We start from the raw sequence: 72089 nt of genomic DNA, 5'->3' as shown, positions 1-72089 counted from the left end.
CTTGGATGCGGAATTGGGTGGAAGAGCGTCGTGGGCTTGGTCCAGCCTCCTAGCTAGACATGATTTATTGTTTGGGGGAGCACATTGGCAATTATGAATGGTAGAGATGTGAGAGTTTGGATTGACATATGGATTCCATCCATTCATTTGGGATGATATCCATCGAGGGGTGAGGTAAGAGTTAGTCACAACACTAGGGTGAATTCACTTATTGGTTCGGAGAATGGTGAATAGGAAATTGAATTTCTAAAACCGTTTGTATCGAATAAGGACTATGGTGTGATGTTGGAAACTCCAGTAGGGGACCCGGAACTCCGAGACAAGTTGGTGTGGCCATTCGATAAAAAGGGATTTTTTTCCGTCAAATCGGGATACCACTAAGCTGTTTCAAAGAGACCAACTCGTGGAAGCCCCGGCCTATCATCCTCTACTTCTATTCCCAGCTCTCTTTGGAAGGTAATCTAGAAATTGCAAACATAGAGAATCTATTCAAGAAGAGATCAGCGTAATCACCTATTTGCCTAGTATGTAAAAGTCACGAGGAGTTGGTTGAGCATCTATTCATCCTATGTCCTTGGGTTGAGTTGATTTGGTTTGGCGATGCTCTTAATTTGAAAATCAACAGGGATCAGATTACTACTTGGGCATATTGGCTAATGGACATATCTGGGATTGCTAAAGGTTTAAAGTTAGAGGTAATTAGAAAGCTATCGTATATCGGTTTCACATGTTAGGCATTTTGGAAGGCCAGATGCAATGCGATATTCAATCATGCTCCAATTAATCTAAGACAGGTGGTCATCTTAATTTCCAATATGGCTGGAGCCTTCATTGAAGCATCGAGCTTATTGCTCAACACACCTTCACTCGATAACTTAACAGCTAATGTGGTTCTGTGAACTTCGCCTTGTCCAGAGTTCATTAAAATCAATGTTGATGCCAGTTGGATGCCAAGTTTGCGATTTGGTTTTACAAGTGTGGTTGCGCGGAACACTGAAGGGAGTCTCTTGATAGCATGTAGATACATGATCACTGTAACTAATGTAGCTATGGCGGAGGCAAAGGCGATTCTCCATGGATGTGAGTTGGTATTTCTCAGGGTTGGAACTCTGTGATTATTGAGTTCGATTTGTCGGAATCTATTGCCAGCCTCAGGAATATGCCAACTCTGGGCAGTTGGGAAGCCTTCCCCATTCTCATGAAATGTAAAAGATTGGGGGACACTTTCCAAGCCTGTCGCTGATTTTGGACTCCAAGATCAGCCAATCATGCGGTGGACTTCTTAGCATCGAGACAGTGAAGGGAGATGTGCGATATAATTTGGGTCGATCGACCTCCATCTTCCCTTATTCATGTACTTTGTAATGATGGACTCCCATGCCCTCCCTAAACCCCCACGGTAGTGTGAGTGGTGATGTTTTTAGCATTTGATGCGGCATCGTCGACTTTTGGACCACTCACACTACTAATTGTTCATGCTGTTTTCCAACTGTTTGCCTCGCTGTAGGCTTTCTGTGTATTCTGGCATCTTTGCCCTGGTTTAATGAAGTCCAGTTTACCAAACAAAAGAAAAAATGTTTCTCATGATCCCACCACACGTATACTTAATTAATTCACTTGTCATTGGAAACTTAGAACAACCTAATCAAACTAGAGCTAGCAACAACATAGTAATCCGTTGATAGGAAATTTAGAATAGCCTATATATATGTATATATAAAGAAGGGGTGTGCTATCCACACACCCTATTTTACTTCTCACACACCCCTTGATAATTTCTGTCTGTTGATCTTCTTCAATTCATCTAATCCGACGGCCGAAATTTAAAATGGTATGTGAGAAGTAAAATGGGGTGTGTGGATATCACACCCCTATAAAGAAAACAGGTCCATATGTTGTATATAATATAGGGACAAAAACAAATTTGCAATACACATTTTGACTGTGGAAAGAAAACATGCGGCCAACACAAATTAGGTGATGCAGAGTACGTGTGGCTATTAGGCTTTACACTTAGTCAACTTTCTCTGATACCATGAAAGTTGAGGTTCCACTATAAAACCAATTGGCAATATGAGAGTAGCCCAACCTCTTATAAGCTATTACAAGGTTTTGTCCTTTCAACAAGGAGAAACTCTTTTACATTCACATTCTCACACATATAACCTAACCCCTCTAAAACAAAGCCTAAAATATAAAAATCTGAAAACAAGCTTTGAAACAGCAAAACACAAAATATTAGGGAAAAATAAAATAAAATCGCACATCATGAAAGAAAGATTGACTTGTAGGCTGGGATGCACGCTATTTTGTAAAGCAAAAGCCAGTTAAGCCAGACAATTTGGATGCGGTGAAGCTAAAAACTGCCGGAGCTAGCAAATTGAAATTAATTACCCGAATCATTACTTTATTCCACAAGGGATTAAAGTTAAGTTGTTAATAAAAGTCTTATTTGATGCCTATGATTGGATTATAATTGATAACTAATTATGTTCTTAAAATAACGGAAGTTAAAGTTTAGAGAGAACACAAACTACCACCTTATGATAGTTATATGTAACACTAGAAGTTTGAGAAGAGCCTCTCGTATCGAAAGGAAAGCAAAACATGAAATTATGAAAATTGAAAAAATAACCTTAAAACTTGAAAGCTATTTTTAGTTCATTGTTTAGCCTACTAAAGATAGTAAAACGCTAAAAAATATCATGAGATAGAATAGATAACAAAAACTCAAAATCACTAGTAACTTGTAGAAAACACTATTCATGCTAGAATTCACTTTTTCTCATCTGCTCTTGAGCATCATGTCTATCGATTTTGCAGGTTGTCAAGGAAAAAAATAGGTAATTGTTGTAAATATTGAATGTCCATTATGTAGTGGGAGTAGTAGGTTTTGTTAGTGTGGTTGGTGTAATATGTAAAGGATTAATGGGTGTAGAAGGTGAAGATATTAAGTGAGTGTGGTAGGTTTTGATTTAACATCTTGCCTATATAAGGAAGGCCGAAGTTTAAGAAGAGAACACACATCAAGAAGAGAGGGAATTATGAAACAACATCAAAGAGAGAAAGAAGAGATAAGAGAATGGAGATAGTTATATTTTTACTCCTATTATTCGAGATAATGAATGAAAGCACCACTACTGCCTCGAGGGCGTACTCTAGTCATACTGTTATATTTTTACTCCTATTATTCGAGATAATGAATGAAAGCACGCACCACTGCTGCCTCGAAGGCGTACTCTAGTCATACTAACGTTAGAGGAACTTCGTAAATATTGGGTCTTATTTCATTTATTCCACTGCATACACACTGCCGATTTTACAACAATAATATCAATGTACCGCTAACCTAACTATGAAATCTTGAGATTTTATATCCCGGAAATTATTTTTATTTTTTTTCTTGCTCTTCAAAGAAAAAGTTTCATTTACTTGGGCTGTTAAATTGTATTCCTCCATGTGTTGCTATCAAGGTTCGGGCGACGAGATGAGGTCTAGGCGGATTTAAGTAAATCTATTATATTTTATGTAAATAAATGTATGTTTATACTTACTATATATATATATATAATTTCATCATAAAACTACAAAATAGAATGACATATATATTATGAAGTATTGGAACATAATGAAAACATGAGGAGCAAGCCTATAATGTGTGTTCATTTAAGTATTCAACAAGTCTCTTACAATTTATTAAAAAAAAATTCAAAATGAAAGTTATCTATTTTCTGTTTAAGTGAGTTGCAACCTAGGTGGGTCTAGGCGGTCTAGCGGGTGCCTCAGTAGATTTAGGCATCATTTCTTAATTTTCAAACGCCTAAATATTAATTGAGACAATAACCAACTGTTAACAAACCAACTATATGGAAGAAACTTAGAGAAGAAGATATCGAACACAGAGAAATAGAGAGAGAAAGTAGAGAGGAAAAAAATAATCTTGTTATATTTTCTTATGTTTATGACAACACTAATCTCTTATAAATACAACACACCTTATGACTAACATTCACAACCCCAATACAATTATGACACATGGCATAGCTATATCCTAACATTCCCCCTCAAGCTTATGCTTGGAAGAACCAAGCATAAGATTGTTACAATGTGAGCTAAACATAGGATAACATAAGCCCTTGGTAAAGATGTCAACATGCTGCTCTGAGGATGCAACAAACTGCAAGATAATGGAACCTTGTTGAACACGTTCTCAAACAAAATGACAATCGATTTCAATATGTTTAGCTTTAGAATGTAAGACCGGATTTGTTGCCAGTGCCATAGCAGAAATATTGTCACAGTGTAGAAGAGGAACGTCTGAACAAGGAAGATGCAAGTCCTTGAGTATTTGTTGTAACCAAACCACCTCAGCAGTGGTTATCGCCATAGCACGATACTCAGCCTCGGTCGATGAACGACTAACCGTGTGCTGCTTCTTAGAACTCCAAGATAAAGGATTATTGCCTAGGAATACAACAAACCCTGTGGTGGATCTCCTGTCATTAGGATCCCCAGCCCAATCAGCATCCGTATATGCTTTAAGATCCATATTTCCAGGTTGAAAACACGAGCCAAGATTCATGGACCCTCGGTGGTACCGCAAGATCTGTTTAACAGCAATGAAATGACTATCCAGAGGTGAGTGCATGAATTGACAAACTTGATTAACCGAGTATGCAATATCCGGTCGTGTAAATGTCAAATATTAGAGAGCACTAACAATGCTGCGATAGATACTCGGATCATGGAAAGGAGGACTACCATGATTCAGCAGCTTCTGAGTTGGATGACAAGGAGTTGTACACGGTTTGCAATCCAGCATGTTTATCTTAGTAAGAAGATCAGTAACATACTTGGTTTGATGCACCAGGAAACCTGTAGGTCGATAATCAATCTGAAGACCAAGGAAATAGTGTAAAATCCCGAGGTCCTTCATGTCAAATTCAGCTGTTAACTGATCTATGACAGCTTGAACTTGAGTATCACAATCACCACTGAGAATTATATCATCAACATATAATAACAGTACAACAATAGACTGACCATTTTGCTTCACATATAACGATAGATCAGCATATGAGGATATAAAACCCAAGGTAAGAATAAACCTGGAAAATCTGTCATTCCAAGCTCGAGGAGCTTGTTTAAGGCCATAGAGAGACCGGTCCAATTTGCACACAAACTCAGGATGATCAGGATCAATGAAGCTCTGTGGCTGAGACATATACACCTCTTGATCAAGAAAACCATGAAGAAAAGCATTCTTGACATCTAACTGTTTTAATTTCCAACGCTTTGTAGCAGCTAGGGACAACAGAAGTCTCACTGTGGTTGGCTTGACGATAGGACTGAAAGTTTCATGATAGTCAAGACCGGCTTCTTGGGAAAAACCCTTGGCCACCAACCTGGCCTTGTATCGAGCAACTGAACCATCCGAATTACGTTTGATCTTATAGATCCATTTACAACCAACCAAGTTCTTGTTAGGTGGAAGAGGAACTAATCTCCAGGTTTTCTGCTTCACAAGAGCTGCCATTTCATCTTCCATAGCTTGTCTCCACTTAGAGGACTGAACAGCAACCTTGAAAGACTATGGCTCAGTGATAGAAGAAGATTGTACCTGAGCAAGAAGAGCCTTCTTTTTTAATATGCCAGATTTCGACCTTGTTTGCATTGGATGTGTATTGATTTGAGACACTGAAACATGATGCAGTGCTTGAACTTGAGAAGTAGTAACATCAGGATTAATATCAGCATGCTCCACAGACTGTGCAACTGTGGCCTTAGTAGGTAAGCATTGAGAAGAGACAAGATCACCAGGTATGGAGGAAGAGGACTGAGTAACAGAAGGAGAATCTGTGGTATGGGAAGAAGAAGAAGGAAATGGACTATGGGGAAAAGGAATGGGAATAAAAGATGGATGTTGAAATGTATTGGGATGAGGTATAATCGATGGTGCCAATGATGGTGAACTAGAAACAGAACCTGGTAAGCTAGGAAATGTATCTTCATCAAACACAACATGCCTAGAGACAATTAGTTTATGGTCTCGGATAGCATAGCAAATATATCCTTTGTACTGAGCTGCATAACCTAGAAATATGCACTGTGTAGTTTTTGGTTCCAACTTGTTGTGTCTATAGGGTTTTAAAGTAGGGTAACATGCACATCCAAAGACTCTTAAATGATCAAGCCTAGGTGGAGAGTGATATAACTTTTCAAATGGGGAATGCATATGTAAAACAGGTGTAGGCATTCGATTGATAAGAAAGGTGGCTGTGGCATAAGCATGAAACCAAAACTGTGAAGGAAGAGAGGCTTTTTGTAGTAAAGTAAGGGCAGTTTCAACTATGTGACGATTTTTTCTCTCAACCAACCCATTTTGTTCAGGAGTATAGGGACAAGACTTTTGATGCAATATACCTTTGGTTCTAAGAAACTTCTGAAACATAGATCCAACAAACTCTCCACCACCATCACTTTGTAAGACTTTGATAGTAACAGAAAATGAATTTTGAATGAAAGCATGAAACTGAATAAAGGTTTCACAAACTGCAGCTTTATTCATGATTGGAAAAATCCATGTATATCTTGTACATTCATCGATGAAAGACACATAGTACCTATAACCCTCTATAGACATGATAGGTGCAAGGCCCCACACATCTGTGTGAATGACTTCAAATGGTACATTGGACTTAGATGCTGCTAATGGGAATGGTAATTTGGTAAACTTGCCTTGTAAGCAAGAGGTACATGGTTGAGGAACAAAATGACAATGGAAAGAAATATCTGCCTTACTAAGAGCAGATTGAACTACATAATTGGTGGGATGACCCAATCTACAATGCCACAGGGTAGTATTAACCTTTTGGCCAAGACAAGCAGCAGGTTTGATCTGTGGTTGTTTGAGCAAAGGAAGTGGGTAAATAGCATTGTTACTCAGTCCTTGAAAGAGAACCTTGTTGGTGACCTTGTCCTGTATGCACACATAAAACTCATCAATAATGCATCGACAATTATTGTCCTAACATAATTGATGCATGGAAAGTAAATGTTGAGATAATTGTGGAACATGAAGCACTGTTTTTAACTGAAGTTTATGAGAATGAGTAATAAGAGAAGACTGTCCAATATATGAAATGTGTAAACCTTCACCATTAGCCCCAATTACAGTTTCAGTGGATGGATATGGGGTAGGAGCATGTAGACAGGACAGATCAGAGGTCATATGATTGGTAGCACCAGAATCAAGCAGCCAATACTCTTGCGGAGGTGCAGAAGGTGAGAAGTTGGTTCTTGCAGTGAAAGCAACGGGAGAAGTAGCTTGTTGTGATATGTTTTGATGCTGCACATAGGGTGGATGCATTTGTTTACCGGAGAAGGAGCTTGAAATTGTTGAGACTGATATTGTTGAACCGGAGCAGGAGCCTGAAACTGGTGAGACTGATACATAGGTGATCGGATCATATTTATATATATTTTTACTTCAAATTCACTCGTCTTTTCTTAGTTAATTCCTTATATTTTTGAGCTATTTACGTTATTTTTGTGTTTATAGGATTTGTTATGCAAAGAAAATAAAAATGGCACAAATGAGTTTTAAATAATAAATTCGTCAAAAAGTAAGATTTGTTTTAGTTTAAGTATTAATTCTTATCCCTTCCACCTTTAGTTTAAAATAAGTAATTGATCCAAGTTTTATATTTTGTTATGCATACACACACATATAAATAGACACACACACGTTGTTCTCTACTTTTGATATAGTAAATACGCATGCAGGTGCTTTTCGAGCTGGAGGTGTGAGGAAGAAAATGAGCACTTGGGGATCAGAAAAGAGAAAAATAATAAAAAGCTTTGCAGAGTGTGGTAGGTGAAAGGCACAGAAGGAATAAAAAAACTGCACTTGCAGCATTAGTGTGGTGGGTGAGGCATTAGCCTCGGGAGAGAAAAGAATAAACAAGACCTTGCAGCCTTGGCAGTGGGGGGAACGAAATAAGCTGCCTTTGGCAGCAGATAGCAGAGAGAATGGGGAGAGATAGAAGGGAGGACGCTGCTTTGGCAGCGTGAGAAACCAAGAGGAGAGCAGAGGCTGCCATTTGGCAGCTTGAGCCTTGACTGACGGGAACTGGGGAGAGACACGGGCTGCCACGGGGCAGCGTGCGGAGAAGAAAAGAAGGGAAGCAAGTCAGGGACTTGCCAGGCAGAAACGAGAAAGGAAAGAAGCTCAGAGGGGAAGCTGCAGGAAAGGAGAGGGCGCCAGCGAGGCGCAGTTCACACGGGCACGAACGCAGCAGATCACCTTCTTTCGGTTAAATCTTTCTAAATTTATATTTTATTTCTGTTTTTAATAATGTGTAACTAATTTTATTTTGGCTAGAGGTTAATTCAAAGCCATGAATATATTTGTAATATGAATTGATTACCTTCAGTTGTGATTTCTGAGTTGTGATTTAATTTGCTTAACTGCTTGATTTATAACTTATTTTTGTATGTCGATTAAGGATGCATACTTAATTTACATGCATGAATTTGATGCTAGAATATAAGTGAATTTCACCTAATCGTTATGAACTTATATTCACAAGTAGTGAAGGTTGCTTGTCACAATCACGTTAAGTAAATTCTTGGCATAAGTTTCATGCAAATCATAGTAACGAGTGCCTCGTCAATGCTTATGTTTTTCATAGAACTTAATGATTCTTGCTTGTATCTCTATTATGCAATTCATGTAGGGAACTTGTAGGGAATGTTTTGGGTTGTCGTATGCAATCATCCAACCCAATAACATTGTGGAAAAACTGAGGGTTAATTAGTGCAATTCACGGTTAATTTGGGGCGTTGAGATTTACAATTTATTGAAAGAACAACTGAAAATCAATTTAGGTTGCATATGTGTCATGTGTGGAGAAGAACCCTCTAGCTAATCCGTCACTTATCATTTCACCTTAATTTCATGCTTTTGTCAATTCTGTAATTTATTTAAGTTTAATTTACGTCTCGTCAAAACCAAACCCCCCTCATTATTAAATTATATTATTTAGTTAGTTTTCATTGTTGTTAGTCTTTTAATTCAATTTCCGTCCATTGCAGTTCCTAGTGTCTAATTTGATTGTTTTCATTATTTTGAGTCATTCTAAGTGTGTTTCGAGTTATTAGAGTTTTTAGTCTAGTTTTGTGTCCTTGAGTCTTGTTTAATATTTTTAAATTAATTTAGAATAGATTAGCAATCCCTCCTAATCCCCGGCCTAGAACGATACCCTAATTACATCTATACTACAATTGTCAAAAAGAGGGTTTAATTTGTGTGTCAAGTAATTCTCGCACCAAATTTTGGCGCCGTTGCCGGGGATTAGCAACTTTGCTAATCCCTTGGTTCTTTTCTTTTTGTTTAGTTTGTTTTTGTTTTAGTTTCTGACTTAGTTTTGTTTTCCTTGTTTTGTGTTACTTTTGATATTTGAGTTATTTTTCTTTCTTTGATTTTAGGTACAAATGGAGCAAGACATGGCACTTGCGACCATTCAAGCTCAATTGGCACAGCTCACTGCTCAATTGACTCATAATGCCGAACGGACCACAATGCCAAGTGTCCCTACATTTGATGTGCCCTATGGGCAAGGATATCAACATCCTCAATTCACTGTGAACGAAGATGCTTGGGGTTATCAAGGCTATGATCAACCAAGCAACAACATGTTTTCCAACGCTTACAATTCGGCTTGGAGAGATCATTCAAATTATATGTGGGGGGAACCTCAACAATTCCAACAAGAGGGATATTGGCAGCAAGAGGAGGAGTTCTATTCAAAACCTATGCAATATGCTCAATCAAACTCAGGTTCGTCAATAAATTATAATCAAATTCTTAATGAATTAAATTGTTTGGTGCAGGGCTCACAAAATCAAGCCAAGGAGGCTCAACAAGATGCATATTGGCAGCCATATGAGGAGTTCTACACCACACCTATACAGCCACCACCGCATACCCCACAACAATTCCAATCAAATTCAAGTATGTCCATGGATAGTGATCAAATTCTTCAAGTACTAACCTCTTTGACGCAGGACCAACAAAATCAAGACAAGAAGTTGGATAAATTGAAGAGTCAAATGGGAGAGATTATGGAATTCATGGTACAAATTCAAGAGCAAAGTGAACTCTCCAACTCAAATGTTGAAAATTCGAAGGAAGATTTTGAAATCCACGATGCTATCACTTTGGGAAGTGCTATGAAGGATGAAGCTGTCCCAGAACCATCCAAACACAGCCCGAACATGGATGAATTGCTGCTGCAAGCAGAAGAGGAGGAGGACGACCTGGGCAGTTTAGAAGAATTCTTGCTGCAAGCTCCTCAAATCCCTATGTCATCCAACTCAGGTGAGGAAGTTCTAAATTCACTTCATTCTAACATTATTCCACCGAATGTCCTTTGTCCTTGCAGGTTTTTGATTCCAAATATCAAAGAGAGTGAAAAAGACATTGTGGAAGCTCTTCCAAAGGTGCAAAGTGATATCCAAATTCTTGGTGCACCAAAACAAGTTCCCGATGGTATTGAAACGTTCAAAGAACCTTGCACACCAAGAAAAGGGATTCAAGAGAATGAAGTGGTTGAAGCATATCAAGAATACATCCAAGAGGTTGTGCATGAGACAATCAAGCCCAAAGCAGTTGAGTTTGATGACCCGGGACAAGCCACAACCATCATAGTAAACTTGGCCAAGTTCAAAGTCCCGGAAATGTTCAAAAATGTGGTGTTTGTCATTGAGTTTGTGTCAGAAAAAGAAAGTAAGCCATCTTCTCCAATTTTAATTTTTATTTATACTAACATTTTTCTGATTTTGATGATTCAGGCACCCACTCTTGAATTTAAACCATTGCCGAATCATTTCAAGTATCACCTCCCATTAAAAGATAAATTCCATGCTTTGGAGCCGAGGGGAGTTTAAAGGAAAGATTCGTCCGGCTAAAGACGTTAAATCAAGCGCTTCTTGGGAGGCAACCTAAGCATTCAACGAAGGGAGATTTTGAAATTGCTCAACAAATTTTTTTCCAAATCAGATTTGAATTCTTACACCCTTATCTTTACTGCTTTCATTTTGTTTTGTTTAGTTAGTTGTGTTATTTGGTTGATTTTTGTGAGTTTGTGTTATTTAGTTTAAGTGTAGGGGCAGGTTAAACAAAGTCTTTTTACATTGATTTACTTATTTTACATTGATAAAAAAAATAAAAATAAAATAAAATAAAATAAAATAAAAGAAAAAATAAAAATATTTTACAATGATGTGTAAACTAATAGCATTCATTGGTCAGGTGGTACTTCAGTAGTCGGCGGTGCTTCAGCAGTCGGCGGGGCAACATAAGGAGGAGGCAACATAGGTTGATCAATTGGAGCTTCACTACGCGGTGCCGCTCCTGAAGACGAAGGCAGATGCGGTTGGAACAAACCCACAAACCTCCGGTGATCAAGTAAAATCTGACCATCATTTTCCTGCAGCTGGTCAATTTTCCTCTTCATGTTTGTGGCATAACTGTGTGCAAGCTTGTGCAATTGTTTATTTTCATGCTTGAGTCCTTTAATCTCCTCTTTGAGACTCTGTATTTCAGCCACCAACGATTCAACGTGACGGGTTCGAGTATATAGGCGTTGGGCCATGTTGGACACAGAACCCGCACACTGCACGCTAAGAGCCAGAGACTCCTTAACCGCCAATTCATCAGACCGTCTAGCGAGCAGTCTGTTATCTCTGGGGGTGACAAGGTTCCGGGTCACCACCGCAGCGGTCATGTCATTTTTCATCACCGAATCCCCCACGGTAAGGGGACCGGTAGGGGATATGAAAGATGGGCGCCATATGTTGTCTGGTGAAGGCGGAGCTGCCTTTTCACCAAGGTTCAAGTCAAAACGACGATCGGAATGGCCAGACATTTTTCAGAGGTGGTGAAGAAAGAAGAGAGTCGGACTGATCAAGATTAAACAAGTGCAAGAAGGGAGTGTTTACAGGAGGGAGCTCAAGTGTGTTGTGGAAAAAAATTAGCGCCTCTATAAAAAGAAGAAATCAAAGAGGCGCTCCTCAGAAATTGAAGAGGCGTCCTCTCGCAAATCGAAGAGTCGGGGCTCCGTTCTCAAAAGCCGGATTCTTTTCTCAAAAGAGGCGTTTCATTTCTTAAAGGCTGGGCTTGCTCAGAAACCACGAGCCGAACCCCGGATTTCAAAAGATCAATTTGTCCAGACGTGTCGTCACTTGTCACACGCAAATTGCTTTGCGGAAATCTCGGGCAGTTTGTCGAAGCACCAATTCAGAAATCGAAGAGGGAAATTCAACAGTCAAAGACACGCTAGCTTTCTCAAAAGCTGGGCTTCAACCCACGGGCAAATCTTCTTTTCCAGATTTATCCGCACGTGTCACATGCTACCTCTACAATCGACGATGCTCAGAGCTCGAAGCGCCGATTCCAGATATCAATGAGGAATCTGCTTTGCGGAAATTACGGGCAGCTTTGTCAGAAAGCGCGTAATTTGTACTATTCATCCATCCACCGGCTGCCGACAATGAGTGAGGGAATAGTTCCGGTTGTGAAGAAAAGTCCCATAAGTATCTACCTTCGCCTTCCACAGCAAAGGCACACCCTCTCAGCACTTCTTCCTCTCTGAAATGGCTTTCCAACAAACCCTCTCAAGTCACTCTGTATTTTTCATTCCCTGGGATACCCCTGCAAACAACCCATCCAGAGCAAAAGTATTTCATATCATGAAGGTTGAAAGCAAGAGTATCTCATATCATGCTTTCTCCCTGTCCTTTTCCTTGTCTTTGTTTTACGACAAGGAGAAAGAGAGCAATCAGCCAGCATTTGGTATCAATCTTCCGATCTGGAGCCAACTGCCTGGAACCCCTTCCTGATTGCTTACCTAGCCTTGCTCTCGAGTACTCATCTTCATCATTTTATGCTTTCTCTTCGTCTACCACATCTGCCTGGGGGACAGTAAGGGAAGTGAAAATGATACCTCGAAGCATGTGGAGACAATTCAGCTAGGGACAAGGAGAAAGAGAGCAAAAGGTGGACACTTGGAAAGATTGAAGAAAGAAACAGACCAACACCTTTACCTCGTGCCTGCCCGCCATGCAGAGGAAACAAGCAGAGAAGAATGCAGCTCGTACAATCAACCCAGCACAAGGAGTCCGAGCTGAAGAACTAGAGAAGCTGCCACATCTGCTTGGAGAACAAATAAGGAACTGCAACATCACCAAAGAGCAAAGCTTCGCCGTACAATATCATCAAATCATCACTTGCAAGTAAAAAGCTAAGTGTCACCCCGTTCAAGAGGAAAGCTGTGGAAAGTCAACAAGCACGACCAATGATCACTTATTAGTTCTATTCATTGTCTTTTATCGTGATTTTCAATTTTTCGTTTGCAATTTTTTTTTTTCATTTTATTGCGTTGCTTAACTGAATTATTTCTTTTCTTTGCAGGAATTTTTGGTTATTTCCACCCTTGGAGTTGATTGCAGAATTTTAGCTTGGGGGGGTCATCGCTTGATTTTACTGCAAACTAGGGAAGTTTTCAGTCCAATTGCTTTATGTTGTTTCTTATTATTTATTTATTTTATTTATTTATTTTTAATTGCATTATAGTGTTTTCTGACATTGGGGACAATGTCCAGTTTAAGTGTGGGGGTAGACATCTCTAGAATTTCATTTGAGGACGTGTTGTTGTTTTTTGTTTTCTTAATTAGTTTTGTTTTCTTTAAAAAAAAAAAAAAAAAAATCGGAAAATTTAAAAATCCAAAAATATTGTCTTGTTCCCCTTATTGTTATGAATTAGATTTTTGTTAGTTTCCCGACCCAATGATATAATTGGATCAAATTTGAACCATGATCATCAAAGAACTTAGTTAACATGTGTTTTGTGAAATTCCTAATTCTCTTGTTAGTTTTGTACATGTTTGATCATCTTTGAAAAACCAAATGCACATAGCCTTGTTGATGTGAAACTAAAGCATGACTTAAAGCTTCATATGTGAATTTAGTGACCATATACATCCTATGTGAGTTTTTGAGCCTATTGAAAGTGTGTGCATTTTTCATACACTCCTATTTTTTTTATGTGTGATGAACTTATGTGAGATACATCTCTAGAACTTGCGTAACGATCTTTCGAAATGTTTGTCATTGATTGCATGAATTTGGAAATGATAGAGGCATTAGGTTTACCACTATGGCCCAAATAACCATGTTTCCCAAAGAAAAATGATATCATTAGATTGCCAATTTGAGCCGTGTATGTTGAGCCTTTTATTTCTTATCACCAGATATGTCTACCCTTATACCTGAAACATTTTTCCTTACCCTTTCCAAGCAAGCTAGTGAGCAATGCGAGAATGTCTTATGAGAAACGTTTGTGAAGTATTTTGAAGGTGTTGGCAAAAGAATAAGTGTGGGGGTATTTCATGTTTGTATTTAGTTATGTGTTAAAAAAAAAAAAAAAAAAAAAAAAAAAAAAAGAAGAAGATTGTATACAAAGAAAATAAAAAGTTTTTAAAGTTTCAGTTTAAGGGTGTGGTTGGAGGTGCTAGAAGAATCGCTGGAAAGATTGAGTTCTTATAAATCTAAACAAAAGAATTGCTTGCAATGTAGCTTGGAACTTGTGTTTTCCTATTCTTTCGTTTCAATAACCCTATCCCTAAGCCTCATTACATCCAATAAAAGTCCTCTTGATTTAAGTTTTGCATTTATGACTGTGGAGAAGTGATCTTTATGCAAGCTTATGGTAGATATTTCACATTTGTTTCTTTGAGCGAAACACATTAAAACTAAACACATGTGTGATTGAGTGCATATCCCGTGAGAAGGTCGCTAGTTTGCATATGATGATTTTAAAAATAAAAACTTGAAATTGCATTAGCATGGCTATCTCACACACTACACTTCAAGGATGATTTAAAGATTACTGCTAATATTTGAATGAGGAAGATGAACTTGGATTAGTTTGTTGGTGTTAGCTATGGTTCTTGATGATTTGTTTTCTCGAATGAAATTCTATGAGGGTCACATAGGGGGAAACTAATGTTTTTCATGTTAGTACTTTTTCATGTTTTCTTTGTTTTGCTCGAGGACTAGCAAAAGCTAAGTATGGGGGTATTTGATCGGATCATATTTATATATATTTTTACTTCAAATTCACTCGTCTTTTCTTAGTTAATTCCTTATATTTTTGAGCTATTTACGTTATTTTTGTGTTTATAGGATTTGTTATGCAAAGAAAATAAAAATGGCACAAATGAGTTTTAAATAATAAATTCGTCAAAAAGTAAGATTTGTTTTAGTTTAAGTATTAATTCTTATCCCTTCCACCTTTAGTTTAAAATAAGTAATTGATCCAAGTTTTATATTTTGTTATGCATACACACACATATAAATAGACACACACACGTTGTTCTCTACTTTTGATATAGTAAATACGCATGCAGGTGCTTTTCGAGCTGGAGGTGTGAGGAAGAAAAGGAGCACTTGGGGATCAGAAAAGAGAAAAATAATAAAAAGCTTTGCAGAGTGTGGTAGGTGAAAGGCACAGAAGGAATAAAAAAACTGCACTTGCAGCATTAGTGTGGTGGGTGAGGCATTAGCCTCGGGAGAGAAAAGAATAAACAAGACCTTGCAGCCTTGGCAGTGGGGGGAACGAAATAAGCTGCCTTTGGCAGCAGATAGCAGAGAGAATGGGGAGAGATAGAAGGGAGGACGCTGCTTTGGCAGCGTGAGAAACCAAGAGGAGAGCAGAGGCTGCCATTTGGCAGCTTGAGCCTTGACTGACGGGAACTGGGGAGAGACACGGGCTGCCACGGGGCAGCGTGCGGAGAAGAAAAGAAGGGAAGCAAGTCAGGGACTTGCCAGGCAGAAACGAGAAAGGAAAGAAGCTCAGAGGGGAAGCTGCAGGAAAGGAGAGGGCGCCAGCGAGGCGCAGTTCACACGGGCACGAACGCAGCAGATCACCTTCTTTCGGTTAAATCTTTCTAAATTTATATTTTATTTCTGTTTTTAATAATGTGTAACTAATTTTATTTTGGCTAGAGGTTAATTCAAAGCCATGAATATATTTGTAATATGAATTGATTACCTTCAGTTGTGATTTCTGAGTTGTGATTTAATTTGCTTAACTGCTTGATTTATAACTTATTTTTGTATGTCGATTAAGGATGCATACTTAATTTACATGCATGAATTTGATGCTAGAATATAAGTGAATTTCACCTAATCGTTATGAACTTATATTCACAAGTAGTGAAGGTTGCTTGTCACAATCACGTTAAGTAAATTCTTGGCATAAGTTTCATGCAAATCATAGTAACGAGTGCCTCGTCAATGCTTATGTTTTTCATAGAACTTAATGATTCTTGCTTGTATCTCTATTATGCAATTCATGTAGGGAACTTGTAGGGAATGTTTTGGGTTGTCGTATGCAATCATCCAACCCAATAACATTGTGGAAAAACTGAGGGTTAATTAGTGCAATTCACGGTTAATTTGGGGCGTTGAGATTTACAATTTATTGAAAGAACAACTGAAAATCAATTTAGGTTGCATATGTGTCATGTGTGGAGAAGAACCCTCTAGCTAATCCGTCACTTATCATTTCACCTTAATTTCATGCTTTTGTCAATTCTGTAATTTATTTAAGTTTAATTTACGTCTCGTCAAAACCAAACCCCCCTCATTATTAAATTATATTATTTAGTTAGTTTTCATTGTTGTTAGTCTTTTAATTCAATTTCCGTCCATTGCAGTTCCTAGTGTCTAATTTGATTGTTTTCATTATTTTGAGTCATTCTAAGTGTGTTTCGAGTTATTAGAGTTTTTAGTCTAGTTTTGTGTCCTTGAGTCTTGTTTAATATTTTTAAATTAATTTAGAATAGATTAGCAATCCCTCCTAATCCCCGGCCTAGAACGATACCCTACTTACATCTATACTACAATTGTCAAAAAGAGGGTTTAATTTGTGTGTCAAGTAATTCTCGCACCAATAGGCTGAGACATGGGCATAGGAGAAGTACCCCTGTCGAAACATGTAGCTGCAGTGTGACCAACCCTATTGCAGATTTAGCACCCACGCTGAAAACAATGGAGTGCAGAGTGTCCATTTTTATCACAAATTTAACAGACCAACATAGGATTATAAGGTTGTGGAGTTTGAAAACTAGATTTTGGTTGAGACTGAGCATTGGTTTGAACAGACCCCTGATAACCTGAGTGAAATTTCTTCCCTTTTCCTTTGTACTTGAAATTTTGCCCCCTGAAATTATTATAAGTGCCAGATCCTGCTTGGGACACAAATGCATAAGGACCATGTGGAGCTTGAAGTGAGAATGACTGAAACTGTGGAAGTGGAGGTAGTTGATGCACCGGAGCCATGTTAGGCATTTGAGGAACATAACAGAATGATGAGCCAGTATCATAGTTACCCGCACTAGATTTAGCATACATTGCAGCCATTAGAGGTTGTTTAAGACTTTCTTCAAATGTTGCTTTTTTTGCCTTCAACTGAGACCTAAGCTCCTGCAGGGACACAAGATTTTCTCTTCCTTGAATAACAGCCTTAATAGTGTTGTATTCAATTGGTAAGCCTCTGAGAGCAACTATGACAATATCTTTATCGGGAATAGCAACACCTACTGTAGCTAACTGGTTTCCACAATCTTTGATGGTTGAAGATAAAGATCAATAGATTCAACCCATTTCTTAATATTCTGCAGATCAATTTTCATCTAGACAATACTTGTTCTAGTCATACTCGAGAACCTCTTTTTCAAGTTAATCCACATTTCCTTGGAGCTTTGACACTCAATGACACTCGATAGGGCAGCAGGAGACAAAGTAGCAGTGATAAGAGTCATCAAGGCTTTATCATCAATCTTCCAAACTTTATAGGCATCAGTTATGAAAGCACGATTAATCACAAGGCCATCTTCAGTAGTCATATATTTCTCAGGACAGGGAATAGAGCCATCAAAAAATCCCATAATACCATTACCTTCAAACAGTAAATCGAGTTGAAAATTCCATGTGATATAGTTAGAATCATCTAACTTGACTGTGACTGTATTGCCAACACTTGGTATTAGGGAAGAAATAGGAGACTGTGTAAGAGCTAATTGGATTGTGGTCACCATGTTTAATCAAGAAACAACAATCTTTATAGCAATATAGAAGTAATCAAGGACTTCTTAATCACCATACAACAATCCGTGCATCAATAAAAAGTAATCAAGAACCAACGATTAACAGAAATCTCCAACTCAATTCAATTCTGAAGAACAACAAGAAATTCAACAAAATCACCACACGAATCTGAACAAGACGATAAGGAATTCGACCAATACCTTCAGCCAAGACGACGATCAACAACGACAATTGTTGCACGAAGAACAACCGACTTCGACCAACCCAGGCAAGAAAACTCCAAAATTCTAGGGTTGCAGAAACCAAGATTCACCAGAGACCTTGAAACAACGACCAATCGACTTCCAGCGAACAAGCAAAAACCACCGGAGCAAAAACGAAGAGACGCGGAAGCACCAGGATCGTCAGGCGACGGGGTTAGCCATTGCCGGCGATGATACCATGTTAACAAACCAACTATGTGGAAGAAACTTAGAGAAGAAGATATCGAACACAGAGAAATAGAGAGAGAAAGTAGAGGGGGAAAATAATCTTGTTATATTTTCTTATGTTTATGACAATACTAATCTCTTATAAATACAACACACCTTATGACTAACATTCACAACCCCAATACAATTATGACACATGGCATAGCTGTTGGAAGTATGTCCACAAAGCCACTCATTTGATGTAATAGCTTTTGGAATACTTATTGTATTAAACTATTATATGTTTAATGAAGGGCAAAGCTTATTGTTAATCACTATTTATTGTATCATGTGTCCAAGGAATGTATTTGATCTAAGAGAGAAGTGATTTAAGTAAGTTAGATTAACGAGACCTTTCTCTTATGTTCATTCCTAAAATGTTCCTAGCCGTAGGATCGCCAATTGGGCATTGACAATCTGCTAAGGTTAGTATGTGTTATGTCAACTCAAGCATGAGTATGACTTGTCTCAAGTCATTTAGTGTTGGACACTAAGACAAACACATATGTGCTTCAAAGAGTAATCGAGTACACTGAACAACGATCAAAGAGAGTTCGAACATACATGTCATGTAAGAACTCGATAGTTGCAATATGCAAAGTAGTCCTTTGATCTGAGGCATCATAGATATCTAATGGTTAGGTCCTTGATCTTTGATCATGTCAAAGGCATTCCATTGAGAGTGTCCACGGCATTGTTGAGGTCAAGCTATCTAGTCATGTAGGCATATGAATGCACAACAAGGGATCTCTAACCTTCCATGAAAGAAGGAGAATACTCTAAGATATGATTCGAGAGTCTTTGGCCAAAGCATATGAATATGACTTAGGAAGTTTGTTCCAAATCATATTCAATGGAATCATATAAAGAAGTATCACATTGGATAGTAGACATGAAACAAACTATCACTCAAACAATGTGATTAAGAGTATTATATTAGAGAATGACCGTATTGCGTTGTAGTTGTAACTGGATAGGTTCTCCAACCACTTCTACTTAGCTTGGGTAACCATGACATGCTACTAGGTGTCACTCATGGTTTGTAGAAGCCCTGAAGATTAGCAAACACCAATCTTAATCAAAGGGAGAACTGAAATGTAGTTTCAATTCATAATCGATCGTTAAGATTGTTATCGCCCACTGCCTCGCTGATTGGAACCTAATGGATCGTACACCGAGTAAGGATGAAAGTGAAGAAATATAAATGAAATGGATATGCAATTAAATGGTTTAATTGAAAAAAATGGTCAAGATTAATTAATTTTACGAAAGGTTCGTATTGGGCTTTTAAGTTGGTTTTGGGTTTCGGGGCCCAAAAGTGTTTTGGTCCACAAGGCCCATTATGTTTAAGTTGTATGACAACTAAAACAAAATGGGCAATTAGCCCAAAAACAAAGACAAGGCCGGCCATAAGGGAGAGTGGATGCAAACTTGAGTTAATTACAAGTTTGCCACTCAAATGTGATGTAGTATAAAGTCAACTTTATAGCTATTTTCTCATTAGGGTTTTCTTTGAGGAAAGGAGGTGAAACATTATTCTCTCTTTTCTACAAGGAGGCCGGCCACATAGTGAAGAAATAGCTAGCAATCTTTTCTTCTCTAAGTCATCCATTTCATCTTCACACCTCATCCTTGGTGTGGAGACTTAGAGACACCAAACCTTTGGTGTTTTGGAGATCCTTTTCTCACATCCTCAAGGAGCAAAGGAGCATCAAAAGGAAGGAAATCACAAGGAAGATCCAAGGAGCTAGGAGGTGACTTGAAGGCCTTCCACTTGGGTGAATCCCTTGTGTAAACAAGGATGAGCTTCAAGGGTAATGAATCTCTAAAACCTTCTTTCTCTTTAATGTTGTTAAAGAGTCTCTTGGTTCACCATTCACTAGGCTTTGAAAGTCATGGGTTTTAGAATTGTTTTTTAATGCCTGCCTACTTTAATGTGTTAATAGTTTGCATATGTGTTCAAATATTCTCACATGCTCTTAGCTAGAACAAAATTTATCCTTCAAGTGGTATCAGAGCCTAGGTCTAGTTTACGGTGAATCCTTTTGGGTTTTGTGATTTTCATGCTTTGTGATTTAAATGTTGTAAATGTTACAAGCTTTGTTCTTGCTTTTGAATATAAATTTTACTTGAAAATTTAGCATCTCAAATGTTGTAGATGTAGTTCATTTAAGGATGAATATTGGAACTAAAATTTGGTGCCATGTATGTTGGGAAATTCGGCCAAATCCAAAGGGTGGATTTTTGGGTTCATGTTTGTCTTGTTAAAAGAGTTTTAAAGTGACTTTTGGAACCCCTAAGTACCCTAGGATGTTAACCCTCTTTTGTGTAGTGAAAATTTGAGTTTTATTGTGTGAAAACATTCATGGAGCTCTTATGAGTTTTCATGTGTGTTCTTCAATGTTCTTGAGTTTCTTACCAAGAACAAAAAGGTTTGGAATTTTGATTCAAAGTGTTTGGTGTTTTTCATAAAGTTTTGGTTTATTTTGATGGGTGATGGATTATTGGTGAGGGATGATCAATGCTATTAATGTTTCACAAAACGTTTTCTTACAACCTATACCCATCACCTTTATCCTCACCTACCTATTCCACTTGCATATTCCACTTGCATGTTCCACTTGCATAAAACACTTTCAAACTTTGAATTTATCACCAAAACCTCTTTCCCCTCCTTTTTCACTTCTAAAACCGGCCACCCCCTAGTGGGGGTAATTTTGGGCCTTTTATGCAATTACATAAAGTTTTGATACTTTTGTGTATTTGTATTTTGGCCCAAAAGTTTACGTTTTTACGTTAAGGCCCAAAAACTCTAAAGGACAAATTGTTTTGCTCCTTTAATGATGTTTTTATTATTGTTAAAATTTTGGGTTCTAGTTGTAATTACATGAAGTTGTGGACTCTTGTGTTTTTACAAAGTAACCCCAAAAGTTTATGTTTATTGAATAATGGCCCAATTGTTGAGGTCATTGTTTTTGGCCCAAATAAGATGAGAACAAAATGGTTTTGTCTCTTTAATGAGAATTGGATTTTCATTTCATTTAGTTCCATTTAAATCAATTCTATGAATCCGAAAACCAATTGTTTAAGTTGCTTTCTTAGTTAATGTGATTGATTAAGAAAATGGTGATTATGAACCAAAGGCCTCGATAATTGAGCTATGTGATTGGCCGCTTTACATTATGAATGTTTGGGTTAAGTAGCTTAGATTTGAATGTAATTTGATTAGTTCAAATTTGTTGTAAATGGACATAAGTCCATCAAATGTGTTGTAAAAGGGCATAAGCCCTTCTCTTTATTTCAAGTATTCCTTTTTGTTTATATGTATGCAAATTGGAATAGTTGGGTCCAACGCCCAATAGGAAATAAGGGTTTAATTAGATTAAACGTGTAACTAAGATCAACAACTATCTACCTTAAACCCAAGGTCCAACACAAGGCTCGTGTTGGATCAAATCCAACGGTTCATAATCATCCTAAGACCTAATATGACTATATAGTCCATATGAGGATGCAAAGAATTCGTTAGTAGTTCCATATAGTCTCGCTTGTTTCATCGAAATAGTGGGAGTATTATATACTACTAAATCATATTAACTTGGACCAATGGTTGTGATAGGCCCAAGTTCTTTTAATAAGATTAAAATAAAATTGATGTAGCCCAACACTACTCCCTCAACAAAAACGAATATTAAGTTGATAAGCGAGAGATGTTTTGAACATCTCTTCGTAGGCCTTCCACCATGATGGGCTCCAATCGTTTGTGACTCCTACAACGGCTTCACCCTATCATGGGGGAGTTCAAAGTATGTGCTTACATTCAGGAGGAAACCATATATACATACATGATGTAGTGAGGTAGGCAACGAGGATGGTCGACATCATATCATTGTGAGGCTATTCTTGAACCCCCTGCACGAACTAGCAAGGTGGGAATAACTTAACTAAGTGCAATGGTGCCAACATCATATCATTGTGAGGCATCATTCTGTAGAGGCCAAACTAGATGGGTAATTACAAGAGTTGTAAATGACTAAAGCGTTATTCTCTCATCATTATTTTTGCTAACCAACATCGTATCATCGTGAGGTGGGCTTGGTAATGGTGAGCCTCCCATACCCCGCTAAGAGTTCAACATAACTCTCGAATTCCATTGAGGGATGTGGAATTTGCCAAAAATAGTGGGTGGTACTATTTGATTTATGACCCAATCAAGTAGTTTTAAAATCAACAATCTAATACGATTTCTGTTATGTTATGTAGTTAACGACATGCCTAAAATTACACCCACCATTATACTTGACAAAAAGGGCCTTAGGGGCCAACGTTTCCTTGCTTGGTATCGCCACATTGAGAATGTCTCAAAGGTGAAAGACATATTGTATGTGCTTAAGCAATCCCCTCCTCATGTACCTCCTACGAAACTAGCTTCAAAGGAGGAGTGTCAAAATTATGATAGACACCATGAGGATAACTTACAAGCCAAATGCTTAATCCTCACTTCACTTAGTGAGGAGCTTAAGAAGCAACATGAGCACATGGACACTTCTTGTGCCATGGTTGATAGTTTGCATAAGATGCATGACATTGAGACTAGTAATGTACGATTCTCAAATGTTTGTAGTCTATTGAATGCCAAAATGGCTAAGGGGGCATCGGTTCATAAACATGGACAAAAGATGGAAAGGATCTTTCAAGATCTTGAAAGTTTAGGAACTTCCATCGATGGGAAAATGGCCCAAGACTTTTTCCTTGCATCTCTCTTGGATGATTTCACCAAGTTTATTGTAAACTATAAAGTGAATAGATTCAATCATACTTTTACCGAGATGATTGACATGTGCTGTAAGTTTGAACAAGGTTTCAAAAAGGACAGTGGGAGTGAGAATGCAATCACAAGGAAAATGTTGCATAAGAAGAAGGCAAGAAAATCCAAAGGAACATTCTTTCATTGTGGAAAGGATGGACGTTGGAAGAAGAAATACAGGGTGCGCATTGCGAGCCTTATGACACGAACTTTTGAAGGGACTATTTATCTCATAGATAGTGCTTTTACAATGAGCTCCAATTCCTGGATATTTGATTCAGGCGCTAGTCAACATATCTGCAATTCGTTGCAGGGACTAATAGGGAGCAGGACATTGCTTAATGAGGAGATAATTGTGCGAGTTGGGAACGGCACTAAGATCTCTACTAACGCAATAGGCACCTACATGCTTAAACTGCCATCTGGGGAAGTCTTGGAACTTGAAAATTGTTTATATTTTCCTTCATGTATAAAGAATTTGATTTCTATCTCTAAGCTTTTACGAGATGGGCACTCAGTATTGTTTGACAAAATGAGTTGCACTTTATACTTGAACAGTCGTATTATCCCTCATGGTAATATGATAGAGGGACTTTTTCACCTAGAGACAAGTAGTGGAATGCACTGTATTGAAAGTGGGAATACCTCAAAACCCAAAAGGGCTAGAGAAGAAGTTAACCAAGAAAAGATATGGCATCTTAAACTTGGACATGTGAACCTTGATAAGATTCGCAAGATGTCGAAAGACGGATATTTCCGCCTATTAGGTAATGACCAAATGGGTACTTGTGAATGTTGCTTAAAAGGGAAGATGACCAAATCTCCATTCACTGGGAAAGGAAAGCGCGCCACTGAAATTCTAGGGTTAATCCACACTGATGTATGTGGACCTATGTCTACTACGTCGAGAGGAGGCTTCTCCTACTATATCACATTCACCGACGATCACTCTCGGTTTGGCTATGTGTATCTTATGAAGTACAAGTCAGAATCCTTTGAAAGGTTCAAAGAATTCAAGAATGAAGTTGAGAAGCAAACTGGGAAACAGATAAAGATCCTAAGATCAGATCGAGGGGGAGAGTATCTAAGCACCGAGTTCCTAGATTATCTCAAAGAGTGTGGAATAATATCACAGTGGACTCCACCGGGAACTCCACAACTTAATGGAGTTTCTGAAAGGAGAAATTGAACCTTGATGAACATGGTTCGTTCTATAATGAGTTCCGCAGATCTACCAGTAACATTCTGGGGATACGCTCTATATACAGCAGCTTACTTGCTTAATAGAGTACCTTCCAAGTCAGTTTCACAGACGCCCTATGAGATATGGCATGAAAGAAAGCCAAGTCTTAATCACATTAAGATTTGGGGTTATGAAGCATATGTCAAGAAGCTTGAAGCTACTAAGCTTGAAGCAAGATCAGTTAGGTGCTATTTTGTGGGATATCCTAGAGAAACTATGGGATATGAGTTCTACCATCCTGACGACCAAAAGGTTTTTGTCGCCAGAACTGCTAAGTTTCTAGAGGACGAATTTGTTCTCAAAGGAACTTTAAGTAGAACGATGGAAATTAATGAGATTAATGATGAACCACAAACAAGAACTCGACAAGTTGACAACCCTGTTCCTGAACCCCTAGCTCCACGTAGATCTGAAAGGATTAGCAAGCCACCTAAGAGGTATGGCTTAGATAATAACTTTGGGGAATTGCACCTTCTAGGTGACAATGACACAAAGGAATACCCTAGAGACTACACTGAATCAATGTCCGACATTGATTCAAAGAGATGGCAAGAGGCCATGAAATCCGAGATGGATTCCATGTATCAAAATCAAGTCTGGACTCTTGTAGACCCTCCAGAAGGTATAGTACCTGTTGGAAACAAATGGGTCTTCAAGAGGAAGATAGGTGTTGATGGGAACGTGGAGACTTATAAGGTTAGACTAGTAGCCAAGGGTTACAGGCAACGAGAAGGGATTGACTATGAAGAAACCTTCTCTCCTGTAGCCATGATTAAGTCCATTCGGATTTTGCTTGCTATAGCTGCGTACGATGATTATGAGATATGGCAAATGGACGTGAAGACGGCCTTTCTGAACGGCTACCTAGAGGAAGAGCTCTATATGACTCAACCCGAAGGTTTCGTGTCCAAGTCTGAAGAGACTAAAGTATGCAAGCTTCAGAAGTCCATTTATGGACTTAAGCAAGCCTCCAGGAGCTGGAACATTTGTTTCGATACTGAAATCAAAACGTTTGGTTTTACTCAAAACGAAGACGACAATTGTGTTTATCAAAAAGTCGTTGGGGATGCAGTTGTATTCCTAGTGTTATATGTAGATGACATATTACTATTCGGGAATGACACTGCAGTACTTTCTTCTGTAAAAGTGTGGTTGTCCAAAACCTTCCACATGAAAGATTTGGGAGATGCATCTTATGTACTTGGGATAAAGCTCTATCGTGATAGATCTAGAAAATTAATTGGATTATCCCAATCTATGTACATAGATAAGGTGCTGAGTAGGTTCCATATGGAACAATCTAAGAAAGGTCTTCTTCCTGTGAGACATGGAATTCACCTTTCTAAGTCCATGGGACCTAAGACTCTTGAAGAGATACGGCAGATGAGTGATATTCCTTATGCTTTCGCCATAGGAAGTCTCATGTATGCCATGATATGCACAAGGCCTGATATTGCATATGCTGTGAGCATTACTAGTCGATATCAATCTAACCCAGGTTCAAAACACTGGGCAGCTGTTAAGACGGTCCTTAAGTACTTAAGAAGAACTAAGGACATGTTCCTCATTTATGGAGGAGCAACAGAGTTGCGAGTGGAAGCCTATATAGACGCAGATTTCCAATCTGACATCGATGATAGAAGTTCCAACTCCTGATATGTATTCACTCTGAATGGTGGGGCTGTTAGCTGGAAAAGCAAGAAACAAGATGTAATTGTTGATTCCACGATGGAGGCAGAATATGTCGCTGCAGCTGAAGCCGGCAAAGAAACGTTCTGGATGAAGAAGTTCATTACTGAACTTGGAGTGGTTCCAACCATTACATCACCAGTAACTTTGTACTGTGATAATAGTGGGACGATAGCTCAAGCCAAAGAACCCAGGGCTCATCAAAAGAACAAGCATTTTGACAGGCGCTTTAATATCATTAGAAGATATGCTGCCGAGGGGAAAGTCAACATCCTCAAAGTTGCCTCAGCAGATAACGTAGCAGATCCACTGACAAAGCCAATGTCTCAAATCCAACTTGACCGCCATATGGAAAAGATGGGTATTAGATACATGGGAAGGTGACTTTGAGTGCAAGTGGGAGATTGTTGGAAGTATGCCCACAAAGCCACTCATTTGATGTAATAGCTTTTGGAATACTTATTGTATTAAACTATTATATGTTTAATGAAGGGCAAAGCTTATTGTTAATCACTATTTATTGTATCATGTGTTTAAGCAATAAGGGAATCCAAGGAATGTATTTGATCTAAGAGAGAAGTGATTTAAGTAAGTTAGATTAATGAGACCTTTCTCTTATGTTCATTCCTAAAACGTTCCTAGCCGTAGGATCGCCAATTGGGCATTGACAATCCGCTAAGGTTAGTATGTGTTATGTCAACTCAAGCATGAGTATGACTTGTCTCAAGTCATTTATTGTTGGACACTAAGAAAAACACATAGGTGCTCGAAAGAGTAATCGAGTACACTAAACAACGATCAAAAGAGAGTTCGAACATACATGTCATGTAAGAACTCGATAGTTGCAATATGCAAAGTAGTCCTTTGACTTGAGTCATCATAGATGTCTAATGGTTAGGTCCTTGATCCTTGATCATGTCAAAGGCATTCCATTGAGAGTGTCCACAACATTGTTGGGGTCAAGCTATCTAGTCATGTAGGCATATGAATGCACAAGAAGGGATCTCTAACCTTCCATGAAAGAAGGAGAATACTCTAAGATATGATTCGAGAGTCTTTGGCCAAAGCATATGAATATGACTTAGGAAGTTTATTCCAAATCATATTCAATTGAATCATATAAAGAAGTATCACATTGGATAGTAGACATGAAACAAACTATCACTCAAACAATGTGATTAAGAGTATTGTATTAAAGAATGATCGTATTGCGTTGTAGTTGTAACTGGATAGGTTCTCCAACCACTTCTACTTAGCTTGGGTAACCATGACATGCTACTAGGTGTCACTCATGGTTTGTGGAAGCCCTGAAGATTAGCAAACACTAATCTTAATCAAAGGGAGAATTGAAATGTAGTTTCAATTCATAATCAATCGTTAAGAGTAACAATCGCCTAATGCCTCGCTGATTGGAACCTAATGGATCGTACACCAAGTAAGGATGAAAGTGAAGAAATATAAATGAAATGGATATGCAATTAAATGGTTTAATTGAAAAAAATGGTCAAGATTAATTAATTAGTTAATTAATTTTACGAAAGGTTCGTTTTGGGCTTTTAAGTTGGTTTTGGGTTTCGGGGCCCAAAAGTGTTTTGGTCCACAAGGCCCATTATGTTTAAGTTGTATGACAACTAAAACAAAATGGGCAATTAGCCCAAAAACAAAGACAAGGCCGGCCACAAGGGAGAGTGGATGCAAACTTGAATTAATTACAAGTTTGCCACTCAAATGTGATGTAGTATAAAGTCAACTTTATAGCTATTTTCTCATTAGGGTTTTCTTTGAGGAAAGGAGGTGAAACATTATTCTCTCTTTTCTACAAGGAGGTCGGCCACATAGTGAAGAAATAGCTAGCAATCTTTTCTTCTCTAAGTCATCCATTTCATCTTCACACCTCATCCTTGGTGTGGAGACTTAGAGACACCAAACCTTTGGTATTTTGGAGATCCTTTCCTCACATCCTCAAGGAGCAAAGGAGCATCAAAAGGAAGGAAATCACAAGGAAGATCCAAGGAGCTATGAGGTGACTTGAAGGCCCTCCACTTGGGTGAATCCCTTGTGTAAACAAGGATGAGCTTCAAGGGTAATGAATCTCTAAAACCTTCTTTCTCTTTAATGTTGTTAAAGAGTCTCTTGGTTCACCATTCACTAGGCTTTGAAAGTCATGGGTTTTAGAATTGTTTTTGAAAGCATGCCTACTTTAATGTGTTAATAGTTTGCATATGTGTTCAAATATTCTCACATGTTCTTAGCTAGGACAAAATTTATCCTTCAATAGCTATATCCTAACACCAACTGCCTAGATTTTTAGGCAGTGTTGTCATAAGCTGAATGTCAGAGTGAAGTTGTATAATCCCACCCGTGCGCTCGCAAAAGTTTCCATTTATGGAGGGAAAGAGCAAAAGGCGGCAATATTTCAATTAGAAACTCTTCCCAGTTCACTTAAACCTAGACTGGATCGGGATCCCGCAATTTCAATACAACTCCATCTCTTTTCCGATTTCCGCAGCTTCAATGCCGTCTCTCAACTCGCCCAGCGGGTTCATTATCTCAAACCCTAGCTTTCTTTTCGCTATTCGTTTTTCTTTTTTCTTTTTTCTTTTCTTTTTTCTCTTTCTATTTGGTGTTTGGTTGGTGAGAAAACAGAGGAATGTTAAAGGGAAATAGTGGTATGAATTGTGATGGGTGTTCATGGCAGGAATTTCCGTGGGGGATGCTTCCTTGCCGACGAGCACACAGCTCCCCAAGAGGTCGGCGCCGGTTGATGCTTTCTGTCGGGCTTCTGCTTTACTGGCGGGCTTGTCGGGCAAAGCCTGTCGGGCAAGGCTAAAAGAGAATGATAGAGTTAACTTTGAAAGGTGACTTTGTGGGGCCTTAGGTGTAGGCCTTGAGGCTCACAATCAAGATTAACTTTTAAGTGCTCAAACGTGCCACTGCCATCTTCAGCATGGCAGATGTAGAACGGATGTTTGAGTTTTAATTATATATATTCGAGAGACTATGTTAGTTTTTGAAAGGTGCCTTTGTGGGGCCTTAGGTGTAGGCCTTGAGGCTTCCCATAAATAACTAACTTAGGACTCGAACACATAGGTTCCTTTTCTTGGTTATATGAGTCTTATAACTATCATACTTCTGATTACCTGAGCCCAAAGAGCAGAATGAATCCAAATAGGTGCCTTTGTGGGGCCTTGAATAGGCCTTGAGGCTTCCCATCAGAACTCCTTCTATACTCAATGTTCTCGCCCGAGAAATAGGATGAATCCAAATAGGTGCCTTTGTGGGGCCTTGAATAGGCCTTGAGGCTTCCCATTAGAATTCATCCTGTACTCGAACGTTATATGGTAATCATAATATAACCGAAATAAAACTAAGTGACAGGTCGATTACTTGCGCCTCAAGTAACTTCGGACTTCTTGTTATCAAAGCTTGTCGTGGATGGGTTAAGTCCACATCAGGTTCTTTTTATGCCTTGAGGCCAAGGACTTTTTAGAGTGATCAAATCTTATATGCCCGAGGGCTTAGAACTTAGATCTGGCTTGAACTGTGAAGACATATTCAAATCAGATTCAAGCGCTGAGAGAGAGTCTTTTAATAGCCATATTACTAGAAATAACTTGGATACAACTTGTAGTATACAACATATTGCTAGGCTAATGAATGAAAAGACAAAAACAAAGAGGGTCGGGCAAGGCTGATCGTCTTGCAACTTCCTATCTTTGTGGTTTATCAGAAGATTTGAAAGCTTAGGAAAGGGGTTGGGAGGTGAGTTTACAGAAAGAAATCGATACTACAACAAAAGTTGAACAGTGTAGCAGAGCTATTACAAAAGGTTTATCCCGAAAGGGATGAAGGCTTGGGCTGACTACAGCTTCGTTTTAAAGGCAAATCTGGCTTTGAGCAGAGTTTGTGCTTGTATTTGTTTGTTTGAGTGTCCTTGATTCTGACTTCTCTTTCTCCTTTTATAGACACCTTGGCTTGGCCTCCTGTAGCAATAATCTTGCCCGAATGCAATTTGAAGGATAGTGACTCATCAGCTATTTACTTGTACTGCCACCATAAAGTACTTTTGGGCTGATTAGCTGGCTGGTCTATACCACTTGGTCCTTGGGTAGGTGAGCAAGTGATGCAAATGATCTGCACCTAGTCGGGAAAGCCCTTTTCTGCCTTCTGGACTTGGGCTGTGCTTCGAGCTTCTCCTTCTCTTTTTGGGCCAACTCCCTTCTAAGCCCAAAGTTTAAGTTTAACCCAAACAATGGGCACTTCAATTTATGATTTAATATTGTTGAAATTTGTATTGTAGGGATATTTGTGCACATTCTTTCAGTAATGCCACAAATTATCCCCGAAATTTATGATTTAATAGAAATCATTCTCAAAATTTGGAATCATAGCGTACATATAGCTCGTTTAAACATGATCTTACGGTACATTGTTGTGCTTTTAACCTTACTCTGGCCTCTGAATGTTAAATCGTAGAACGATTATTCTTAGGGTGGAAGGTAACATCTTATCTGTTTCGGTTCTGTATTAGCATAAACAAAATAAAAATAGAAAATGTGTTTGCTATGTGTTGTAGATGGTTGCATCACCTCTCTTCTATTGTCATTGATTTCTCTAGTTCTTGTTAGATTGTGTCTTGCTTTTTTGTAGTTGGATCTTTGTGACAGAATGTTTGTTGACGAGATTTAATTGATTTTGACAATACCTATTTAGGGATTCGGCTACAATATTTACATCTATTTAATACAATCACCATCTTGATGGATAGGTGATTGTATTAAATAGATATATTCGCATAAAATCTGAACGTAAGATGATGATTGTATTAAATACATGTGAGTATGGTTGTCAGTCCCCCTTATTTAGATATGTTCTGTTGATTCGTGTTTTGACGATTATCTTCTCCAAATGCTCTCTTGTCAATAATGTAGAAGCTTGAAAGGGTTTATTTTTCATCAGCAACCAGTTATTGCAGGTAAGCATCATTTACAATGTTACTTGTTAAACGATTTGATTTCTCACCTTCTTCATTCCTGTTTCTTTGGGGGAAAAAAAAAAAAAAAACGTTATGAATGTTTTGGACATTCTGGGAAGTTATTGAATGGATTACTCATTTCTCAGAATTTATTGAACTATTCTGTACAGAATACAATCAACTCGTCACGAGAACTCACATTTCCTGAATGGTGCTGGCTTTCCGCTGCCCGCCCATCATATAATGTGTGCATCTCATGCTAGAGGAAGAATAATTAAATGTGCTAGAATTTGTTAGTCATTGTTCTTCTCACAGTCAGTAGTCTTCTGTATATCTGATGAATAATCTTCTCTGTGCCATCACGGTCAGTTTTATTTCTTCTCTTCATTTTTTGTCTTGGTCATCTTACTCGCTGGGAAGTGCAATCTGGCCATTAAGGGCCGTGGTGCTCTTGTTTTCCTTTCGAATCCCCTCACACAAACATATCCTGGAAATAAATCAATCAGTCTACAAGGAAACTTGTTCGCCATCTCGTCAGTTGACTGCTAAATGTAAAGACATCAGTTCTGCAATGGAATGTTTTTCTTTTTTTCAACAGTCACACCCACGTTCAGAACTTCTGCTATAGAGTTGTGTGAATTAACAACCTTGTTATCCATGTCTAAATTTTGCAGGTGCTTAAAGAGTATAATCTTATGCCGACATGATGTAGTTACTAAAATGATCAAATACAATTGGCTTTTGATTGACTTACTCTAGGATAATCTAATATCCTATCGACTAGATGAAGTTCTTAAACAAGATATAGTTGCAAACATCCAAGTAGGTTGTGTCGGAATTTAATTTCATGATCTTGTGTTATCTTCTCATTTATGTACTATGTTCCTAAATAGTTATCCTCAAAAGAATATACAGAGCTGAAGTCGGTGTCTTATGTTCCTAAATCGTTATCCTCATAACTAATATGAAGAACTGAAGTCAGCATATCACATACCTCTCCAAAAGCAGTATTGAATTCCCTCTGTTGATAGACCTGGTAGAAGGTATTTCATTGTGAGTAACTTTACATTTCTAATTGGGATCCTTGTAAAGCAACCCTGGTATCTCAATTTCTATTACCTTTGAAAATTGTTGATACTGAAGTTCCAAAGTATACAGTCCGTCTTGGCAAATTCCATATCCACCCCCTTGGAACATCAATTGGGTTATGACTAGATTCATGATCTGCGAACATCTGCATCGTGATAGAGTTTTGTTTATAAATGAGAATAGGCAGATAGCAGACTCTTTTTGACCTATTGGGTTGGAGGAGTGCCTCTAATTTAGATAAGGTGTAATTTCTGGACTGCTATAACTTAGTCCAGACTGTACACAGTGGATAAAGTTGAAGGAGATTTGTTTGAAGAAGACTTGCCTCGTTAACTTGAAAGCATGTGCCATTGAGGGGGAAGCTCCCTCTCATTGCTGTTCTACAAGGTATCTGTGACAAGATGAATTAAATTTTAGTAACAACTGCAGGTGGTCTATTTTGTTTACATATTATCACATTTTAAATTTTCCTCACCAAAATCGTCCCTCTGACTGTTTGCAAATTTTCTTCTCTTATACTATTGCATGAAAAGCATGTCTTCTCATTGCACAATTTGTTTTGATCTTGGAAGCCACACCTGCTTTCTGGTTGTTGAATTGAATTTGCAGTTTCCCCTGGTATACAGTGATGCATAATAAATGCATCACTTAGCAAAATGTACAAGATACTCAATTCTCAACAATGTATCTCAGTTCTCTGTGATTTCTTGAGCTTACCTGGTGTCCATATAGCTAGAAGGTATGAGCTTGGATCATCTGGTTCCCGTCTATCCATCTGCAAAGTTGAATAGTGATTAACTGAGATTAAGAATGCCTGTTATATTCCAGACAATTAACATATTAACCTACCCCTTCCAAGAGTGGATGCGAATCAGGTAGTTCATACCTGCATTGTATCCACACAGATATATAAGTTTGTGATGGAGAATTATAGTTATGTCTATGTACATATGTTTATATACAGGTATGTATGTCGAAACTCATAATATATCGTAGGCAGAGAGTTATTTAAAATGCAGTTAGAATTCTGATGGTAGCGAATTCAGTATTTAGACACCAAAAATTGTTTTGTTTGATTGCACATGCTATGGGTATGTTGTTACTGCGTCCACTGTATTGGTAAGCATATGCGGTTTTATTGGGAAGACAGGGACTTACACTTGGTGCTCTGTTCGTAGTCTACTGACATTCTTCAACTTGGGCGTAGGGATAGAAGTAGCTTCTGAATTCAAGGCAACTAAGGCTTTGGACATGTCACCTTCTTGGAGCTTCTTCTCTTGCATATAGTTTTGTAATGTTGATGTGAACGCTTCCATGTTGAGTTTGGTGGTAGGAATCTGATCAGGATCTTCATAGAAGAAGTCCTCAATTTCACTTTCCGATAGCTCAGTCAACTCTTGTTCTGGCGTTGCTGGCTCTTCGATTATTGGTTCACACTCTTTAATTACAGTACCTGCTATCTGGAGTGAGTTGTTCTCAGGTGGAGGCAGTGACATAGGAGTGACAGCTATTGCGGGATTTATCTCGGCTTCAATGGAAACATTTGAACTGACAATTCTCTTCTCTTCTGGCCCTGGCAGGGCAAGTCTTGCACTGCACCAAACAAGGTTGGTCTGAATTTGATTAAGACTGTCTTCTTCTGAGTCTTATAATAATGTATTGTGTTGTTTTTTTTATTTTTATTTTTTACTTCTCTTTCTTGTTCCATGTGATTAGTGAAACATAGAGTACTTTTTACTTCTACAGATTCTACGTGAAACTATCTACTAGTTTAAGTTTTTGAAACACTTTCTGATTACTTATTAATAAGGCCAGAATCTCATGCCCCAAAATATGTAAAGATTCTCGTGACACGCTTCAGTGTTTATTTTCCTGCACAGTGACATCAATACACATAATTTTCCAGGGATTATTGCTCGAACCTTGCACAAGCACTTGCGAAGTGTCTACATTCTCCTCTCATTGGACATGCATTGCAATTCGGTTTACTCTTTGTACAAAATACCTGCATACATGCGAAAACATGAGGGACTTACCCTATTTTTGCTTAATCACAAATCATGTTTCTAATCAAAGAAGCGCCATGCATACCTTTCCAAATGTAATCATCTGGTAGTGCAGCTCGTAACTGTCAATCAATAGTCAGCTAATTAGCAAAAGAGCAAGTAAAAAAGAAAGTGCCTACAAATTAATATGAATGGTTCTAGGGAAGTATGAGATTACAAGGTTAGTTGATCAAGTTTGCATAATCTTGGCCATAAATACTTTTGAATCGACTCCAGCATTGGGTACCTATAGAATAAACGGTTAGCACTTGCAAGTATGGAAAAGTTAATCATCCATTTGTTGAGATATTATTTTCTTACAGTTCTAAGAGGTGTAACTGCAGTGATTCAGGTAATGGTTGGAGGGGGACCCATCCCAGTCTTACTGCTATCCTTCCAACATTTGTGTCAACCTTTATGGAGCAAAAAGAAACAATATTTCTTATATTGTAAGATGTTCCCGACCTATCATAGGAAAATTACTAAATAGTGCCACACAATTCTTACCGGGAAAGCAAGGTGGTGAAGTGTTAAAAGCCGGATACACTCCACACTTTTCAAGCCCAATCCCCGTATGCTTAATAGATAATCCCTGCAGAATAAGCATATCTGATAACTAATTAACTATATACAAAATATACAGATGCACTGCAGTCCATTATTCATCATTTGGATAGCCTTGTGCATAAAAGGGGCAGTTGTAATGTTATAGAAGAAAATGAATTATTTGGAATGACTGACTTTGCTTTATCAGGGGGAACATCTCTTAACCATTCCAGATCGATGCTTTCATGTTCTCTAACCAGTCGCTTTAGGAATTCCTACAAACATTTTGCAATCACTGTCAACCTATCCAGTGATGTTATCTTGGGGCAAATTAACGGTGCTCTTGACAAACATGAGGTCTTTCGACTGAATACTAATAGAAGAGAACCTGCATTCGTTCCGCTAGCAAGTTGTTCATCCCTCGCTCCTTGATTGCATCAGATATTTCTTTGACATTAGCATTTATGAGTGCTTCATAGTCCAGAGAGTCCATTGTATCTCTATTTCTTTCTGTTTTCCTACCATTGGCTTGTGCCTGCTTTCTCAAAATGTCCCAGCCAACTGCATTATTTTTCTCGCCCTCAGCCTTTCCTTTTTTTCCTTTTGGAGTTTTATTTTCCTTTTCTTCCTTTTGGATTTTTTGTACCTGTAAATTGGAATCAACCGATTGATTTTCAATGTATATTTGGTTATTTGCTACAGAGATGCTATCAATGACATTGAAAGATTTTCTATTGAGCTCACTGACATTTTGGACATGCTGCACGCTACCACACTTATTACGCAGAAGTGGTTCAGTATGTTTTACAGGATCTGTGGCTGATGTGTTTTCTGATTGGGAGGTTAGGTTCCCCACACATTGGTGACTGTAGTGGGAAGGTTGATTATCTCCCATGCTTGACTTTGGTTCAGAATTCCCTTGCTGGTCTGTTGAGTGCTCTTTGAAAGATGGATACGGGTCCTTTGTTATATTCTGTTGCATGGAGGAATTAATGACACTTCCTGACAGTTCTTCAATTCTTAAGCTCTTGCAATTTTCTTCGTGTTCGATATTAAACCTGGAAGCAGTTGAAGGCCAAGAGGATATGCTTTCCTCACTGAAATTTCCAAATCTCCATAGCTCTGGTTCTCCAGAATCTGGGGTACATGTGAAACTGATTGTTGCTGGAAGGAGCAACTGGTAGTTGCATTTTTTTATAGTCAAGATTGATTGAATCCTCGAAGGAAGTGCCATTGAGATGATGGGTTCTGTCTAATCGTCCCTTTAGCTGTGCATATTTAATATGCCCATTCTTGGATCCGTCATTTGATAGTGAACTTCTATTTACTTGACTGTAAACGTCTTGAAACTTGGTTGCTTTCTCCATCTGTTGACGTGTTGAAAGGGAAACATAAACCTTCTTGGGTTGGCACCCAGTGATAGGATCTTCTGTTTCTGATGGAGCCCGAGTACAATTTGTTTCCTGCAGCGCCTTGAGTGACTGGGGATTCAAAAGAATCTTGAGATGATACAAATTCCTCCTCCAAACCCCCTTGTGCCTCCACTAAGTTCCTTTCTGTCCCTGAGGTCTCACTGTCTCTCTGGTTATCTTCAGATTCACGGAGTGTCCTAGAAATCGGGTGATAGATTGGCTGACTTGACATATCTTTATGCCATTTGGTGACATCATCTGGACTTGTCTTGCGAACTGCTGGTTCTTTTACCAATATGTTTGTCCCAACTTTCCGTTGAGCTTTGTGATTGCTTGACTTAAGCGGAAATCGTGCAGCCAAAGACATGAAGGCAGAGCTACAAAGGTTAAAAGAGGAACAAAAATAATACTGTTCACTTCAAGACATTCACGTGTGGGAAATCTGGTTGTATGTACATGCTAAAGTTGTGAACATACCTTGGTAGATGGTCTGAAACATTCTGAGTAAGGAAAACTCCAATCACTGAGTCAACAACTGATCCTTTCCATTTTGAAAAATGTCTGTCTCCTGTATTGATTAATATTTTATCAAAGGTTCTGCATGTTACCTTTGAAGTACCCATCAACTGGATTCATTTTCATAAGGATTCGACGTAACCGAGGTGTGCCGGCTGTCGACTACCTGACGCCCTCCCCCTCCTCCTTTACCCGGACTTGGGACCGGCAATGTAAGATAAACTTACACCGGCAATTAGTACCCATCAACTAATTGGAGAAAATTATAATGAGTTATGTCTTTATGGTACATGAGAAGCAAATATACTTCTTATCCGTTGTCTAAATAAGAGAGATACAAATTGTGCAATCTTTAACAATGAAAAACTTCTTTGCAAAAAATGGCTTCAGCTTGGTTTATATATGTTTCATATGTAGTCAAGATTGAGCTTAATTTTTCCACATTGAATATGTTTGTACCATACTTGACCAATCCCGAAACTACTGAGCACCGGTCAACGTTATACCGTCAAGAACCCAGAAGAGCTTCCCTTCAACCAGGAGGCCAATCACAATGCGACACGTGTCGATATCAGAAGCCAATCACAGCTCAGAAGCCAATCACAACACGACACGTGTCAATGTTAGAACAAAACTAGAAACTCTCTTCTATAAATAGGGATCATTCTCCTACAATAATCTCTAATGTCATTTTGTACTAAACTATTCACTAGAACTCACAAAATGAGAGCTTGAACCTATGTATTTGTGTAAACCCTTCACAATTAATGAGAACTCCTCTACTCCGTGGACGTAGCCGATCTGGGTGAACCACGTACATCTTGTGTTTGCTTCCCTGTCCCTATTTATTTACGTACTTATCTTCACTAGTGATCGAAGCAACCAAGCGAAGGTCACAAACCTGACACTTTCTGTTGTACCAAAGTCCTCGCTGATTCTGTGGGAAAGACACTTACTCCCACTCTTTTCAGCTTTGTTAAGCTGGTTTCCACCACTCGTACACTTTCTTTTGGCCAAACATCTCTCTCCAACATGGGGAGCGAAAGAAGCCATAGCACACAGAATGACACCCCCATTGGACCTAGTATGAAGCAACGAAAGTAGGAAGGAAATAGAGTTACTCTTCAAGCTAAAGTCGATGAGTTAGAAGCTCAAAACAACAAGATAGTGATAAGGAACGAGGTCCTCCAGGAGCAGTATGAAAAACTTTTCGAGATGCTTCACGAGGCTAGGCATGCTCAAGCACACAAGCTCGTCGCCTCTGCTGAGGTCAACAATCATCGGAATGCCCCCTAACACGGAGGGTCACCGATATCCAACACGGACATCCCTGATAGGGATCGAGCTACACATCAATGTGATAATCAACATGAGACTTCTCTCAACCCAGCTGCTTCAACCCGAAGCAGAAGGAGTAAAGGAAAGCACCTCATCACAGAAGGAGTGGAAGGATCAAAAGCCGTCTATCGCGATTGTCGAGACTTCCTAAAGCAACGTCGGGAGAATCCCATCCACATAAGCTCGAAAATTAATGACCTAAGAGTTTCTGAAAGACTCGGTCCTCTCCCACAACCCAGGACAGCAGTTAATCTAGGGAATGGGCAACAAGTCCCAGAAGAACATGAAGGTACAGGGGACTCGGAAATGTTCCAACATACTCACTCTAGGAGTCAGTGTGACGAGTCCAAGGAAAAATCATGCTATCTTGATCAAACTTTCCTACTTCTAAGAGGCAATGGGGACTTACGGAAGAAAACTTCAATGATGCACGACTCCACTCAGGACCTCCTCGTCCTACAGCTTCTGGAGGAAGTAAACAAGTTGAAGGCTGAACTCAAGCCGAGATACCTGACTGGAACCAACCCAGGCCTGGCCCCCTCACAAGAAAGATCCTCAACACCCCCTCCAAGCGAAGACAAAGCAGAAGCTTGACTTACAACTCTATACTGGAAGGGAAGACCCGATTGAACACCTTAACCTCTTTGAGTCCACCATGGTATACCGGAGACACACCGATGAAGAACGGTGCCTTCTCTTCCCCTTCACCCTCTCTGGCGGAGCTTTAAACTAGTATTGCCGTCTTCCACCCGAGACAGTAGACTCATTTGAAGAGTTGAGGAAGTTGTTTGTCTCTCAACACATCTTCCAGACCGATCGCTTGCATTCCGCATATGACTTGTACACTATTCGACAGAAGCCGGACGAGTCATTACGAAAGTATGCTGGCCGCTTCAGCCATGAGTATTCCCGCTGCGCTGAGGTAGATGACAAGACCACCCTCAAGGCCTTCACAGCAGGCTTACGTGACTGTTTCTTCAAGTACATGATCAATGCCAACACTTGGAAGACTTAATCTGAGATGATGGCACAAGCTTACAACCATGCCTCTGCCGAGGCAAGGACATATCAAGGGAAACCCCCTACAGTCACCCCTTATCAGCAAGTAGGGAGTGGAGGCCAGATCCAACCGAATGAAAAGACCTCAACCTTCCAAACGGTAGCAGCACACCCCCCGGCCTCATTTAATGCTTCGCCAAGTCAGCAGACATATCAATCCCAAGGCAAAAGGAAAGATTTCCATCCTCACCAATCTCATTTTAATAAAAAGAATAAGGGGCATTATCGCGATAACTCAGTATATCGTCACAATAACACCCATCCCCAGGCAGTCAATGCATTGGGCCAATCGCGTGTCAAGACAGGCCCTACCCCGAGGTATGAGACATACACACCTTTGAACGCTACATGTGCGGCCATCTACCCCAGTATAGCTTACCTGATACCAAAGCCAAAGCCAAGGCAGCCAGATTACAAGTCCACGAAGAACACGGGCGTGTTTTGCTGTTACCACGAGTATAATGGCCATGACGGCGAGAAATGCATCATCCTCCGCGATCATATCGAAGCTTTGGCACGTGAAGTAAAAATTGATCAGTTTCTCCTTCACCCTCCAAGGGATAACCGTAACCAACGCCAGGTGAATGTGATATACTCCATAAGCGGCGGCACACCCATGTCTGAATCTTCCAATAGGGCCATGAAAAACAGTGAACAAACTTTGAGACATGGCCATCAAGTGTTTCACGTGGAAGACATCAGGGGAGGCAAGTATCAAAAACCTAACTGGGATCCAATATGTTTCTACCCTGAGGAAGAAAGAGGTATCATCTACCCTCACAACGATCCGCTGATCGTGGAGGCTCACATAGCAAATTTTGATGTGAAACGAATCCTGATAGACACGGTTGCTTCAGTCGATATCATGTTTGCTGAAGCTTTCAAGGCACTTAATGTAGCTGAACACTTGCTCGATAGCTCGATTTCTCCTCTGATAAGCTTCTCTGGCGATATCGTGCAACCTTTAGGGAGTATACACTTACCCTTCACCATTGGTACAGGCCCCTACACAGCTACTATTACCACTAACTTCCTAGTGGTCAATTGCCCGACGGCATACAATGTCATCTTTGGGCGCACAGGCATCAATGATCTCAAGGCCATGGTATCCACACATATGTTGTTGATGAAGTTTCCAACCTCTTTCGGCAATGGATACATCAGGGGAGATCAACTTAGTGCTCGATCATGTTACAACACTTCAGTTAAGCAACAACACCTGCCTGTCCCCAATGAGACCCTCTCTATACATAACCAGGTAGTAAAGACCAGTCCAGATGAAGCCAACTCGGATCTTCATGATGGCAACAGTCAACCCGACGACCCTCGAGATGACTCATTCACCCAGCAAGCACAACCCGCTGAAGAGTTAGAGAATGTCTCTATCTCCAAAAACCATCCAGATCGCATGGTGAAGATTGGCACCACTTTGTCACCACCCCTTCGGTTGTCGCTGATCTCCTTTTTGCAAGAGAACGCCGAGGTCTTCGCTTGGTCATATAAAGATATGACGGGCATCTCTCCCAATATCATCTGTCACCACTTAAGTATTGATCCCAAGACCAAACCAGTAAAACAGAAGCGAAGATCTTATGATGTTGAACGATACGAGGCGATGAAAGCAGAAGTTGAAAAACTCAAGGACATAGGCTTCGTCCGTGAAGTCAATTACCCAACATGGGTAGCAAATGTTGTCCTTGTTAAGAAAAATCTGACCAAGGAAAGTCTCCTGCTTCAAAAGGTCTTATGGAGAATGTGTGTCGACTACACTGACCTAAACAAAGGATGCCCGAAGGATAGTTTCCCCTTTCTTCTCATTGATAGACTTATAGACTCTACGGCAGGGTGTGAGCTCTTGAGCTTCATGGACGCTTATTCCGGATACAACCAAATCCTCATGAACCCCTCAGACCAAGAACACACAGCCTTCACTACTGACAGGGGACTATATTGCTACAAAGTCATGCCCTTCGGTCTAAAGAATGCAGGAGCAACTTATCAGAGACTGGTCAATTCAATGTTCGCCGAACAGATTGGGAAGAGCATGGAAGTTTACGTTGATGATATGTTAGTCAAGAGCAAACATGCTGACCAATACATCACCAACCAATCTGAAACTTTCACCATTCTAAAGAGGTATCGAATGAGGTTGAACCCCAACAAATGTGCCTTCGGCGTGGGCTCTGGCAAATTCTTAGGCTTCATGATTAGCCAACGAGGCATTGAAGCTAACCCTGAGAAGATCAAAGTAATCATCGACATGAAAGAGCCAGTAACTTCAAAAGACATCCAAAGCCTTACTGGCAAGGTGGCAGCCTTAACCAGATTCATCTCTAAGGCCACAGACAGATGTGCTCCTTTCTTCAAAGCACTCAAGGGAAATAAGAAGTACATTACATGGACGGAGGAATGTGCTAAGGCATTCAGAAACCTCAAAGAGTACATAAGTAAAGCCCCTCTGCTCTCCAAACCAGAAGTTGGTGACACTCTCATTATCTATCTATCGGTTTCGGCTTCAGCAGTCAGTTCTGTTCTTATTCGAAATGACAGTGGTGTCGAACGGCCCGTCTACTATGCTAGCAAGGCCCTACAAGATGCGGAGACACGATACTCCAACATTGAGAAATTAGCTCTAGCATTGGTCATGTCTGCTCGAAAACTTCGCCCTTATTTCCAATCACACGCCATCATCGTGCTTACCAATCACCCTCTTCGACAGATACTCCAGAGTCCTAACACGTCTGGGCGAATGATCAAATGGGCGATAGCATTGGGTGAGTTTGACATCTCCTACCAACCAAAACCAGCCGAAAAGGGTCAAGCAGTAGCAGATTTCATCGCCGACTTCACATATCCTGTTGACATTGCTTCTACACCTGAAGTAATAGCTTCATTACCATCGGAAGCTCAGAAGATAGAATCAACAACCCCAGCATGGAGTCTGTATGTTGATGGCTCATCCAACCAACAGGGCTGCGGAGCAGGATTAGTCCTCACTACCCCTGACAAAGTGGCGATAGAATACGCTATTCGTTTCAAATTCAAGGTATCGAACAACGAGGCCGAATACGAAGCCCTTCTAGCAGGCTTACGTTTGGCCAAACATCTTGGAGTTAAACAAATTGATATCTTCAATGACTCCCAATTAGTGGTCAACCAAGTCACGAACAACTTTGATGCTAAGGATAGCTCCATGGCAGCATATCTTGCGCAAACACGACTTTTGCTCAAGCACTTCCACTACCAGATCACCCAAGTTCCTCGAGCGGCAAACAGTCATGCAGACGCTTTGGCCCGCCTTGCCTCGGCAGTGGAAGACAAGATTGGGAGAAAAATTCATGTCGAATTGTTGGCAGCACTAAGCACCATGGTCGCGGAAGTGTGCAATTTACAACAAGGAGATAGTTGGATCACCCCAATTTATAAATTCCTTGCCCATGGCACCCTCCCAAATGATAAAGTCCAAGCTAAGCAGATTCGATACAAGTCTGCTCGCTACCTGATCATTAATGACCAACTCTACAAGCGTGGTTTTACCCTGCCCTACCTAAGATGCCTTACACCTGCGGAGGTAGAAATTGTCCTTCGGGAAATACATGAAGGAGTCTGTAGAGATCATGCTGGGTCTCGATCCCTAGCACACAAGACTTTTCGCCAAGGATACTATTGGCCAACACTCCACCAAGATGCCATCAGAATATCTCGCTCACGTGATAAGTGTCAACGCTACGCAACTATCCCTCACTCCCCTCCCGAGCCGCTCACTCCTATGATCAGCCCTTAGCCCTTCGCCCAATGGGGACTTGATTTGATCGACCCAATGCCTGCAGGGAAGGGCAAGGTCCGCTATGCAATCGTTGCAGTTGACTACTTCACAAAGTGGGCTGAAGTAGAACCCTTGGCAACCATTACTGAGGGAAAAATAGAAGACTTCGTATGGAAGAACATCCTCTGTAGATTCGGCATTCCCAATGCGATAGTCACGGACAATGGGCGGCAGTTCGACAACAAGAAGTTCAAGATGTTCTGCTCTAAGTTCAACATCAACTTATGTTTTGCCTCTCCAGCCCATCCCCAGTCTAATGGACAAGTCCAGGCCGTTAACAAAATAATCAAGCGCACTCTGAAAACTAGCTTGGACAAAGCTAAAGGTTGTTGGCCAGAATTCGTACCCCAAGTTCTTTGGTCATACCGCACTTCATATCGGACTTCCACAGGAGAAACTCCATTCTCACTTGCTTTTGGTACAGAAGCAGTTGTCCCGGTTGAGCTTGAGCAAGCAACATACCGAATCCAGAATTACATGCAGAGTGAGAACGACAAACAATTCACCCTCAACCTGGATCTTGTCGAGGAACACAAAAATCAGGCTCACCTGAGGAATGTCGCCTACAAGCAGCGCATTTCCAACTACTACGACTCAAGGGTCAAACCTCGCTCTTTCAAAGTGGGAGACTGGGTACTGAAGAAAAGATTACTCTGTGATAGGGTCCCGAGTGAAGGAACACTCAGTCCTAACTGGAACGGACCGTTCGAGGTCGTCGGCATTAGCCGCCCTGGCTCCTACAAGCTCAGAAACTCCGACGGCAAGACCCTTGGCCATCCATGGAATGCTGACCACTTGAAGTACTATTACAAATAGACTCACATTGTACAAGTGTTAAGCTACAGCCATTCGGCATCCTATGTAACAAAGACCATTTGGTATGAATTCAATAAAGAGGTGATTTAGCCAACTCGGCCCTAAACTCTTTTACATTCTAAGCAATGAAACACTCAAGTGTTGAAGCTTCAACGCAAATGTTTCCAATACAAAACAAAATCTAAGTATGTGTCAACAAGACTATACAAAGGATCTACATCATACATTCCAACACATTCATGCATAAACATCATACATTCCAACACATCCATACATAAGCCAACTGTGCTTCGAAAAGGTTCAACACACTTTGTGTCATTCGACATTTGCCACAATGTGCCTCGACACCTTGCCCTTATTCTCACCAACTAGGTGATGAAGGAACTCACCTTCGTACCACCAACTAGGTGATGAAATATACAACCCGTACTCTAATATTATTTGGAAACTTGCCACCCTTATCACCAATCAGGTGAAGAAGGAACTCATCTTCATGCCACCAACCAGGTGATGAAATGTACAACGCGTACTTTCCTTCATGCCACCAACCAGGTGATGAAATGTACAACGCGTACTCTCCTTCATGTCACCAACCAGGTGATGAAATGTGATGAAAGGTGATTAAGGAATTCACATTCGTACCACCAACCAAGTGATGAAAGCAACCCACCATTCATTCCACTAACCAGAAGACGAGTGGTACAACTTGTACATGTGAACTCCTAGCATTCACAAATAATAAAAAACCATCAAGCTTTACAACTCAACTAGGGGAGTACTTATGCCTAACAAGAGCTATAGTCACCAACAAAGTCTTATTGCAAGCCAACAATGGCTTCAGTGCATGGTATACGAAGATCAAGCTTTTCAGCCCTCTTGCATCTGCTTCAAACATTTCTCCTCTGTAACAATGCAAACACTACAACTCATAGAAAGCTTCACACGCTCTTGATCAAGACTGTTCGAAGCAAATTCAATTTATATGGTTCATCCAAACCTTCGACTACTACAAGATGTGGCTTGCATCACAATCTCTCGCTTAACAGTATGGAAGCAAAATTTGTATACGTTGTCTCTCCCACATTTTCAAATTTCTATTTTTCCCAAAACAAAAAAAAAAAAAAAAAAAAAAAAAAAAAAAAAAAAAAAAGAGGAAATTAGAAATTGGGAAATTCAACAAAGCTTCATCAATGGAACACAACTACAATCCTCAAAAGCTTCGCACTATCTTCATCAAGATAGTGTGAAGCAAAATCAATTTATGGTGCCAACAAAAGCTTCGCACTATCTTCATCAAGATAGTGTGAAGCAAAATCAATTTATGGTGCCAACAAAAGCTTCATCAATGGAGGACAAATATCAATCTCAAAAGCTTTGCACTATCTTCATCAAGATAGTGTGAAGCAAAATCAATTTATGGTGCCAACAAAAGCTTCATCAATGGAGGACAAATATCAATCTCAAAAGCTTCGCATTATCTTCATCAAGATAGTGTGAAGCAAGATCAATTTATGGTGCCAACAAAAGCTTCATCAATGGAGGACAAATATCAATCTCAAAAGCTTCGCACTATCTTCATCAAGATAGTGTGAAGCAAAATTAATTTATGGTGCCAACAAAAGCTTCACCTATGAAGCTTCAACCCCAAAGCTTCACCTATAAAGCTTTAACACCAAAAGCTTCACCTATAAAGCTTCAACCCTTCAACACCAAAGCTTCACCTATAAAGCTTCAACACCAAAGCTTCACCTATAAAGCTTCAACACCAAAGCTTCACCTATCAAGCTTCAACCTCAAAGCTTCACCTATCAAGCTTCAACCCCAAAACTTCACCTACAATACAAAATTTCAACACCAAAACATATAAAAGCTTCACACACTCTTCATCAAGATAGTGTGAAGCAAAATCAATTCATGATGCCCAACAAAGCTTCAACCTCAAAGCTTTACCTACAAAGCTTTAACACCAAAGCTTTTAAATATATATATATATATATATATATATATTATTTTTAATTTTTAATTTTTCGGAAATTCGAAAATTCAAAAATCCGGAAATTTGAAAATTCAAAAAAAAAATCAAAAAAAAAATAAATACATAAAAAATTTCCTAGGCCTCCTCTTCTTTGGGCCTAACAACTTTCATAACAAATATATATGAAAAAGGACTTTTGGGCTACCACTTAGAAAGGAAATGCCTCATTCGTCAACTCCCTCGACCAGAGACTTGAGGGACTCCTACCATATGCTACTGCACCTTGATACTCGGAAGTCTCACGACCACTTAGTGACTTGGATTTTTCAAGTCTCCAAACGAGAAGTTTTCCTCACTCGGGAAATTAAGGGAGCACTACCTCAACCTACATGCTTCATTCACAAAGTTTCAACATACAAGCTTCAACAAAAGGAAAAATTCAAAGAACTTAGTGAAGAAGGCCTTGGTGTATTTAACATAATACGTTGAAATGAAGCAAATCTTGTTTATTGATATTTCCGATAAGTTACAAATATGTACATATACATGAATCAAAATAAACAAACAGGAGGGAGCCTTCACAAAGGTTGCTCAGGGGAAGTCTCAGCAGTCGGTAGAGCCCCAGAAAGAGAAAGCACCGGAGGGTGGTTATCCGGAGCCTCAGTACTGGACAGAACACCAGAAGGATGAGGCATCGGAGGTTGATCATTTGGAGCTTCATTACGCGGTACAACCCTAGAAGACGACGACAATAAATGCCTTTGGAACAAACCCACAAACCGCTGATGATCAAGTAAAACCTGATCATCAGATTCCTTCATCTGGTCAAGCTTCCTCTTCATGTTTGTAGCATAGTCATGTGCGAGCCGGTGCAACTTTTTATTCTCATGCTTGAGCCCTCTAATCTCCTGTTTGAGACTCATCACTTCAGCAGCCAATGATTCAACTTGGCGGGTTCTAGCAAATAGGCGTTGGGCCATATTAGACACAGAACCTGCACACTGAACACTAAGAGCCAGAGAATCCTTAACAGCCAACTCATCAGACCGTTTGGAAAGTAGTCTGTTATCTTTGGGAGTGAGAAGGTTCCTGGCCACCACCGCAGCGGTCATATCATTCTTCATCACAGAATCCCCAACGGTAAGAGGACCAGTAGGGGATATGAATAATGGGCGCCATATGTTGTCTGGAGAAGGCGTGGCTGTCTCTTCTCCAAGGTTCAAGTCAAAACGACGGTCGGAGGGGCCAGACATTTTCAAAGGTGTTGAACAGGGAAGAGGTCAGACAAATCTAGATCTTAGAAGTGCAAGAAGGGAGCTTCTACTGGTGGAGATTCAAGGGTGCTGTGGAACTTAATGCCAACCTCTATAAAAATCTGCACTTGACGGAGCTTCAGGAATCGAAGAGGCATTTGCTTTCTCGAAAGTTGAGCTGCTCATAGACCACGAGGGCCGATCTCAGAAATCGAAGAAGAACCTGCTTTTTCAGCCTCGTCAGCACCTGTCACATGCACACTCAGCTTTGCGGAAATTACGGGCAATCTGTCGAAGATTTCTGGTGAAGTAGAAAACACGTGAATCTTACTGTTCAATCACCACTCTCCACATGCACCATCAACTCCTCGGGTACCACATATAACTTTGCCAAAGATCTCTGACAAAGTTTAGGCACGAGAATTTTGAAGTTCCAGCTACCTTACTATTACCCACAAGGGTAAAGGAACAACACCACTGCTTGACAACTAGAAAGTCCCTATGTGTGTCGACCTCCGTGTTCCGTGGCAAGATAGGCTAACAAGAACGTCCAACCTTTACTCACATTCGAGAAAAGACTCTCAACATAATTACTTTCTCAAAAACCGAAGCGGCACCGCTTTCCGAATCTCGAGAGCCAAATCCCCGACGGGATTGCTTGTTCGAAATCCAAAGAGGCACAGTTCTCAGAACTTCGAGAGCCAGATTTCCTTAGATAAAGCTTGTCTGTAATCTTCACACGCAACATCAGCTTTCCAGATACCACATACCACTTTTTCAAAGTGCTCTGACAAAGTTAAAACACGTGAAGCTGGCAGCTCCCACTACATTGCTGTGACTAAGAAGGGTAAAGGAATAGCATTACTACTTGTTATTGGGAAATCCCTATATACATCGACCTCCCTCCTCAACGGACAGGCAAACCTGCAAAAATGCTCAACCCTTTCTCGCATTCGAGAATGCACCCTCAACATAACCTCTCGAAATACTCAGCTTTATTTCCCCCCCCGATAATACCTCAGCAAATAAGCCACACCAAGAACAAGAGTATCTCATATCATCAGGGTCGAAAGCAAGAGTATCCCATATCATGCTTTCTCCTTGTCCTTGTCTTCGTCCTTGTCCACACCTGCAGGACAAAGAGAAAAAGAGCAGTCAGTCGGAACCTGAAATCAAACCTCCAATCTGGATCTGACTGCCTGAGACCTTTGCCTGGTTGCTTACTTAGCATTGCTCTCGAGAACTCATCCTCAACTGCTGTCAAGGTCATGAATTCCACCGGCACATACCTTATGACAGTTGATCAGATATTGGCTCTTTACACTGAAACTGCCAAGCGTGGATGAGTCACTATGAAGGAATGTTCTGAATGACCATTTAAATGCAAAGGTTGCACACCACTTCTGCCATGCAAAAGATTGAAGCAGAAGGTTCAACGATGAGCTAAAACAGATCACTACAGCACGACACCTTTCCATACCACATTCATTATTCCGTCAACAGCAAAAGTATCCCATATCATCAAGGTCGAACGTACTCTAGATTTGATAGACTTGTTTTGACCCTCAAATTCTTGAGTCGGCCTTATACTCTGAAGGGATCCAGAAAACCCTTCAGCACAGTTCAAGAATAAGCCTGTGGAAAGTTACTTCTTCAAAAGCAAAAGTATCTCATATCATCTCTTCTCCATTTGCTTCTCCTTATCCTGGCAGCTGAATGAGAGACAAGGAGAAGGAGAACAATCAACCGGAAGCCGAAGTCAAACCTCCGATCCTGGGTTGCTTGCTTGGAAGTTTGACTGCTTACCTTGTCTGTCACCTCTTTCGGCAGATCTCCTAGCTCGGCGACTTGGGGGACTCCTACTATAGGGTTTGTATCGCACTTGACCAAGCCCGAAACTACAAGTTAGCTTCAAGTGAAATTGATACATTACCTTGTGCATCTTCATTGGTTAAAGATACCACCCATGGATGGAGGAAAAGTACTTCCAGAGAAGATGCCACATCTACATATGAGACAGATAAGGCACGTGAAAATGATACCACACTTCAGTACTTAGAAGTTTCATGATTACTCAATGGCTTGGATCTTGCAAGTCCCCAACCGATGAGCTTCCCTCACTCGGGAACTTAGGGGAGCACTGTTTGTACCATACTTGACCAATCCCGAAACTACTGAGCACCGGTCAACGTTATACCGTCAAGGACTCAGAAGAGCTTCCCTTCAACCAGGAGGCCAATCACAATGCGACACGTGTCGATATCAGAAGCCAATCACAGCTCGACACGTGTCAACATCAGAAGCCAATCACAACACGACACGTGTCAATGTTAGAACAAAACTAGAAACTCTCTTCTATAAATAGGGATCATTCTCCTACAATAATCTCTAATGTCATTTTGTACTAAACTATTCACTAGAACTCACAAAATGAGAGCTTGAACCTATGTATTTGTGTGAAACCCTTCACAATTAATGAGAACTCCTCTACTCCGTGGACGTAGCCGATCTGGGTGAACCACGTACATCTTGTGTTTGCTTCCCTATCCCTATTCATTTACGTACTTATCTTCACTAGTGATCGAAGCAACCAAGCGAATGTCACAAACCTGAGACTTTCTGTTGTACCAAAGTCCTCGCTGATTTTGTGCATCAACAGAATATAAAGTTGAAACTTTGTGGATTCTTGACATAGGTGAAAATGTATTTTGTGCTGCAGACTGCCACTAAAGTAGTTTATGTGAGCCAGAAAATTTGCTGCTAAAGGAGAAAAGGAAACGTGGGTCAGCCTAGCAAGTGGTATGAAATTTAAAACATTCATATCTTTATTTTCATGTATGTGTGTGTATATATATATCACCATTGTTGTGATCATTTAAGATCTGCTAGATAGAACCTCACTGCATATTTATCAAAATTTTACCGAACATTAACTCTGATAATATAGGTCATGGTTCACTGGTTTAACCATTTGGTCAAGGCTGCGCTGGTCTTCTGGATAATTCACTAAACATTTTTTTTAGTATATTTTCAAATTGACTTGGAAAAATATGTATTTGCCAACATTACAATGCTAGTTCTTTTTAATCGTATTTTGGTCAGTTTTGCACTTGAATTCTTCCTAGTTAGTCATTTTTACGTAATGAAAAGGCTTTTGTATTAATCATTGTTTATAATGGAGTATAGATTAAGAAAGGACTGTTAAGAGTTGTCCCACATCAGTGAGGGACAAGGTTTGCTATGTGCTTATATGATCTTGGGCTACTCCCCATATTGCCAATTGGTTTTATGGTGGAACCTCAATTTCATCAAGGACTACATCAAGTGATTAGAGCTCATTAATTTACAGTCTACATATTCACTCAATTACAAAATAAGGGCCTAGATTTACGCAATTGTTTGTTACCATTGTGTTGAATAGTATTGTATCTTCTCTAAAGCTATTGTTTCTCAAGACATCTACGTAATCAAAAGACCTTTTAACCCCTAAAATGTTTCAGTCTTCTATTAGCTTCTCATTATTTCAGGTGTGATTGTGTGAAAAACCCTTCTTATTTCACCAAACAAAAAAAAAAAAAAAAGAAAGAATAAAAAGAAGGAAGTACATGTTATTTTTCTAGCTTACTAGGTGGGTGGCTTAACTTGCAGTTCACATTTTCACAGTTGGACAGGCATTACAGTATAGTAATGAATCTAAGGATGATTGTCCTCTTTAGTTCAGAGCTTCAATATTAATAATACTTTACAATTAAATCCGTTAAAGAGCTTTCAAGCATGTAGACGTCTACATATGCAACATGGTAGTTCATGACAATACAATTTAGGAATAAAATATAAGGTATTGTACCTTGAACAAGATGCATGCGTGCAATAAATGATTCAACTCGGCCTTGGAAAACCTTTCTTTCCTCTTCCCAATACTTTTCCTTTTTCTTATCAATTCCTTCAATGCCTCCGCTTCCTTCCTTGCCCATCAAAAGACTCCATATCCTATTTGTTTCTGGGTCAAGCTCTGCTTTAGGCCATGGCTTACATTTCTTGATAAATCTTTCATGGGGAACAACTGCACCGTCTCCTTTGTATGGGACAAGGGCATTTTGCTCGTGCTCTAAAATTTTGCTGCATCTTCCGTTGAGGTTCAGATTATTAAACTCATGTATGATGTTATCTATTGATATAGTATGTCCTCTTACTGGAAACCCTGCATCAAAATCAAGAGTATGTCATTATTTGTGAGTTGAAAATAACTATTGTGATGATACATTTTTTTAAGAGGTTTTTTTAAGTTAGAAGTACCGATTGCTTTTGAAGAAGGCTGCTGATAATTGTACGAGGCATCCTCCTCTTGCAGGACATTATCTTTACCTGCCTGTGTGGGTCCCACAGTCTGCTTCATTTTTAACATGTTATCATGGTGAGTTTGAGATACCTGCTTGTTTCCTGGTTGAAAGGATTTTTTGGGGTATGATGAGGCTAGCTGGTTACAGGTTTCAATCGTGGAATGGGTGTAAAAACTAAGACCATGAGTGAAATCATGGCATGAATGTAATTTGGATGAGATCTGCGGATTTAGAAAATTATTCCCAGAAGTGATTGAATAAGTGTATCTATCACTCATAAACTTGTCTATCCCCTTGTTCTGTCTGTCCATGCTTTTGTTACTTTCAATGGAAGAACTCAATATTGTATGTTTCTTTGATGCGAATGCATTTGAGTTTACTTTATTTTGCCCTGTTCTTTCAAATTTTCCCAGACGCTCCTCAATTGGTGTAACTTCACAAGGCATATTATAGATGTCCAAATACCCATTCTCGAATTTCTGTTTCTTATGACGTAGTGAAAAATCCTGGCTTAGCATTCTCTGATGGCCATCCATTTGATATATCTCTTGGCAATACAGTGAACTAGGTGGATGATTGGTAGAAAGATGTGTATGCTCAATGGTTCGACAATACTCCCTCTTGGATCCCCTTACTTCACTTGGAAGGGAGAGGGAGAAAATCTTTGGTACTGAGTGAGAGTCACCCTGGGTAATATTTTCTTTCATCTGAAGGCTCTCACTGCTAGTTTTTGCTTGAATGACATCCTGACACATTCCTTCATCATCGCTATGTTGCTGCAAGGGAGTGTATCCATCTCTGCATCTTCTATGGCATAAATCAAAATTTCCATTTTCTACATGTCTCCCCATAACATGCAAATTTTTCAGATGCATGTCTTCTGTTGTAGCAAGTAGGGATGCCGATGGTCGCCTTTCTGGCAGGAATAAAAAGTTATTTGGCATAAGATTCATGGAAGAGGTACAGTTACTCATAGTTCCTGGAATCTGGTTCTCTACCATCAATTCGTTCTGTAGGGCACTTTGCTTTGCTGGTCTGGCTTTAAAACCCTGGTTAGTTACAGGGACCATAGGTGTCCCTTGAGAATCAAAATTCATCTTGATCCCTTGCTGCATCTCATCTTGTTGACCACCTGCTTTGCATTGGTTTTCATCCATGGTATTTTCCGAATCAAAATTTAGAGCTCTTCTGCATGATTTTGCACCTTTTCCAGCATTAGTGTCTATTGTCTCCCTTATACCATTTGCCAGTGGACTTGGGGATTCCTTTTGAACATTCTTTCTTACGTACTTCCTCTTTGCTGGTTGGCTCTCCTTAGACTCTGTATTGCTTGGAGTTGTAGGCTTTGGTGTCCCTTTGGGTTTGCCTTCTCTGATTACCTTGGGCCAGTGTTTTCCTTGTTTCGATGGTTTCTGCTGCGGTGTCTTGTTTAGATCAGTCCCTCTGTCACCTTCCCTGTCAGAATCTCTGTTTTCCTTGTTTGGTGTAGAAATTGCTGATGTTGATGACTCCACAATGTTCTGCAAGAGTTTGTCACCATTTTTTTGAATTGCTTCATCTCCTATAGAACTCCGCCTATGTAAGTTTATCTTATATTGCCAGTCCCAAGCCCGGGTAAAGGAGGAGGGGGAGGGCGTCAGGTAGTCGACAGCCGGCACTCCACAGTTACGTCGAATCCTTATGAAAATGAATTCAGAACGAAATCGCGCTAAAGCTAGGGCGTCACCCGTAAGTGGCGCGCTGTGTGGCCCGAGCACAGTGATAAGTAAGCAAGGGTCGCTGTATCTCCATAGGCACCCGGATGCAGTGTTAAATGAGCAAGGGAGCCATAGAAACTTCTTTTCGAACGACTCCACTCAAAGTTGTTTGGGAGCATATGCACCTATCAACTATACACGGGACACACAAAAGAAGTACTTTGATTCCATTGGACGGGGGAGGGTGAAGAAGCTAGGATAGAAGGGTAGAGTTCATGAGAGTAGAATGCGTTTAGGAACGTGGAATATAGGAACCTTAACGGGAAAATCTATGGAAATAGTGGAAGTTATGGTGAGGAGAAGGATAAATATTATGTGCCTACAAGAAATTAAGTGGGTTGGTCTTAAGGCAAAGGATCTAGAAAACTCAGGGTTTAAACTTTGGTACTCGGGCACAAATAGAACGAGAAACGATGTTGGCATCATCGTGGACAAGACCTTGACACAAGATATTGTAGATGTCAAGAGGGTAGGAGATAGAATCATGGCAATCAAGATTGTAATAGGACAATAACTTATCAATGTGATTAGTGCGTACGCACCTCAAGTAGGGTTGGATATGAGTTCGAATGAGAAATTTTGGGAAAACCTTGGAGACTTGGTGCAAGGAATTGCTCAGACGGAGAAGTTATTTATAGGAGGAGATTTAAATGGACACGTGGGCAGGGAGACAGGCAACTATGGAGGTTTTCATGGTGGCCATGGTTTTGGGGAGAGAAACGAGGATGGGGAAGCTATTTTGGATTTTGCAATGGCATATGATCTCTTCTTAGCCAACATCTTCTTTAAGAAGAGAGAAGAACATGTGATCACCTACAAGAGTGGGTCGTCAAAAACACAAATAGATTTTCTTCTAATGAGGAAAGGGGATCGTATAACTTGTAAGGATTGCAAAGTTATACCAGGAGAGAGCGTGGCTAATCAACATAGCTTGTTGGTGATGGATGTACATATCAAAAGAGTGAGAAAAAAAACAAGACTTGGAAGTGCCCAAGGACTAGATGGTGGAATCTAAAAGAAGAAAAACAGGTCATTTTCAAAGAGAAAGTAATCACCCAGTGTGTGTGGGATAGAGAGGGGGAAGCTAGCCAAATGTGGGATTCCATGGCTAGTTGTATCCGAAAAGTAGCAAAAGAGGTATTAGGAGAGTCCAAGGGCTTTGCCCCACACCAAAAGGAATCTTGGTGGTGGAATGAGGAGGTACAAACAAAGGTGAAGGCTAAGAAGGAATGTTGTAAAGCCTTATACAAGGATAGGACCAATGAAAATGGTGAAAGGTATAGAAAAGCGAAGCAAGAGGCGAAGAAAGCTGTGAGAGAAGCTAAGTTAGCGGCTTATGACGATATGTATAAGCGACTAGATACCAAAGAAGGAGAGTTGGATATCTATAAACTAGCTAGAGCAAGGGAAAAGAAGACAAAGGACCTAAACCAAGTGAGGTGCATCAAGGATGAGGATGGAAAGGTTCTTGCTACAGAGAACGCGGTTAAAGACAGATGGAGAGGTTATTTTCATAATCTTTTCAATGAAGGACATGAAAGGAGTGCTTCTATAGGGGAGTTGAGTAACTCAGAAGAGTGTAGAAACTACTCTTTTTATCGTCGAATCCGGAAGGAAGAAGTGGTTGTAGCTTTGAAGAAGATGAAGCATAGAAAAGCAGTAGGCCCAGACGATATACCAATCGAAGTGTGGAAAGTTTTGGGAGAGACAGGTATAATATGGCTCACTGACCTTTTCAATAGGATTTTGAAAACGAAAAAGATGCCAAATGAGTGGCGAACGAGCACTTTGGTGCCTATCTACAAGAATAAGGGCGACGTACAAAATTGCATGAACTATAGGGGTATTAAGCTAATGAGTCATACAATGAAGCTCTGGGAGAGAGTCATTGAGCATAGATTGAGGCAAGAGACACGGGTTTCGGACAACCAATTCGGGTTCATGCCAGGGCGCTCAACCATGGAGGCAATCTATCTCTTACGAAGATTGATGGAAAGATATAGAGATGGGAAAAAGGATTTACACATGGTCTTTATAGATTTGGAAAAAGCGTATGATAGGGTCCCAAGAGACATTCTTTGGAGGATTTTAGAGAAGAAAGGAGTACGAGTAGCATATATCCAAGCTATAAAGGATATGTATGAAGGAGCAAAGACTGCCGTAAGAACTCATGAAGGACAAACAGAAAGCTTTCCCATAACTGTAGGATTACATCAAGGCTCATCCTTAAGTCTGTACCTTTTTGCGTTGGTAATGGATGAGTTAACAGGACATATTCAAGATGATATTCCTTGGTGTATGCTTTTCGCAGACGATATAGTGTTGATAGATGAAACTCAGGAAGGGGTAAATGCAAAGCTTAACCTTTGGAGAGAAGTGTTGGAATCTAAAGGTCTTCGCCTAAGCCGATCAAAGACAGAATATATGGAGTGCAAGTTCAGTGCAAATGGAGGCCAAAACAAGTTAGGGGTGAGGATCGGAGATCAAGAAATACCAAAGAGCGATCGTTTTCGTTACCTATGCTCTATCTTGCAAAAGAACGGAAAATTAGATGGAGATCTCAACCATAGAATACAAGCTGGATGGATGAAGTGGAAGAGTGCATCCGGCGTGTTGTGTGACCGCCGTATGCCACTGAAGCTCAAGGGAAAATTTTATAGGACGGCAATAAGGCCGGCGATGCTGTATGGCACAGAATGTTGGGCGGTGAAGCATCAACACGTACACAAAATGGGTGTAGCGGAGATGAGGATGCTTCGTTGGATGTGTGGGCACACAAGAAATGATAAGATTAGGAATGAGGATATCCGGGGTAAAGTAGGAGTAGCCGAAATTGAAGGAAAGATGAGAGAAAATCGGTTACGGTGGTTTGGACATGTGCAAAAAAGGCCTACTGACGCTCCGATTAGAAGATGCGACTATGGGACAGAGGTTCAGGGCCGAAGGGGTAGAAGAAGACCTAGGAAAACTTTGGAAGAGACTCTAAGAAAAGACTTAAAGTACTTGGATCTAACGGAGGACATGACACAGGACCGAGCACAATGGCGTTCAAAGATTCATATAGCCGATCCCACTCAGTGACTTGGATTTTCCAAGTCTCCAACCGAGAAGTTTTCCTCACTCGGGAAATTAAGGGAATACTACCTCAACCTACATGCTCCACTCACAAAGCTTCAACATACAAGCTTCAACAAAAGAAAATTTAGAGAACTTAGCGAAGAAGGCTTTGGTGTATTTAACACAATACGTTGAAATGAAGGAAAGCTATTTATTGATATCCCCGATAAGTCACAAATATGTACATATACATGAGTCAAAATAAACAAACAAGAGGGAGCCTTCACAAAGGTTGCTTAGGAGAAGTCTCAGCAGTCGGTAGAGCCCCAGAAAGAGCAGGCACTGGAGGGGGATCATTTGGAGCCTCAGTACTGGACAGAACCCTAGAAGGAGGAGGCAGCAGAGGTTGATCATTTGGAGCTTCATTACGCGGTACAGCCCCAGAAGACGAAGGCAATAAATGCCTTTGGAACAAACCCACAAATCTCTGATGATCAAGTAAAACCTGACCATCAAATTCCTTCATCTGGTCAAGCTTCCTCTTCATGTTTGTAGCATAGTCATGTGCGAGCGGGTGCAACTGTTTATTCTCATGCTTGAGCCCTTTAATCTCCTGTTTGAGACTCATCACTTCAGCCGCCAATGATTCAACTTGGCGGGTTCGAGCAAATAGGCGTTGGGCCATGTTAGACACAGAACCTGCACACTAAACACTGAGAGCCAGAGAATTCTTAACAGCCAACTCATCAGACCGTTTGGAAAGTAGTCTGTTATCTTTGGGAGTGAGAAGGTTCCTGGCCACTACCGCAGCGGTCATATCATTCTTCATCACGGAATCCCCAACGGTAAGAGGACCAGTAGGGGAGACGAAGGATGGGCGCCATATGTTGTCTGGAGAATGCGTGGCTGCCTCTTCAACAAGGTTCAAGTCAAAACGACGGTCGAAGGGGCCAGACATTTTCAAAGGTGTTGAAGAGAGAAGAGGTCGGACAAATCAAGATCTTAGAAGTGCAAGAATGGAGCTTCTACTGGTGGAGATTCAAGTGTGCTTTGGAACTTAATGCCAGCCTCTATAAAAATCTGCACTCGACGGAGCTTCAGAAATCGAAGAGGCGTTTGCTTTCTCAAAAGCTGGGCTGCTCAGAGACCACGAGACGTTTGCTTTCTCAAAAGTTGGGCTGCTCAAAGACCACGAAGGCCGATCTCAGAAATCGAAGAGGCGCTTGCTTTCTCAAAAGCTGGGCTGCTCAGAGACCACGAGGGCCGATCTCAGAAATCGAAAAGGCACCTACTTTTCCAGCCTTGTCAGCACCTGTCAGCTTTGCGGAAATTATGAGCATTATGTCGAAGATTTCTGGTGAAGTAGAAAGAACATGAATCTTACTGTTCAATCACCCACTTCCCACACGCAACATTAGCTCATGGGTACCACAGATAACTTTGCCAAAGTTCTCTGACAAAGTTGAGACACGTGAAGCTTGCAGCTCCCACTACACCGCTCTGACCAAGAAGGGTAAAAGAATAGCAAAGAAAAAGCACTAACAAAGTTTAGACACATAAATTTTGAAGGTCTAGCTACCATATTATTACCCACAAGGGTAAAGGAACAGTACCACTGCTGGATAATTGGAAAGTCCCTGTGTGTCAACCTCTGTGCTTCGTGGCAAGATAGACTAGCAAACATGCCCAACCTTTTCTCACATTCGAGAAAACACTCCTAACAAGATTGCTTGCTCCAAAATCGAAGAGGCACCGCCCTCCGAATCTCGAGAGCCAGACTCCCAACATCTCACTTTCTCAAAAATCGAAGAGACACCGCTCTCCGAATCTCGAGAGCCAGACCCCTAGCAGGATTTCTTTCTCAAAAATCGAAAAGGCATCGTTCTCCGAATCTCGAGAGCCAGATCTCCGACAGGATTGCTTGTTCGAAAACCGAAGAGGCACCACTTTCCCAACTTCAAGAGCCGGATCTCCTTGGATAAAGCTTGTCTGTAATCTTTACACGCAACATCAGCTTTCCAGATACCACATACCACTTTTTCAAAGTGCTCTGACAGAGTTAAAACATGTGAAGCTGGCAGCTCTCACTACCGTGTTATGACCAAGCAGGGTAAAGGAATAGCATTACTACTTGTTGTTGGGGAAACTCCTATATATGTTGACCTCCATCCCCAACAGACAGGCAGACCTGCAAAAATGCTCAACCCTTCCTCATATCTGAGAGGGCACTTCCAAAGAAGCCTTTCGAAATATTCAGCTTTCCTTCCCCCCGATAATACCTCTGCAAACAAGCTATACTAGAGCAAGAATATCTCATATCATCAGGGTTAAAAGCAAGAGTATCCCATATCATGTTTTTTCCCTGTCTTTTCCTTTGGCCTTGTTCTTACCTGCAAGACAAGGAGAAAGAAAGCAATCAGTCAGCACTTGGAATCAAGCTTCCAGTCAGGAACTGACTGCCTGGAACCTCTTACTTGATTACTTACCTGGCATTGCTCTCGAGTACTCATCTTCAACATCTTATGCTTCCAGGGAAGATACCGCATCTGCCTGATGAACAGATAGGGCAAGTGAGAAGGATACAAGGAAGCATGTGGAGACAAGCGTAACAGCACACGTGCCGATACATCCACTACTCTGTCAAAAGCAAAAGTATCCCATATCAGCAGGGTCGAACGTACTATAGATTTGATGGACTTGTTTTGACCCTCAAATTCTTCAGTCGGCCTTATACTCTGGAGGAAACCAGAAAACCCTCCAGCCCAGTTCAAGAATAAGCCTGTGGAAAGTTACTTCTTCAAAAGCAAAAGTATCCCATATCATCTCTTCTCATTTTTCTTCTCTTTATCCTTCATGCTGCCTGCAAGATAGGGAGAATGTGAACAATCAGCCGGAACTCGAAATCAAAGTTCTGATCTGGGACTGATTGCTTGGAGCTCTGATTGCTTACCTTGTCTGTCACCTCTTTCAGCAGATCCCCTAGTTCGGCGACTTGGAGGACTCCTACTACATGGTTTGTATCGCGCTTGACCAAGCCTGAAACTACAAGTAAGCTTCAAGTGAAATTGATACATTACCTTGTGCATCTCCACCAGTTAAAGACCCCTGGATGGAGGAAGAGTACTTCAAGAGAAGATGCCACATCTACCTACGAGACAGATAAGGCAAGTCAAGACGATACCACACTCCGGTACTTAGAAGTTTCGTGATTACGAGATCATTCTCCCACAATATTTCCTAATGTCATTTGTACTAAATCATTCACTTGTACTCACTAAAAGAGAGCTTGAACCTATGTACTTGTGTAAACTCTTCACAATTAATGAGAACTCCTCTATTTCGTGGACGTAGCCAATATGGGTGAACCACGTACATCTGGTGTTTGCTTTCCTATCTCTATCCATTTAGATACTTATCCACACTAATGACCGGAGCAATCTAGCGAAGATCACAAAAAGCGACCGTTTTCGCTACCTAGGATCTATCTTGCAAGAGAACGGAGAATTAGATGGAGATCCCAACCATAGAATACAAGCTGGATGGATGAAGTGTAAGAGTGCATCCGGCGTGTTGTGTGACCGTCGTAGGTCACTGAAGCTCAAGGGAAAATTTTATAGGACGGCAATAAGGCCAGCGATGTTGTATGGCACAGAATGTTGGGCGGTGAAGCATCAACACGTACACAAAATAGGTTTAGCGGAGATAAGGATGCTTCGTGGGATGTGTGGGCACACGAGAAAGGATAAGATTGTGAATGAGGATATCCGAGGTAAAGTAGGAGTAGCCGAAGTTGAAGGAAAGATGAGAGAAAATCGGTTACGGTAGTTTGGACATGTGCAAATAAGGCCTACTGATGCTCCGGTTCGAAGATGTGACTATGGAACAGAGGTTCGGGACCGAAGGGGTAGAGGAAGACCTAGGAAAACTTTGGAAGAAACCCTAAGAAAAGACTTAGAGTACTTGGATCTAATGGAGGACATGACACAAAACCGAGCGCAATGGCGTTCTAGGATTCATATAGCCGATCCTACTTAGTGGGAAAAGGCTTTGTTGTTGTTGTTGTTGTTGCTTCATCTCCTATAGACATGGTTTGTTTCACCTGGTTGTCTTTTTCCTTGCTAGAACCTTCCTCCATCAAGAATTTCAGTAGTGCAGAAAGCTGGTCGTTCTCTAAATTCTTGTCCTGGTCTGTTGTGAATTGGTGTTGGCTGGCAACACATGAGGCAGCATCGGCTTCTATTGTTGGTAAGGAGTTTAGATCACAGCTTGACATGAATGGTACAGGGAAATCATCTGTGCAGAAAGCAGTTTTTCTGTCAAATAATTTTAACAGTGAAGGGATTTTCGGAATTACATGACCATTAAGAAATTGTCCCTCGGAGTGAAATTCATAATGATTTCAAGACCATTTAGATGCACTATAACAAACCCAAGTTATAAATGTTTCAGCTTCATCAATTTGTGATTTTCCAATTGAAATTGAAATATATTATGGATCGCCTATGTATATTGGTCTATTGCCTTAAGCCACCGAATTGTTCAAAGGTAAATGTTTTAGGCTTTCAAGTACAACGAGCCACTAGATTTTGAGAGCCAACCACCACATCTAAGTTAAAGTGGGTAAACTTTACGGAGGTTAATACTAAGAATCACTATTATCTAATGGCATTCAAAAAGTGTGACGTTCTTGCTTTGTTTTGCCCCTCTTTCCCCTGCTTTTCTTTTGTTTTTGGTTAACGTCATCCAACAGTGTCAAGTCTTTACTTTTATGTAGTGTTTGGGTGCCAAAATGAAGTTGGTTAAGTGAAAAATAAAGATACGATACAAACAAGTTATAGTGCATATAGATCATTGGTTAAATGTAAAAGATACTTGCAATTAAGTTGAAATTTCAAGACGTGAAAGTTCCGCTTGGAAGTGATCTCATCTATGACAATATTCCAAATGTTTGAATCAGTTATTCGTCACGTAAGATTTTGACTGTTGTGACTTGAAAATGGATTTGTGACACATTTCATGGAAATCTTTGTTTGCAGTGTATGACACAGATATGAGAATCGAATAAAAATACTTACTTTGGCATATCTGGGACGAGCTGTCACCATAACTCAATGGGTTTGAATTTGAACTTGAGCAGTAATTTTGGTCGCCAAATAACCAATGAACTGAGTTGGAATCTCTCCAACTGTTGTCAACTTGAGAAGGAAAATCCATAATCAACGATGTGCTCATCACCTTACTTGAAGGATATGAACCATTGTTGCAATTTTGATTGGTTAGCAAGAAATTAGCCGAATCGATTCCTTGGTTTCTCAATTGAGGATGCAACTTGGGATATAGATGCGTGTTCACTGTTATGTCCACACTACTTGAAGGATATGAACCATTGTTGAAATTTTGGTTGGTTAGCAAGAAACTATCCGAGTCGATTCCTTGGTTTCTCAGTTGAGGATGCAACATAGGAATTAGAGGTGTGTTTGCTGCTATGTCCACATTTCTGCTCGGGTTCCAGTTTGCAGAGGCAACATAAGCAGCATTATCATGTAGCAGCTGTTCTGTCAATGGATTATTGTTCCAACTTGAGCCGTCATCACAGAGCAACTGTGTGAAGGATCCTGCATTGTAGAAGTCCGAAATGTGATTGATCATTTGAATGTTCTCCCCCAGACCACCATCATAACCACATCTATGTAGCTGACCATTCGGGCTAACAGCTTGAGTCATGCCATTGTAACTAGCCCCCACTGGTACATGCCCCCTCGTAATTCCAGTCAATTGTTGTTGCCAATTTCCTCCTTGATGGAGGTTCCCATAAAGGTTGACTGGGACCGGAAGAGGCTTCACTGGAGTCGGCTTCTGTGGAGTCATTGGAACTCAAGAATCCACGACCTGTAAATCGTCATCCCAGGGAATAAAAAATCCCCCTTCAAATTTCATCCTTGATTGAGCCCGTACAATTCACAAGCCATCCAAGTCTCTTTTGACTTGTCTCTTACATTAATCTCTCTATTAACACTCTCCCTGGTCTCCTTCTAATCAGATAACTTCAGCTGAAAACGAAAAACGTCCAGTTTTCCTGTTTCTTATCCCCATTGCCGGAAACAACCGGTGCCAAAACGCCCAAATACTCCCTCCCACCTACCATGAATGCATAACACAATCAGTATCCTATATGTACCTGGAAATCACTACGAATTACCGTATCGGCATTCAAATGCCAGCAAGAAACACAACCGGAAAATTTTCAGAGACCAAGTCTCCCACCTAACATGCTAATTACAGAGAGAATATTCGATTTTCTGAAAAGTGAAAAGGCTTACAGTAATAGCAAAATGTATATGAGTGGAGGCAACGGCTGCACCTCAACTCTCTCCGATCCGGCGGTGAGACGACTGAGAGTCGTCGGGGCTTGGTCAGCCAGTCAATGCCCGAATTTACAGTCAGTTTTCATTCAACAGTAGAATAGGAGTTGTTGAGAGAGGAGAGGGGAGAGAGGGGAAAAGAAGACAAGTCAGATAGACTCTGAGCTTTTATATTAAATGAAAACTTGGTTTGGGCACCTCCTGAATTTTATAAGATGGGCGCCCGCCCTTGGTAGGGTGGGGTGGGGTGGGGAGGTTGAGGGGGAGATTGGATTTTTGGAGCTAGGGATTAGAGAGAGAGAGAGGTAGTGTATCTGATTTAGGGGTGGGTAGAAGGGGGTGGGGAAGACGATGGGATTTTTGGTTTATTTTATTTTATTTTTTATTATAAATAAATAAATAAATATTTTTAATATTTTAAATTTTTTATTAAATGTTTAGCCATGTGGCACAAATGTGGTAGCTAAGTCAGCACAAATGTGGATCTCATATTTGCCATGTCATCACTTAACGGTTTGTTTAATAGATTTTCTAATGAATGTATGAAACTGAAATAAAATGATAAGTAAATGTATGAAATTGAAATGCTTTAAAGGTGTTGTAAAGAATTGAAATCGACCCCAAACTTGAGGGCCCTTATTTTTGTTCTTTTTTTTTTGGTTGAGATTATTATTTTTTGTTCAAAAAATATTTAATACAATTATGAAAAGTAAATAATAGTTTAAATTTGACATATTAAGTGAATGACAAAATTAAAAAAAAATTAAAAAATCAAAGTGCCACATAAAGCTTTCAAATTTAAACTTTATATTTAAAATTTGACATCACTTTTGAAGATGCACTTAGGATTTATTTTCTGAAATCTATATATTTTTAGTAAAAATTGTGACAGCCCGTCCCGAAATATATTTTTCGATGGTGTGAATTGACTAGAATACCCTTGGACGTTGAGTATATGGTGTAGTGTTGTGGTTTGAGTTTGGGTGTTAGATTAATCTAATTAATTCCTACGTTTTTAGAACTTAAAAATTATGGTTTTGTGGTTGTTAGTAGCCCAAAACTGGACCACACACTCACACTCACACACACCATTCCTATTGACTTATCTCTCTCCTCCCTCCCTCGGATTTCTTGCCATTTCCGTACAACCTGTACGGACAACCCTCAAAACTCTTTCAAACTTTGCAGATCAAGGTGGTGATCGATGTTTTTGGACTCCTTGCAAGCTTAGGAGTTGAATGGTAGTGATGGTTGGACGTGAAAATCCCGAAAAACCCGAGAAACCATAATCTCCAATTTGAGCACTGTTCATGCACTCGTGATTTCGAAGTTTTAGAAGATTTTAAGCTGCTAGTAAGCTTTAGAACATCTTCACGAAGCTCGGAGAAGAAAAACTAAGTGAATTGGACGTTGGGAAGTTGAGTTTGGCGAGTTTCAAGTTTGGCCGGATTATTGAGGGTTCTCCGACGAAATCCCATGGATTTTAGGGCTTTAAAGGGGTAAGGTTTTGTTCCTCTCATCCTAAGCTTTAAATTGATATAAATTTTGAGAATTTTGGTTGAGAATAGAAAAAGATATGAAGGTTTGATTGTTTTTCCAAAAACTAGCACCGACGACGATCTCCGGCGATCCAAGGAAGACGAAGAAGAATATTCTGTCAAATCTGATGGAAAATTCTAACGGCGTCAAGTAACGCCGTTAACTTTTGTTAATATTTAACGGAATATTCCTAACGGTAGTTAAGCTTCAGTTAGGGTTTGGCCGCTTGTGGGGGCGAGCCTGGCAGTGCCTTGGCCGGCGCGTGGGAGGTCAGAAAATTTTTCTAAAAATATAGGGATGTTCCTGAGGTTGAATAGGTCTCAGTGATATATTCAAATACCCCATTTGAGCATTATATGAGAAGGTATTTCCTAGTTTTGTGTATGTTCTTTAAATAACATTTATTCAGTTATTTCGCATATAGGTGAGATCTATCCTAAGGACTGTTGGAAATGTGCCCTAAAACCAATCATATGATGATACTTTACGGACATTTCACATGTTAAATTAATCTAGTTTAATATCAAGGGCATATATTATTGTTTTAAGCCGTCTCATATAAATGTTATATGCTTAAACGATAAGTCCAAGGAATATGTAATTAGGAGAATGTAATTTAAACAAGTTAGATTTATGAGACCATTCTCTTTCGTATACATATCCTAAACGTTCCTGATCATAGGATTGCCAATTGGGCATTGCCAGTCCGTTAAGATCAGTACATGATGTGTCTTCTCTCATGGAGAGTGACTGGTCTCGAGTCATTGGTGTGATTGACACCAAGACAAACATGTAGGTGCTCAATAGCGAATGAATCCACTGAACACGATCAACGAAGAGTTCTCATACTCATGTCACATGAGAACTCATGCTTGGGATAATGCAAAGTAGTCCTTTGACCTGAGGCATCATAGTTGTCTTGTGGTTAGGTCCTTGATCTTTGATTATGTCAAAGTCACTCCATTCGCGGGTGTCCACGGCATAGTTGGGGTTAAGCCACTTAGCCATGGAGGCAAGTGAATGCGCAACAAGGGATCTCTAACCTTCAAACCGTTTGAGGGAGAATACTCTATGATATGATTAAGAATCTCTGGCCAGAGTATGAATGAGATTCAGGAAGTCGTTCCAAATCACATTCAAGATAATCATATAAGTAAATGAATCACATTGGATAGTAGACATGAATAAATTATCAAACCAAACAATGTGGTCAAGAGTATTGTATTAGAGAAAGACCGTATTGCATTGTAATCCTAAACTGAATAGGTTCTCCACCTCTTCTGATTAGCTTGGGTAACCATGACATACTGGTAGGTGTCACTCATGGTTTGTGGAAGCCCTAAACGTGTATAAACACTAAGGGGAGAATTGAAAGTAAGTTTCAATTCACAATCGATTTGAAAGAGTTTTAATCGCCCACTGCCTCGCTAAAAGGAACCTAATGGATCGTACACTGTGTAAGGTAGAGATTGAAGAAACAACGAAGATGAGTAAGAATAATTAAATGGTTTAATTATTTATGGCAAGGATTAATTAATATGTTAATTAATCAAACGAATAAGTTCGTTAAAGACCTCGGGACAGTATTGGACCTTAAGGCCCAATGGGCTTTGAACGTCAAGTCTATTGACTTAAGTTGTATGACAACTTAATGAATAATGATTCACAAAGGCCCAAATAACCCAATAATACCCTAAGGCCGGCCATTTAGAGGAAGGGTAGTGAATTTGCTTTAATTACAAGTTTGCCACTCCAATGAATAAAGGTATAAATATGACTTTATAGCCAAAATTCATTTAAGGGTTTTTTGAGGAAATTGGAGAGAACACAATGCTCTCATTTCTCTCTAAAGGGGCCGGCCACCCTTGGAGGGATTAGCTAGTAATCTTTCTCCTCCAAGGTCACTCATCTCTTCTTCACATCTTACCTTGGTGTGGAGACTTAGAGGTTCTCAATTTTGGGAACTTGGAGAAACCTATTCTTCCATCCAAATCCATGGATCTAAGAAGCAAGGAATGAAGGCCCTATCTCTTGGGTGATTATCCTTTGCTTATGCAAAGAGGAATCAACAAAGGTATAATTTCTCAACTCACTTTGTTTTGAGTTGAGTCTTGGTTCACCTAACTACTAGGCTTTGAATTTAATGGGTAATGTTTTGTTTTGAGTGCATGCAAGCATGATTCCGCCTTTAATTTGTTAATTGCATGCTATAGATGTTGCTCAAATGAACATGTTTTTCACAAATTTTCCTTCAAGTGGTATCAGAGCCTATGTCTGGTAGTTGGTGAATCCTTTTGGGTTTTGTAGTTCATAGTCTTTGATTTAAATGTTGTAATATGTTACAAGTTTTATTCTTGTTTCTTTGAATGTAAATTTTGTTGGAAAATTTGCCATCTCAAATGTTGTAGATGTAGTTCATATGAGCATGAATATTGGAGCTAAAATTTGGTGCCATGTTTTTGGGAAAATTCGGCCAAATCCAAAGGGTGGATTTTTGGGTTCATGTTTGACTTGTTAAAAGTATTTTCAAGTAACTTTTGGAACCCCTATGTACCCTAGTTTGGTTATATGTTATTTCCCTTAAGTTTGAGTGGTTTTGGGATGTCTTTGGGTGAAAAATGTTCATGGAGATTTTTTGAGTTTTTCATGAATGTTCTTTATTGTTCTTGATATTTTAGCCAAGAACAAAAATGTTTGGTGTTTTGATTCAAAGTTTTGATTTATTTCATAAAGTTTTTGTTTTGTGCTTTTCAAATGTTTAAATGTGTTAGATATTTATTTAGAAAGGTGATAGAAATATTGATGGGTGTGTAAGGATTAATTCCCTTTCACACACACCACTTGCATGACTTTTGTGTCATGCACCTCTTACATGACTTTATGTCAAAACTACAAATCAACACACACATCACTCTCTTTAATATCTAAAACCGGCCACCCTATTAAAATAGGGTACTTTTGGGGCTTTTATGCAATTACATAAAGTTTTGATAATTTTGTGTATTTGCACTTTGGCCCAAAAGTTTACGTTTTTACGTTTAGGTCCAAAAACGCTAAAGGACAAATTGTTTTGCTCCTTTAATGAAGTTTTTGTATTTGTTGAAATTTTTGGGTTCTAGTTGTAATTACATGAAGTAGTGGACTTTTGTGTTTTTTACAAAGTGACCCCAAAAGTTTATATTTTTGCAATATAGCCCAAAAAGTTATGGTAATTGCATTTTGGCCCAAATTAGGTTGAGAACAAAATTGTTTTGTCTCTTTAAATGAGAATTGGATTTTCATTTCATTTAGCTCCATTTAAATCAATTTTATGGATACAAAAACCAAATGAAAATGTTGCATTCAAAGTTTAATTAGTTAAAGCGTTAATTAATTAAAGGGTGATTATGAACCTAAGCCTACGATAATTGAGCTATGTGAAAGGCCGTTTCAAATTTGTTTGAACCATGGGAATGTGTAGATTAGATTTTGGTTGTAATTTGATTTGATCAAATGTTGTAAAAGAGCATAAGCTCTTATTTACTTTAAAGTAATTTGTATTAATCAAATGTTGTAAAAGAGCATAAGCTCTTCTTTACTTTGAAGTACTTATTTCTTGTTTTATTTGATATGCATGAAAAATGGAGTAGCGGGTCCAACGCCCAATAAGACAACACGCCTTAATATGATTAAACGCGTAACTAAAATCAATCACCATCCCTAGACCGAAATTCAACACTAGGCTCGTGTTGGATCTAATCAAAGGTTCATAATCATTCTAAGGCCCTAAGGAAACTATATAGTCCATCAATGAATGCAAACCTTATGTTAGTAGTACCATATACTCTTGCTTTAAAAACCGTTTTACAAGCATAGCGGGAGTATCATGTACAACTAAATCAATCACATGGACCAATAGTTGTAATAGGACCAAATTGTTTTAATAAGATTAAAATGAATGTTTATATATGATGAGACCTAAAACCCTCAACCAAACCATTATTAAGTTGATAAGCGTGAGAGTGCTTTGAACACTCTTTCGTGGCCTTTGTTGTTGATAATTGCAAGTGTACAATATCGTCCAAGTAATATAGTGATAAGTAGAGTGTCGTTCAAACAAGGATCGGATTAACCTAAATTTACTATTGAGATTGACTTCAAACTAAACTTAAATAAAAGATGGATTACGATGACAAATTCAAATATGCAAAGACCCAAACGAAATTGAAAATATCAATTGAACAAACACGAAGTAAAAGTGAATGAATTATGAAAAATTAATATATTGAAGCACTAGGACATCAGGTTCCTCATTCTCAATCCCATCTAAACCCGTTATTCATCTTAAACTCAATTTATTCCCATGTTGCTAGCAATTATCCCTTGATTCGTCAATATTTCCTTTCAGAATATACTAACTGTGTTTCTAACTATCTACCCATGCTATGTCTAGCCACAGAAGTAGATAATTGAATCCCTTTACGCTAAATGGATAATTTCACAATACTACACAAATCATAACCAGTATGTCTACTCAATTATGTAATTCATGGTAATCGTTATGAGAAGCAATCTACTAAACTCAACCTGTCAGTCCCAATTTAGTTCTTCACACAAATAATGGCCAGTTATTTGATAACGATAAAGCACAATAACAATTACTCAACATGGAAAACAACAGAGATCAATATGAAATAATAAGAATTAGATGTTCATGATAAGAGTACACCCTAATCCTAGCAAAAGGACTTAGTTCATGATTAAACTAATCACAAACATGGATGAATTCGATAACATAAAGAAACCCCAAAACTCCAATTCTGGAATCGTATGTGATCAACCCCAAAACTGCCACCTTCTCTCCAGCGTTTTTCCACTGGAAGGCTGAAATCCCCTTCTTTCCCCCCTTTGCGGCTGCTTCTCATCTACTCCCCAGCAATTGGAGAGAAGGGTCGGTTCCGTACATCCCCCAGTTGGACTTTTTTTCTTTTTCTTTTTTTTTGTCTTCTCTCTCTTTGCTTTTGTTCTCTAATCCTTTTATGAAGCCCAAATTGGACTTAATTTGATAAAGCCCAAATTCCAGCACCACTCTCACATAGCATCAGTCCACTTCGTTATTCTTTCGTGCTTTCCTTGTAATTCTTCTAAAAAATCCAGTTTTCTCCGAAAAAATAACTTCTATAAAATTCACACAAAATACATCAAATCCAACTGTTTTATATCAAACCATGACTAAATTAATAGGTAAAAGAGATACAAAATATACCTATTATATCAACCTAACAAATACCCCCAAACCTATCTTTTGCTAGTCCTCGAGCAAAACATAAAAGGAAAAACAAATAACATTAACTAAAAACAAAAACCTAATTAAGCCCACTTTCGCTGGCGAAACGATTGCACTGAGCATGTGCAACAAGCCTTTAAACCCCTAGGTGTCCCTAGTCGGAGGAGTTGTGTCTCCTGAGGGTTTACTAGTTACGCTACCCACAAACGCTTTACTGAAAAGCAAAGGTGTTACAGTTATCACTTCCATCAATTAATGAAAACCAATGCATGCCAATCATACTTCCAAAACTAAAGTTATGCCCTTATAAATCAATGCATCACAATGGAAAGTATGAAGCCAACATCCCAAGCACTCCGGCTTAAAACACAACCACACTTGGCGTGTGTACAAATTCGCCTCGACTCTAAGCCTCACAAGATATCACTCAATTTTCTCATAGAACCTAGGCTTTCTCTCTTAACAAGCATATGTGATGAGTTTATGCAAAAGAAATCAATATATTATCACATATGATCAACATTGAAAAACAGCAATTTCTGAAAATAGATCTCATGAAAGGAATCGAATACTAAGAACATAGGTATCAACCTTCACCAAATAAGCTAGACGTCCCTATAAATCCGTTAGGTCTTTGAAACGGTTGTAATATAAGGCTCGGTATTTGGGCTAAGAAAGAAACGATAAGGAAAAAAAAACAAAAACTTGAGAAACACCAAGACTTTTCGTATGTAGTTAGGTTGGCACCCCTTTGAAACTTGATATATGATCTGTGGCGTCCAGGACTCATGTTATAATGAATGGTACAATTTCTTTTTTTTTTTCTTTTTCTTTTTCTTAACTCTTTTTCTCTTTTTTTTTTTTTTTTTTTTTTTTTTTTTTTTTTTACTCTTGAAATAACTACAAGAAATAATAATAAGAACCATGGTACCTCGGTACACGCCACTACTTTGATGTAGAACTCAACCTTGATTTCTTTTGATATCACCTTGGTATCTCTCAAGCTATATGGTATGGCTAATATAGGGTAGAGTGGATAAGAATTTATGTGAGTAATGAAAGATAAGGCTAAGTATTTGGCTTCAATGGGGTTAATGGAGCACACAAAAGGGTAGGGAATAGGCCTTTTAGTGGTGGAAAACATGCATAGCCTAACTTCGTTTCTATAGTTCCATCTAACCCAATGGCAAGAATACCCAACATATATTAAAGTTCTTTAGTACCCAATGCAAAATAATGTTAATGAGATCATGAAAATTAAAGAAAGAAATTGGAAAGTGTTTAAGAGTAGAAACAAATTAACCCTCTCAAGAAAAGCTTAGGCACAACACTCACATGGGTAGTCTCCACTATTTCTCCACATCATCCAAACATGGACAGTTTGTCCACCAAAATACTTGAGACATGGCAAAATGAATGGTAAAAAAAAAATGATGCAAAAACCTTCTAGGCAACCCTTTAGCAAAGGAAGAATTCTTAGCAAGACATATACATCGCCATTAATAGAATAAAGTGATAACCTTAACAACTTATGCTTCCAAGCTCTTATTGTTTCCAACAAATTCTAACACCCAATCCCAAAATTTTAATTCCTACCTCATCCTAACAATTTTAACAAAACAATTCATCACATAAGGATGTATAAATATAAGCATGAAAGAAAGTAAGAGAATAGGAAGAGAATACACCTATTTTTGGGCATCATGGAAGATGGAATGGCTTTAAAAATAATGAATTCCGAGCCAAAATTGTTGCCTTCATCATAGGATAAAAATCTGCAAAAATAAGCAAAATTGACTTTTAGTGACAAAAATAATTCCCAGAAACCGTCTCTACAAGTATGAATAAGCCTTTTGTGACAGAGAAAATCTTTGAAGATCGTCACTAAAGCTCTTTTATGACAGAAAATCTGCAGAAATTATGCAGCAAATTTACATGTTTATTCTCACTTTTTGAGCTTCTAAACCTCCCAATTCACAATGTAGGTCGAATTTTTGTCCCAAAACTATTCCAACACATCATATTAACCATTCTAAACATGTTAGCATCACCAAATTAACTTGAAAAACATCCAAAATTAATTTAGGTAGATAAGTTGATTATGACCAAAATATGAACTCAAAGTGCAATTTTTCAATTTCTTTGGCACATAACAACAAAGCCGCACCAAACACATTTGAAAGGACAAACTAAACATGTTCAAATCATCATGTGGGTGAAGAACTCAATATTATTAAACTTGGAACATAAAAACCTTAGCTGTTGACCTTAAAAACATAAATTCAAATGAATCAACCAAACTAACAAAAAAAACTAGGCTCTCCCCCCAAACCTAAACTAAACATTGTCCTCAATGCAAAATCACAACAAAAAGATGCACAATGAGTAGTATGGAACAGAAAGGAAGAAAATGCAAAACTAATAAACAAGGAAAGGAACGAATGAACCTGGTTGGGTTGCCTCCCAACAAGCGCTTAGTTTAAAGTCCTCAGCCCGACTTGGCATTGCAATCAATCGGGAGAAGCAAGGGTCAC

The 72089-nt window shown here is 39.5% G+C and overlaps 3 protein-coding genes across 4 annotated transcripts in view; all 3 read right to left on the bottom strand.

Annotated features, from left to right (window-relative positions):
- Positions 1-31468: 31468 nt before the first annotated feature.
- LOC103426187 (transcriptional activator DEMETER) lies at positions 31469-36273 on the bottom strand. 2 transcript variants are annotated; one of them, XM_070816976.1, is made up of 16 exons: positions 35788-36273; positions 35428-35685; positions 35235-35314; positions 35001-35085; positions 34815-34906; positions 34672-34740; positions 34540-34576; positions 34371-34453; positions 33607-34041; positions 33298-33334; positions 33166-33223; positions 32924-33063; positions 32774-32839; positions 32479-32593; positions 32354-32392; positions 31469-31846 (listed from the first exon to the last, which is right to left on the bottom strand). In XM_070816976.1, the coding sequence occupies exons 1-16, from the start codon at positions 36271-36273 to the stop codon at positions 31731-31733; spliced, it is 2196 nt and encodes a 731-aa protein (XP_070673077.1). In that variant the 3' UTR covers positions 31469-31730. The 2 variants fall into 2 exon arrangements, with proteins under 2 accessions (XP_070673077.1, XP_070673078.1); XM_070816977.1 differs by lacking the exon at positions 33607-34041.
- Positions 36274-36359: 86 nt separating this feature from the next.
- LOC108169807 (transcriptional activator DEMETER-like) lies at positions 36360-62957 on the bottom strand. The gene is made up of 7 exons (XM_070816975.1): positions 62709-62957; positions 61464-62526; positions 60474-60681; positions 51531-53143; positions 51082-51435; positions 36929-37019; positions 36360-36828 (listed from the first exon to the last, which is right to left on the bottom strand). Exons 2-7 carry the CDS (start codon positions 62254-62256, stop codon positions 36360-36362), a joined length of 3528 nt encoding a protein of 1175 aa, XP_070673076.1. The 5' UTR covers positions 62257-62526; positions 62709-62957.
- Positions 62958-71409: 8452 nt separating this feature from the next.
- Positions 71410-72089, bottom strand: part of LOC114826270 (uncharacterized) — a 5951-nt gene continuing 5271 nt past the window's right edge. Inside the window, exon 1 of the mRNA XM_070817518.1 lies at positions 71410-72089. This exon is cut by the window's right edge and continues 5271 nt beyond it. Coding sequence (XP_070673619.1) covers positions 72066-72089 — 24 coding nt within the window. The 3' untranslated portion in view covers positions 71410-72065.

This window comes from Malus domestica, chromosome 17 (genome assembly GCF_042453785.1).
Source record: "Malus domestica chromosome 17, GDT2T_hap1".
NCBI classification, from domain to species: domain Eukaryota; kingdom Viridiplantae; phylum Streptophyta; class Magnoliopsida; order Rosales; family Rosaceae; genus Malus; species Malus domestica.
This window is presented reverse-complemented; position numbering and strand designations above follow the sequence as displayed.

Bases quoted from the DNA above. Each gene is read 5' to 3' on its own strand.
- LOC103426187 (XM_070816976.1), bottom strand. From the start codon at position 36,273: ATGGCACTTCCTTCGAGGATTCAATCAATCTTGACTATAAAAAAATGC. The intron at 35,315-35,427 runs GTTCTCTTCTAT...AAATGTTTGTAG, and splicing joins TGCTAGCGGAACGAATGCAG to GAATTCCTAAAGCGACTGGT. The intron at 33,335-33,606 runs GTAAGTCCCTGT...GATACAATGCAG, and splicing joins CTACGAACAGAGCACCAAGT to GTATGAACTACCTGATTCGC.
- LOC108169807 (XM_070816975.1), bottom strand. From the start codon at position 62,256: ATGACTCCACAGAAGCCGACTCCAGTGAAGCCTCTTCCGGTCCCAGTC. The intron at 60,682-61,463 runs GTAAGTATTTTT...CTTTCTGCACAG, and splicing joins CTCGTCCCAGATATGCCAAA to ATGATTTCCCTGTACCATTC. The intron at 51,436-51,530 runs GTACTTCTAACT...ATTTTGATGCAG, and splicing joins GCCTTCTTCAAAAGCAATCG to GGTTTCCAGTAAGAGGACAT.